The 72089-nt window shown below is 41.6% G+C and overlaps 2 protein-coding genes and 1 long non-coding RNA gene across 4 annotated transcripts; all 3 read right to left on the reverse strand.

Annotated features, from left to right (window-relative positions):
• Nucleotides 1-16051: 16051 nt before the first annotated feature.
• On the reverse strand, nt 16052-16599 carry LOC131224817 (uncharacterized). Its single transcript, XR_009161188.1, has 2 exons — nt 16350-16599; nt 16052-16317 (listed from the first exon to the last, which is right to left on the reverse strand). It is a non-coding gene; the product is annotated as an uncharacterized LOC131224817 (long non-coding RNA).
• Nucleotides 16600-16884: 285 nt separating this feature from the next.
• LOC131224816 (cation/H(+) antiporter 19-like) lies at nt 16885-25796 on the reverse strand. Of its 2 annotated transcripts, none has more exons than XM_058220219.1 (4): nt 25565-25796; nt 25241-25439; nt 24015-25016; nt 16885-18170 (listed from the first exon to the last, which is right to left on the reverse strand). In XM_058220219.1, the coding sequence occupies exons 2-4, from the start codon at nt 25433-25435 to the stop codon at nt 16950-16952; spliced, it is 2418 nt and encodes an 805-aa protein (XP_058076202.1). In that variant the 5' UTR covers nt 25436-25439; nt 25565-25796; the 3' UTR covers nt 16885-16949. The 2 variants fall into 2 exon arrangements, with proteins under 2 accessions (XP_058076202.1, XP_058076201.1); XM_058220218.1 differs by having other exon boundaries at nt 25241-25442.
• A 33642-nt stretch (nt 25797-59438) lies between these two features.
• LOC131225721 (cation/H(+) antiporter 19-like) lies at nt 59439-63994 on the reverse strand. Its single transcript, XM_058221299.1, has 3 exons — nt 63755-63994; nt 61690-62691; nt 59439-60718 (listed from the first exon to the last, which is right to left on the reverse strand). The coding sequence occupies exons 1-3, from the start codon at nt 63947-63949 to the stop codon at nt 59564-59566; spliced, it is 2352 nt and encodes a 783-aa protein (XP_058077282.1). The 5' UTR covers nt 63950-63994; the 3' UTR covers nt 59439-59563.
• Between the last annotated feature and the right edge of the window lie 8095 nt (nt 63995-72089).

Raw genomic sequence — 72089 nt, forward strand, 5'->3', positions numbered from 1 at the left:
GTTTGAGTGACTAACCAACGATTTTTAATCGTTGATTTACATGGACAATGTTTGGACGGTGCTGATTTACATGGACAATGTTTAGATGGTGCCGATCATCATTAGTGGGCCATGTGCCCAATAGAATGATAGTATAGTGACACACATGCTACACCTGCATCTATTGAAATGATTTTAGGTGTAATGCAAGTTCTTTTCGGGGATTTCAAACCCCCTCAAAGAGGGGATTTGAAAACCCTGGATTTGAAACCCCCAATTACTTTATGCTAGCAAACAACTAGGGAATTTGAAACCCCCTTAAATCCCCCCAAATCCACGGTACCAAAGGACCCTTTAAGATTCGTCACTTTAGGACTACCAAATGCTTGATGTCCATTTGGGTTGTAGGTGTAGCCAAACCCACAGAAAGAAACAACAGAAAAAGAGCTCCAGTCTATCACCACAAACTTGGCATACACGTAACATTAATCTATATACTGTATGGATCAAGAGTCACGTGGCACAAAGGTAAATCAATCTGAATTGAATGAACGTGAGCCTTACAGATGATGGAATACATGCTCTGACATATGCTCCCACCGTAAACCTGGGCCTTGCATGCACACCTATTTAAATAAATTAAAACAGTACCTTCCCATTATAATTGAGGACCTTACGTGTGCATCAATCTAAAACGTATGTTTTAATGTGCAAGCCATGTGCATTTTACTAGTTTTCTTTTCTTTTCTTTTCTTTTTTTATTTAAAAGAGAGAGGGGTTAGCAATCACCTTCCAACAAGGTTCTGCATAGGGGTTGGCAATGGGCTGGGCTTCTCATTCAACCGTATATGCATATGTAAATTAAGTGGGCTCAAGGTTAGGCAATATACATCTTGAATGCATGGGTTGCCTGACTGAGGATTGGAAATGGAATGATATATTTGTATAACATAACCATGCACATATATATACACTTGGGTCGGGCTAAAATGACTTGACCCTAAGACCATTCCGAATATTTGATCAGACCATCCATGCCAAGCCCAAGTCAGGCCTAAAAGATCCAAGCTTTATCCAAATTGGGTCAGGCTCATTGATCCAGATGGTGTGGCCCATTCTCCCCCTTAGTTCTGTCAACGCTTCTGTTTGATAGATGTGCATATCTACAACTGTATATATACCCTACCTATCCTTATAGCTTTAAACTTAATTATAGTGAAACAGGGATATTAATACACTTAAGAATACTATAGATATCCCCCAGGACAACTGCTTATTATGCAATTGGTACAACCACCCACGGCCTGACCTACATCCGAATATATGGACCGTTGATCAATATTTTTAGATGATTCAATTCTCTTACACGTGTCACCTACCTAATGCACAACCTATATATTTTGGGAATAAATGGTATAAAATCACGAAGTTCTCTCCGAGAACATGGAAAACTTGCACAGGTGAATATCAGAGATGTGCATGGATGGGATCCATCGTGAAGATGACCAGATAGAAAATTAGTCTGGTACACGTAAGGTTGCCAATGGCTACAGAGTCACCAGGGACAGCACTGTTGCAATTCACAGAAATGCTAATCTTCGATGTGAACATGCAGAACACATGTGGAAATAGCACACGTGCATGCAATCTGAAGCAAGCAACTAATCAAGCAGGCAGACTCGACCATCGATGTGATTTTGCTATTAAGCTGGGCTCCATCCAGAGACTTAACTCACCAGCTCGAACCTCACTATATATCAGCACCTTTCAGAATCTGGGTTTTTGAGCCAGATTTGAAACGTTTGGCTTGACCAATTAAAAGATACCGGTCCAAGCCCAGGCCCAGTCTACCGACAACCCCCTGTCTCTGTGTGCCTTACCTGGGCCAGAGAGAGAAGCCCAAGCTTCAAAAAGGCTCTGACGGATTTTGATTTGCAAGCCCAAGACCAACCCGGTAGAATTTATTGGAGCCCCATGGGGGTTTAGGGTTAGTCAGATTTCCATTCCACTCTCTATTCACAAAATCACTCAATGTTTAAATTTTATATTTTTTTAAAAAAGGGACAATCTTGAAATAAGACATTGAAAGAACAATCAAGGAATATATCATTGTATCCAAGAGATGAAAGCACAATCATTTATTGGTGCATGCCTGCAAATGAACATTCATTTATTGCAAAAGAGAAATCTCTAGTTTCTGGTGTGAAAAATAAAGATAGTCACTTTGAAGTAGGGTCACATATGTTATCATACCTAAAATAGAAAGGGAAATCATACCAATGTTCGAATTCCATTTTTAAGCCATTATGATTTTATTTTTCAATTTATCAAGATGCCGACGGTTATGATATACAGTACTGCAAGTTGGACACGGATTGCATACTGACATGGCGAATGGAGACATTGCTACTGGATGGTGCTCATAGGGTCCTACCATGATTTATGTATTTTATCCATGCTGTTCCATCCATTTTGGATAATTATTTTAGGGAATGAGGCAAAAAATAGACAGATACATCATACATATCTCAGATGGACCACCACAGGAAAACAGTTGTGATTAAACATCAATCATTAAAATTTTCCTAAGGCCTGCATTAATGTTTATTTGCCATCCAATCTGTTGATAATGTTACACAAACTTGGATGAAGGGAAAACACAAATAGGTTTGGTGGGCCAAGTTTTTAATGGTGGGTGCTCAATCACTTCTTCCTATGCCCTGGATCTACCTCATTTTAAGCTCATGCTCTAAAATAGGCTAGCAAAATGGATGGACAGCGTAGATAAAATATATAAATCATGGTGGTGGGCCTCCACATACCACTGTCGAGTAGAGAGTGGCTAATGGCTGCCATCAGCGCCCATGCACACATTCCTCAACAACCTTGGAATCTACTAGAAAGAGGTGATTAGCTAATGAGATGAGCACATGCATTGAAGTGATTTTGAACAAGAACATCCACAAGAAAGTTAATGTCAAAGGTCATGCTGTGGATATACACAATGAGCGGTCGAAATTTTGATGGGCCCAGTGACCACATTGGACGACATCCAATACTGCAATGAAAAGTCACGGGGTCGGGTCTCTTTTCACTTGATATAAAGTAAAGAGAGTCAAAAAAATCCCTCTTTTCCTCCCTTTCCAGATTCTTTTTTTTTATTGTATACATGAGGCCTTCCTTATTGATTGGACGAAGGAGAATATCGGATGTCATGGTCTTTTAAAGCAAGTGGGCCTCCTTAAAGGGGCTTCATTATTAGAGATAATCATAAAGCAGGTGATGGTGTCTCCTGGACCACCAAGGTCGGTGGATTCCTGACTGTGGGGCTTACTATGATGTATTTGTCTTATATTCATGTCACATCTATTTTGCCAACTCATTTTAGGGCACAAGTCTAAAAAGACGATAGATCCAAATCTCAAGTAGACCACACCACAGGATCTCAAGTAGACCACACCACAGGAAACCGTAGTGATTGAATGCCTACTACTAAAAACTTCTTGAGAGCCACCGCAAATGTTTATTTTCCATCCAATTTGTTGATAAGGTTACAAGGACCATGATGAAGGGACTACATAAATATTAACTTGATCAAGACTTCTTGTAAGGTGGCCCACAAGAAGTTCCTTGACGCAGGAATGAACATGATGAGGTCGATCATCGTCTTTCTCAAGGATAACTACTTCAAATCTACGGAGATTTTTTGGCATGGCTAAGACTTCTCGAATCCATGAGGAAAAGAAATAGAAATAATTTTAAAATACACAAAAGAAACTTGTTGATTGATTGATGAAATAAATCCTAAAATTTATAACTTATTATAAATAATAATTTTTTTATTTATAGTAAGTGTCCTATGTGATTTAACCACGTTATTCTCCTAATTTTTCTAAATACTTTTTCATGTTGGGCGACTCCTAAAGCTGAATCAATGAAGAGTTATAATCAAATTAAAACTTACTATTTATAGTAAAAATGGAATTAAACATGAATTTGGCCATTGATATGGGGGAATATCACAAATTCAGCTTGGGCAACTGCATAGTCAGGTTGGTTGGCTAAAGTAGCTCATCCTACCCCAAAATCATTCATATATATATATATATATATATATATATATATATATATATGATACGTTGAGTAACTCATTTCACGAGATATGCCTTATTTAAGGTTTTGACGGTCTTGATGACTTCTATATCTCATCAGGACTTCTCAATCCATCTTAGACATGAAAGTGTTTACGACCCACTTTACATCATTCCTAGTGGTCAGTCACCACAGTTTCCTGTGATGTGGTCCTCCTACATCACCGTGAACCCCACAGTCAGGGATATACTGACCTTTGGGAGCCGCCATAGCTGCGTCCGAATCTCCCTCTGGCCAATTATGGTCAAAGAGGCAAAAGATGGGAATATACTCTAGAATACATTCCCATCTTTTTCTTTTTTTGACACACAATCATACCCGTAGATGGATATTAAGGTAACTACTTTATTTGTGCGCATCTTAAAGAGTATGACAGTCACATGCAACCACTCCGTAATGTAAACTTCTATGCATACCTGACTAAAAGTAAACCCTCCAAGTGGTGGGACCCACTTTAGATATGGCTTGATTGAATGATCATAACGCATAACGGGCTCGACTGATTGGACCTTTGACATTTAAAAAAAAATAAAAAAAAACTGTACTGTCCATTTGATTTACACAATTCAGACAGTTTGGGCATTTGTTCAATGAATTTTTAGCTTTATCATCTAAAGTTGGAAGCCAGGTTAATGTTTGGAATCCAAGATTAGGAGGATTTGCGGAAGGTGGGTTGGCTAAATGCTTCCACTAAAAGGCTCGGTCTTCTTTTATTTTTCTCTTATTTACCAAATCTCTAGCCTTCGCGGTTATGTCCACCAAGGAGAATTGATGCAGGGATGAATGTGATGAGGTCGAAAACCGTCTTCCTCAAGGATAATTATTTTGAATCCATGGAGCTGGAGTCTTCACAAAGACTTCTCGAATTCACGAGAAAAGAAAGCAAGAAAATAGAAATAAATTATAATAAATTCGTAATTTGATAGAAAAGAAAGCAAGAAAATAAAAATAAATTCTAATAAATTCGTAATTTGATTGATGAGTGAAATAAACAAGTTCATAACCCTTTAAGTAAGGATACCAATGAGAGAAATTTCAGAATCATGCTATAACTAAAACCCTTAGAATTCACAACTTACTATAAATAGTAAACTTACCATTTATAAACGGTCGTGATGTCTACTTATTCTAAGCTCTTTTCACATTGGGCGCAACTCCTAAAGCCCAACTGATGAAGAGTTGTAATCAAACTAAAACTTACTATTTATAGTAAAAACAGAATTAAAATAGGAAAATGACCGTCGATCTAGGGGTAGTTCGCAAATCCGGCTTGTATAACCCCGTATATCGGGGTTGGGTGGCTAAAATAGCTCGTTCTACCCCAAAATCATATATTTTATGTCCAATAACTCATTCCGGATTGCGAGATACGTCGATTTAAGGTCCGACGGTCCGGATCACTTCTGTTGTTGACCGGGCCTTTTCTAATCCATCTTAGCCATGAAACTGTCAAGAATTCCGTCAGTCTGATTATTCATACACAAGAACATAGAAATTGTACACGTGACATGAGGATTGATTATCTTAATTCGCTGTCCGTACACACATGACAAGTCAGTGCATGAGTGGGACATCATCGAGTGGACCTTAAGGACTATATTGCACCGAAGAATAAGTCCGGTCCATGAAGGTGCGTGCGTGGAATATGTACGCATCTCCCTTTCTTCTAATCTACCATTTGTTTCATGCAAAAACTTTGATGCTCTGGCAAAGCATGATGGATCATACACAGGCGATAAGATATTACTTGCATAATACATGCGTGGTATACAGGCAATCTCCACTTGCAGTTGACTTACATGGATCAGGTCAAGGGTAGAACTGCAACTTGGGTTGAGTTCAATTTTTACCTGATTAACCCAACCCAACTTTAAGTCCCGCGGGTCCTCAAGTTAGGTTAGGTTTGGAAAAACTTGGGCCTGATTTGTAATTGACTGAGTTAATTGGGTTGAGATTAGACTCAATAAATTCAAGGTGGGTTAGCTTAGGTTAGAAATAATTGCATGTATTTGACTCATGTTACAGCATGTCCAATTAGGATTGACTATAAGGAATTCAGGTTTGGTTCATGTGAGAGCCCTTCAGGTGTGGTCCTCATTGTGGGGCCACCTTCATGTATGTATATTTTATATCCATGTTGTCCATCTGGTTTGCATGTCATTTTAGATCATGGGTCTTTTTTTATTTTTTTCTTTTTTCTTTTTTAATTTTATTTTTAACACCCACATACACCCCCACACACTCATGCCGTAGTGGGATTTCACCACCTATGGGTAATCGAACCCTTGACCAAGTGTTGAAACTCTAAGAGTCTACCACCGGAGCAAGTCTAAAACTGAATCAAAATCTCAGGTGGACCACACCATTGGGATGAGCCATGCTAGGCCTAAGCCTTGCCCAACACTTAAGGTTGAAGACGTACCTTCTCCCAACCATACATGCCTAAATGAAGTCAACAGTCTACATTTAAGATACATTGGTTGCCTAGTTAAGTATTAGAATGGTATATTTGTAGAATTAAGTAAAGTACTTTAGGAGTGAAATTGAGCGGGATAAAATGTTTTACATGAGCTGAATCCCGGTCCCATTTCCAAAAATTGATCAGGCCATGCATGCCACTCCGAAGCCCCCAGTTCTACAGACAAAACTATTAATTAGGTCCAAGCTCAGTCCATAGGCCTCTTTGGGTCGGGTAACCAGTGACCCTCAGAAAGTAGGGTTGAAGTATCTTGTGATACCAACATGTAATGCCGGATACGCAACCGTTTTGGTAACCAACATCATGGAAAAGTCCCACCAATAACGCCACGATTCACAAGTTAAGATAGCTTATTAGAGGGAGATGAGCATTTACAAATGTTTTTAGACTATTTTTAAGCAAAAACCAGGCATATTGTCCATACAACAGATACCTGATATGCTTGAATGGCTCAAGCTCACAGTCTCTCAGTGTACAACTTCTACACAAACAGTCCAACATTAATTTTTAAAGAGAGACGCAATGAATATTTTAGAAAGAGTATTAATAAAAATAGCATTCTCCAGTAGGCCGGTCGAACATTGGTAGAAAATGCTTATTCTACAGCTTAGCTAATGGGCCCCACTGTGGTTTGTGCACGGAATCCAACCTGCCCTGTTCCAGGAAGATAGTGGGGTACACGCCAAAAATAAGGACGATAAAACATCACATGGGGACTGCCATGTGAATTTGGAAGTTTTTAGGCAGATGTCAGTTATCGTGTGGTCCCGCCCAACTATTGACTGTATAAACCTGACTTTTAGGGCATTGCATTATCATGGTGCGGCTAATTTTCTGTGCCTGTTGGATATAAAAAACACAATAATGGACCAAGACTGACAAACGAGTAAGGTGAATGAGAGCTGCAGAGGAAAAAAATATATCTTATGGTAGTTTCTTGTGGATCCTCAGGTTTCTTTTTTTAATGTGGGGAAATGATTTAATGGTCATGAAATCCACTCTGTCCATTAGGACACTATGCTGTCTTCGTCGTCTACCAAAAAAATCAGGCTGATTGAACACTTGGGTAGGCACTCAAAAAACTTATTACAAAACCTCTAAATTCTCATGCTGCGTTGGCATGCCTGAGCTTTGGAATATTGTGTTTCCAATGACGTGGCTCACTTGAGATTTTGATTATTATGTTTTTGGGTTCATTTGGTGAGCACAAGGCAGGCTCATGATCTCTCTCTCTCACTCTCTCTCTCTCTCTACCAGTGAATCCTAGGAAAAAACATACTCCCAAAAACTTGGTTAAAATCGTTTATACTTGATAGAATGAAGGATCATAGCCCATACAAGTGATTCAAATTAGGAGTTGTTTCTCAACATATATTCATTAATTTTAATGGACTGCTTTCTTGGGGAACCATGCGGAAGCACACAGAGATGAATCAAGTAAAGTACTATCAATCACACAAATAAGTCCAAACAAAAACAACCTAAATTTTACGTATGAAAAACCCTTTAAAGAAAAAACCACAGCTTAAAACGACGATAATACATTATGAAAATAGAAATTACAAGGGATAGAGATTACCAATCTAAACAAGCCTCAAATCTACTCCTTAAGCCCAATTGATGCCTTTAAAATCCTTAGGAATGAATTTAGAAAACCTATAACACATCTCTTACTACTCAAATTGATGTAGAGCGGGTCGCGGACAGTTTCATGGCCAAGATGGATCAGAAAAGGCCCGGTCGACGACAGAAGTGATCCGGACCATCGGACCTTAGATCGGGCGTATCTCGCAATCCGGAAGGAGTTAGCTGACGTAAAATATATGATTTTGGGGTAGAACGAGCTACTTTAGCCAACCAACCCGCTACGCCGGGTTGCGCCGCCCGGAATTGCGAAAAACCCCTTGATTGACGGTCGTTTCCCTGTTTTAATTTCGTTTTTACTATAAATAGTAAGTTTTAGTTTGATTGTAACTCTTCATCCGTTGGGCTTTAGGAGTTGCGCCCAACGTGAAAAGAGCTTAGAATAATTAGGGGAACGGTTTGGTGAAGCCAAATAGGACACTTACTATTTTTGGCCGAAAACCTTGCGCACTAGTAGACATCACGACCGTCTATAAATAGTAAGTTTACTATTTATAGTAAGTCGCGGATTCTAGGAGTTTGAGTTGTAGTTTGATTATGATTTCTTTCCCATTGCTTGATACCCTTATTTAAAGGGTTGTAAACTCGATTTTAATGATTCATCAATCAATTTCAAATTTATTAGAATTTATTTCTATTTTCTGCTTTCTTTCCTCGTGGATTCGAGAAGTCTCTGTGAGGAGTCCAGAGAAGTTCCGTGGATTCGGAATAGTTATCCTCTTGAGGAAGACGGTGCTCGACCTCACGTCCTCCCCTGCGTCAGTTTGGTATCAAAGCGAGGTTTCTCCTCGGATTGATGGCTTCTAACGACGGGTCGGGCAACAATCCCATGGGCGGTGCTCCAGGGAATTTACCTTTAACGGCGGCAGCTTTCGAAGTAGCGCAACGAGAGAATCGGCAAGCCATGCAAGGGCTGCAGGCTTCCATCGACCGCATAGCGGATCTCTTGGCGGAAAACCTAAGGCAACTCCGTGTTCCTGGTGTCAATCCTCCACCCCAAATTAATCGCCCTGATCGCAGGATAGTACCGACAGTGCATCCAAGGGTCATTCCTGAGGAAGGGGGCTCCAGTGAGGAGGAAATCGACGATATACTCTTCCAACACCCCAGACATGGCGGCGATCGAGTAGATCGAACGGATCGAGAATTCAAGATGAGGGTTGATATTCCTAGCTTCAATGGCCAATTACACATTGAGGATTTCCTCGATTGGCTTTCTGAAGTTGAGCGATTTTTTGACTACATGGACATCCCTGAAGTAAAGAAGGTCAAGCTTGTGGCCTACAAGTTGAAAGGAGGAGCTTCGGCTTGGTGGGAACAACTGCAACTCGCGCGAACCAGGCAGACGAAAGCACCAATCCGCACCTGGCAGCGGATGAAGCAGCTACTACGTGCCCGATTCCTCCCTAGCGATTACGATCAGGTATTATTCCAACAATACCAAAATTGTCGACAGGGTAGTCGGTCGGTGAGAGAATACGCAGAAGAATTTTACCGCCTGGCGGCGCGTAACGATTTGGTCGAGACTGAATCGCAGCAAGTCGCCCGATTCAACGGTGGATTGCGTATGGCTATCCAGGATCGGGTCCAGATGCAGTCTGTCTGGACGATGAATGATGCGATCAAGTTGGCTACTCGTGCAGAAGTGCAACTTGAACGTCCTAACACACGGACCTATCCTACTGCAAGGATTCCTGTGGCAGGTCTGCCCCAGGGAACTGCACAACCTAAGGGGAAGGAGCCCGTAGGAGCACGCACTCAACCTCCTACGTTTGAGAACCGAGATCAGGGAAGTGGGCAAGCTAGACCCCAAAGGGGCGTATCGACTGCTGCTGGTCCAAGTAGAATCCCGAACCCCTATGCTCGGCCAAGGCCCGATAATTGTTATCGTTGTGGCCAACCGGGCCACCTATCAAATACTTGTCCCCAGCGAAAAGTGGCAAACCTTGCCATCAATGATGGTAGTGCTGATAACGCTTATGAAGATCCAGATATTGAAGAACAGGAGCATTCCACCGTGGACGAGGCAGATGATTCAGGTTGAATTCAGGAAGATCACGGCGAGTCGCTTGTCGTGAGGCGACTATTATATGCGCCAAGAAAAGAAGTGCATCCACGGCATAACATCTTCCGCACTAGGTGTACGGTGAATCGAAAGGTTTGCGACGTGATCATTGATAGTGGGAGTAGCGAGAACATCGTCTCCAAGGTCATGGTGGAAAAATTACAATTGAAAACGGAGCGTCATCCCTCTCCATATACAATCGGTTGGATCAAGAAGGTCGGCGAAATAAAGGTAACCGAACGGTGCACCATATCCTTTTCAATTGGCAAACATTATAAGGATGAAGTAGTATGCGATGTGGTCGACATGGAAGCATGTCACATACTACTCGGCCGGCCCGCAATCTGACCGTGATGCCACTCATAAAGGGCGAGATAATATATATATCTTCGTCAAGGACGGCCGAAAGACCATATTGGCCCCTATGGATCCAGAGGGACCACCTGAAACTTCTAAAGTGGAGGGCCGTTTTCTCTTAACCATACGGGACTTCGTGGAAGAATCAAAGGAAACAGGACAGACTTATGCATTAATTGTAAAAGGGGAAGAACTCGAGCCTACCAACATTCCTGAAATACTAAGGCCCCTGCTACATGAATTCAAAGAAATCGCCCGATGACCTTCCTGATGGGTTACCCCCATGCGGGATATCCAACACCATATCGACTTTGTCCCTGGGTCCAGTTTACCGAATCGTCCCCATTATCGAATGAGTCCGAATGAGTGCGAGATTCTGCAGGGACAAGTAGAGGAGTTGATCCGTAAGGGTCTTATTCGGGAGAGCATGAGTCCATGTGCTGTACCAGCTCTATTAACTCCAAAGAAAGATGGGAGTTGGCGCATGTGTGTCGATAGCCGAGCCATCAACAAAATCACCATAAAATACAGGTTTCCTATACCACGGTTGGATGATATGCTGGAATACTAGAGGGCGCAAAAATATTCTCTAAATTGGACCTAAGGAGCGGCTATCATCAGATTCGAATACGGTCGAGTGATGAGTGGAAAACGGCCTTTAAGACTAAGGAAGGATTATACGAATGGATGGTCATGCCCTTCGGGCTTTCGAATGTGCCTAGCACATTTATGAGATTGATGAACCAAGTTCTGAAACCTTTCATTGAGCGGTTCGTTGTAGTTTATTTCGATGATATTTTGATATACAGTCAAGACAAAACCACCCATATGGAACACCTCAAGAAGGTCCTTCAAGTGCTCAGTAAAAATAAACTGTATCTCAATTTTAAAAGTGCAGTTTCATGACTGATGGCTTATTGTTCCTGGGTTTTGTTGTAACATCCACGGGCATTCGAGTGGATGAGGAAAAGGTGAAGGCAATCAGAGAATGGCCGATTCTCACAAATATTCACGAAGTGCGAAGTTTTCATGGACTGGCGACATTTTATCGTCGGTTCGTGAAAAATTTCAATACCATTGTGTCACAAATCACAGATTGCAAGAAGAAATGGCAGTTTCAGTGGACTGACGAAGCCGACAGGAGCTTTTCCGAAATCAAGCGCAGATTATCCACAACCCTGATTCTTGTACTTCCCAACTTCGACAAACTGATTGAAGTTGAATGTGATACCTTATATGTCGGAATTGGAGGAGTTTTGTCTCAAGAAGGCAAGTCGGTAGCCTTCTACAGTGAAAAACTTAGCGATGCATGCAAGAAGTGGTCTATATATGAGATCGAGTTATACGCGATGGTCTAGGCACTGCGACACTGGCGACATTATTTGATTCAAAGGAAATTCATACTTTACATAGACCATCAAACTCTCAAATTCATTAATAGTCATGCTAACATTAACCGTGTGCATGCTAGATGGATCTTGTTTTTACAGGAATTCACATTCATACTAAAACATAAGTCAGGGCAACAGAACAAAGTAACCGATGCACTGAGTCACCGTGCAACTTTGTTAGTCACTATGAGCAATGAGGTTGTCGGGTTCGAGCGCCTCAAAGACATATATGCCGATGACGACGACTTCAAGGACGCATGGGTTAGATGCCAAGAAGGTCACCCCGATGACTTACATATGCAAGACGGGTTCCTTTTCAAGGGAAATCGATTGTGCATCCCAAACAGTTCGCTAAGGGAACAGATAATCCAAGAGCTACATGGAGGTGGCCTCAGTGGACACCTTGGCGAGACAAGACGCGAGCTCTTGTGGAAGAACGGTACTACCGCAATTGGTACGTGATGTGGGAAAGGCGGTCAATGTTGTTATATTTGTCGGACCTCTAAGGGGCAATCTCATAATACTGGGCCTTTACACTCAGTTACCCGTGCCTGGCGGCCCTTGGGAGGATTTATCTATGGACTTCGTGCTTGGTCTCCCACGAACACAACGTGGCATGGATTCGGTGTTCGTGGTAGTAGATCGTTTCTCCAAGATGGCGCACTTTATTCCATGCAAGAAGACTCTCGATGCAACACACGTGGCGAATCTATTCTTCAGAGAAATTGTGCGGCTACATGGGGTTCCTAAGACTATTACTTCGACCGTGACACGAAGTTCATAAGCCACTTTTGGCGGACTTTGTGGACTCGATTCGATACACGACTTCAATTCAGCAGCGCCTACCACCCACAGACTGACGGTCAAACCGAGGTGTGAATCGCACGTTGGGAAACCTCCTTCGATGTATTTCAGGAGAAAAACCGAAGCAGTGGGATTTGGCTTTGTCTCAAGCGGAGTTTGCATTCAACAACATGGTGAACCGCTCGACAGGAAAATCCCCGTTCCAAGTTATTTATGGACGAGTCCCTCGCCACACATTAGACTTGGTCCCTCTGCCCAAGCTCCCAGGCATGAGCATTGCAGCGGAACATATGGCTGACAAGATCATGGGCATTCATGCGGAAGTACAAACCAAGTTACATGCCTCGAACGAAAAATACAAGGAGCAAGCCGACAAACATCGGCGACAAAAAGTGTTCGAAGTGGGTGACCAAGTAATGGTCCATCTGCGCAAAGAACGATTTCCGACCGGAACGTACAACAAGTTGAAGAATAAAAAGATTGGACCGGTACCAATCATCCGAAAGATCAATGACAACGCTTATGTTGTTGATCTTCCAGATGACATGGCGATCTCACGGACTTTTAACGTCGCGGACTTGTTCGAGTATCATGAACCAGCGCATGATGAGAACTCGAGGACGAGTTCTTTTGAAGTGGAGGGGACTGATGTAGAGCGGGTCGCGGACAGTTTCATGGCCAAGATGGATCAGAAAGGCCTGGTCGACGACCGAAGTGATCCGGACCATCGGACCTTAGATCGGGCGTATATCGCAATCCGTTTGGAGTTAGATGACGTAAAATATTTGATTTTGGGGTAGAACGAGCTACTTTAGCCAACCATCCCTGCTACGCCGGTTTGCGCAGCCCGGAATTGCAAAATACCTCTGGATCGACGGTCGTTTCCTGTTTTAATTTCGTTTTTACTATAAATAGTAAGTTTTAGTTTGATTGTAACTCTTCATCCGTTGGGCTTTAGGAGTTGCGCCCAACGTGAAAAGAGCTTAGAATAATTAGGGGAACGGTTTGGTGAAGCCAAATAGGACACTTACTATTTTTGGCCGAAAACCTTGCGCACTAGTAGACATCACGACCGTCTATAAATAGTAAGTTTACTATTTATAGTAAGTCGCGGATTCTAGGAGTTTGAGTTGTAGTTTGATTATGATTTCTTTCCCATTGCTTGATACCCTTATTTAAAGGGTTGTAAACTCGATTTTAATGATTCATCAATCAATTTCAAATTTATTAGAATTTATTTCTATTTTCTGCTTTCTTTCCTCGTGGATTCGAGAAGTCTCTGTGAGGAGTCCAGAGAAGTTCCGTGGATTCGGAATAGTTATCCTCTTGAGGAAGACGGTGCTCGACCTCACGTCCTCCCCTGCGTCACAAATCGTGATTATATCCAATATATATAGCATCATATAATATCACAATTGGAATAGAAAATAAATCCCGTACTTACGTAATTTTATGTGCGTGTTCAATGGCACCTTCGAAGAGACTTCAATGACATTGATGATCTATCGATGTCATTGAATACTTTCAATAGCAATGAGTAAAATACCAAAATGTTACAACGACAAAATATGAATTTTTTGAATTTTTCTGATGGCATCAAGTATCTGTCGATGGTATCAACATTTGCTCGATGGCATCGAGCGGTCTGTTGATGGCATCAACAATATGCTTGTGGTGATTTTAGCATGAAATTATCGCGATTCAACTTTAAGAATTAGTGGGTCCTATTGTGATGTTTAAGTGAAATCTAACCCGAGCATCAAATACATCACCAGATTTAAGACATCAACAATATGCTTGTGGTGATTTAAGCATGAAATTATCGCAATTCAACTTTCAGAATTAGTGGGTCCTACTGTGATGTTTAAGTGAAATCTAACCCGAGCATCAAATAAATCACCCCATTTTAGCAATAAGGCCCAAAATCAGCCCAATCCATTATTCAAGTGGACCATACAAAGTGAAATAGTTGGAAGAGGGATGCCCACCCTTGATTTTTTACTTTTTTTTTTCATGGCTCACCATGGTCGTCGGATGGCAAGCTAAAATTTAGGTGTCCAGAAAAAATTAGGCCCATCCACGATTCGGGTGGGTCACATGAAGGGAAACAGTTTGGAGGATGAGTGTTGCAAGCTGTTTTTAGGCTTTACAGTCAAAATAGAGTGATAGTGGTGATCGCGGTGGATTTCATGTAAACATCACTGAGAATTTTTTAAGTGTGTATGTCTTTCAGGTAAGTTGATTTCTGGATGAAAAATCCCCTCACATCCACTTTAAGAATTAGTGGGCTTTATTATGATGTTTAAGTGAATCCAACTTGATTATCAGCTACATCATCTTGTTTTAGATGTAGAGCCCAAAAATCAACTTGATTCGTGAGCACACCAATGGAAAAAGTTTAGAGAGGAATCCCCATCCTTGATGATTTCAAAGCCTACAGTGAAAGTTATATGAAATTCACTTCGATTGTTGGATGCCAGGCTAAAATTTAAGCCTTAGGATAAAAAGTCAAGCTCATCCGTGATTCAAGTGAGCCACATGAAGGGAATCAGTTTGGAGGACAAGTGGTGCTCCATATATTGTTTCTAACTGTATGGTTTACTTTAATCATGAACTAGACTAACTTTTGGGCTTTACAGCCAAAATAGAGTGACACAGCGAATGGTTGGGATGGATTTCACATAGTTTTGCTCCATATGCCAAACTTAAATTTTTTACTCTGTTACTATCTATGTCAAATAAAATGAGGATCATCCGTCACATGAATTCCATAATAATTATGATTTAAATTCTAATTCATAGCAAATACAAGCTATAAAACGATCCCTTAAATCATTTGAATTATTTGTTGATGTTACGATGCACCATGACATGCTTATTTTAGTCAGCTGACTATAAGATATTTAGACATTTATGGATTAATGGTTGATAAGAAAAACATCAAATGGTACTTATTGCAACAAACAAGTGTCATATTTGATTATATATAAGTTAAAAAGACGGCGAATATACAAGACTCAGGTGCGCCACGGCACAAGAAAACACCCACCATTGAAACCTTCTTGAGGCTGACAATGATATCAATATGCCATCCAACCCATTCTTAAGGTCTTTTAAACGAAGATGAAAGGAAAAAACAAATATCAGCTTAGTATCAGACTTCTGTTGGCCCCAACGAAGTATCAACGGTGGGCGTTCAATCAAACTGTTAGTAACATGAGTTCACACCAAGGATGGATGGAGTGGATATTATACAGAGGTTGGGGTCAACTCCGAATATGAGAGGTAGTAGTGACTGGTGGGGTCCACTCAACTCCATACCATTAAAACATGACGCTACCTACCCCAGCTGAACCGTTCATGTTGTCATTATGTACATTATACTCACACGTAAATGTCCAACAACAACAGCACCACCACACCAATAATGAGACCCCATCTACCAACTTCAAAAACAATAATGAGACCCGACTTCAACAGCAGCAGCCTTTCGGATGCAAGGTGGGGTCCACCGTGATGTTTATGAGAAATCCAACCCGTCCATCTGTTTTTCGAGCTCAATTGAATATATGAAACCAAAAAAGAGGAGGATCCAAAGCTGAAGTGGGCCAAACAAGATGAAACAGCGGAGAAAGGAATTCCTACCGTTGAAACCTTCCTAGGCTCCACCTTATGTTCATATTCCATCCAAACCGTTTATAAGGTCATTTTCACTGTGATGAAGTGAAAACACCGAAAACTTAGACCGAAATAAAACTTTTGTGGCTGTATAAATGCTTCAACGGTGGTCATTAAATCCCCATTGTGGTCATTAAATCCCCATTGTTTCCTCTCGTGTGGCCCATTTCAGTTTTGGATACACTAAAGTTTTTTGTAACGGGTCCCAAAATAAGCTCAAAAACGGATGGACGGAGTGGCTTTCTCACAAACATCGCAGTGGGCCCCACTCAGTATCCTTGCGCAGGAACTTCTTTCGCAGGAGCTTCAACTCGGCACTTGGCGCCTTAGCACGGTGATTGCACCGGTCGCCGGATATCTGACCCACCGTCAACAATCAGATTTAAGTAATGCACACTCACTATTCAAACCCCTTGTCACTCGGGGTTGCAGGCGTATCCGGCACGTCGTGCATTTCCGCCACCTCTTCCACCGGCGGCAAAAGGTTTGCTGTGGGGTCGTATTGCTGAAGCACCAACACCGATGCCCTTGTAGAGAACTCCGACGACGCAAGGAAGCACCCGACAGGACCTAGCTCTGGGCAGTCGGTCCCGTCTATTAGGGGATCGACCGGCGGCATCCGTCCCGCCAGGCAGAGATTGCACCGGTTCATCGTCTTCACAACAGTTACAATGTCTTCAGTACTTCCAACTTCTTTCTCCTCAAAAGATATCGATTCGTTGTCTACGGCTGTCTTACTCAGAAACTCGGCAATGCACTCATCATCTGCCGTCCTCTCGTCCGCTTCCATGCTAATCCCGATGTTCTCGCCGTTGCTGCCCATCAGAGACTTCCCAGCCACAGCCACGAACCTAAGGACGGTGAGCTGGATCCCTGGGTGCTCGGCGATTCGGGCCCCATAGGCAAGGGCCTCACGGTCATCACGGCCGCCGAAGAAGAGGGCGACTGCGGTGAACGAGACATCACTGGCGGAAATCTGGGTTGTGCCGCCGAGGCCACGGTCAATGAGGATCCCGACGGAACATGGGGCATTGCGAAGAACAAGCTGGTTGACCTGGTGAAAGCTGTGGCCGAGGGACTCCATGGCACCATCAAGGCGCTGGTGCTTGTGGAACGGGAGGAGGATGATGGCAGCTCGCTTCTGTTCAGCACTGGTACAGATGTCCTCATGGATAGAGGAGAGGTGGGAAATGGCAATCATGGGGCGAATGGTGACGTGGCTGAGCTGCTGGTAAGCCTTGAAGGCGACGACCATGTCATCTGTATCGGGGCGCTTCTTGTTCCAGAAAGGAAGGCCGTTGCGGCGGGCTTTGTTGACCATGTTGATGGCGGAGGGGCGCTCGGAGAGTTTCATGAGGTGCATTGCGTAGATGATGAGGCCGCGGCTTCTGGTCCCACGAGATGACTCGAGGAGGTTGATCATGGTGGGAATGTTGCGAGTGCTGTGGAAGCAGGCTAGGATTCGGAGTTCTGTGATGGGGTTGCTTCGCTGGATGGTGCGGTGCTTGTGAGCGGAGTGGCGCCTTGCCGGCTTGTATATGACCGTTACGATCGGTGTAGTGATGAATGTGGTGAAGAGCGCCATCAGGACTAAGATAGCAAATGCCTGGTCGTTCAAAACCTGTAACAGAGATCGAGCGAGTGAGTCGGGTCATTACAGTGAGTTTGGTCATTGGTGTGTAATTGCCGAGTTCAACAGGTGAGTCAGATCATTGAATCAGGTGACAGAAATTTCCTATAAGGGGCTGTTTGATTTTTAATTTTCCTGGTAAATACACAGATTTACCTAATTATTACTTACCACACCTGGTTGAAAGGCGCCAGGATTTAAGTTTCGAAAATGGGTCCATACAACGTTGGTATTACTGGTTTAAATACGTGGGCCCCACCATGATATTTATAAGTTCTCCCTACCCTACGCCCTTTTAAAAAATATATTTTTAAGACATGAACTCAGAAACGAGGAAAATCAAAAGCTCGAACCACACTTTAGGAAACCATGGTCATTAAAACGTCAGGGAAGTACGCGGGACATTTCTTTCGTAAATCCTACGGATGGACCCGCCGTTAAATAAAAAAATAAATAAAAAAGAAGTGAGACAAACCACTTAGTGCAAGGGTCCATATGAATGGTTGGTGCATCTGCTTACCAGTAGAAGACAAGTGTACCAATGAACCGTAAACAACTGCTCTGCTCTCATTTATATGAATTCAATGCCTAATAGATGTTATCCTCGGTCAGAGGCTCCTAATACTCGGGCCTGATAACAAGATGTTATCCTCGGCCCGAGGCACCTAACACCCGGTTTGGCACCCTGAATTGGATTTGGTGGTAAATGGTTTTATTTTAAATCCAAATAGCTACTTTGGCAAGGAAAATGGATTCAAAAGTAGTTTAAAAATACCCTTTTCGTGTATTTAGAAATCTAAAAGTTGTTATTATTCCACGTAGTCTAAAAGAAATACCTTTTTTGCCACCTTCGATATGAGAGTGACAAATATAACAAAATTGTATTTAGGCTACTAATTCCCTGGATACATGCCACATTAGTGATATTCCAAGATAATCTAAGAATCCAACTACACCAAAATTATATCAATAAAATGATTTGAACCATCCAAAAATTGGATATCTAAACGTCTGGTTAGAAAACATTTGCATCTGTGGCCTAATCAAGGCTTGAAATTTACTCTTTTTTAGGCAAAGTACATATTTTAATAAGATTATTAAAATTATTTCATTAAATCTCTCTCTCTCTCTCTCTCTCTCTCTCACACACACATATATTTGAGATATAAAGGCCCATTTAGTTAATCAAATCTAAATCCTATAAAATATATCATTGAATTTAAATATCCTCTGAATAGAAGCTTCTAAGTAAAAGATTTGAATTCCAATGCATTATAAGGTTTCATAATCACCTTAATTTCAATGATTACGTATAGTTGTAAGTTTTATTCCACTATATTACAAATTCAAGCTCCCGAAGGGCCTGGGATGACTTTTTCAACGTTTCAATATTCACAATGGCTTCGAATGTTTGACTCCAGATTCCTTCGTTACTTCTGCATCATTTTAAAAATGGTGGTGACTCATCACGTACAGCTATCCCAGCCATCTAAATGATGGATCTTACTCTAGATTGAGGTAAAATCAAAGGAATAAAGGTTTCTTATCTATTCAATTAATGTAAGTCAGATGTCTAATTAAAAGTAAAATACTGACTAGTCCGAGTTCAACGGGAGAAATCAGATGGTTGATATTATCTACTAACTGCAATTATTCAGTTTTGCTCCTCTCTATTTGGGCCAGCCATTTTGACGGTTTGAATTTCCGGACATCTGGCCATGTGATCGCTTGAAGAGTCACCACCATTTTGGAGCGGTGCAAAACTAACACAGAAGTCCACAACTTGATTCGAGGAATCCAAAAATAGAAACTAAGATCACTCAGGAGAATGGTGTATTGTACGTGGGCACTAAAATTCTACACATGTCGGGAAATTAAATAAAAATCAACCGGTAAAAATATCGATCCCACTTTAGATGTATCATAGGCCAAAATTTATAGCTCCTTGATTGTATAACCGTCGGATTGCTCGATAATAACCAGATGGTTAGAATGAAAAGTATCCAACGGTCCAATTTCAGGGGAAAAAAGTGTCTACGGATCAGAGGGTTGTATTGTTTCAACAATCTGATTTTGGGATTATGATGACCTCTGCAGACGTGTAAAATTTACGAGTGCATGTATATCAAGATCACAGGCTGCTAGAGTATGAAATAAATGGGTAAAATGGGGAAAAAAATATCTTTGTCGATGTGAACTTCCACTGCACAATAATAGAGTCTTGTCCCCTGCTTTCACGTGACTATCGCTTTTCCAAAATGTGATGCGATGTGACCCTCACCGGTAAAATGGAAATTGTGTCTTGAAAAATGAACTAAATTAATAAGCCTACTTATATAGATAAGTTGAACGATCCTAACATCTGATACGTGGACACTTTCTGGTTGAAATTGGGCCATTGGATATCTTTCATTTTTAACCGTTCAATAAATGTCCACAAGTCCTATAGCAAAAGTTAATAAATTATTTTAAAATTCTTAGGATTCATAATTTGGGCTTGTCACACGAAAAAGGCTGCCATAAGTCTAATTTTAATTGGAGAAGTGATGGGAAGAAGGTGTATTGAGACACCTATATACATGACCCACTGCATGAACGGTGCAGATCCACGGCCCAATCTGTGACGTGTCTGATTAAAGTGGGCGTCCTTCATAAATTATACCTTAAACACCGAAAGAGGCTGGCAGATGAAAGCTGTTTTAAGCTGCGGAGATGCTTTCATCAACCTTTCTTTTTTATTAGCCAAAAATAATAAATAAATAAATAAAGTCCTCCCCTTTTTAAACGTCAAACTTCTGTGGAAACCAAACAAAACCTTCTATCATTTTCAAGTAACCGCGTTATCTATGTAGTTTTTTCCACAGCCTTTAGTTTCAATTTTTTTTTAGATCGGACGTAAAAAGAAGTCGCAATCGACCGGTAGTGGGGAGCTGTCCATCAGCCAGTGGACCCACCCACCATCAGTGGTCGGAGAACCAGCACACGGATTGCCGACTGAGTACTCTCTGCAGCCCACCATGATACATGTATCTTATCCATGACATCCACCTGTTTTTTCAGCTCATTCTAGCCCATAAGCCCAAAATTGAAGCATATACAAAGCTTAAGTGGACCACATCACACGAAACAGTGGGAATTGAAGACTTACGGTTGAAAATTTCTTGGGACCTTGACTTTTAAATCAAGTTACTATTTGTGTTTTACTCTCATTATTGTCTGTGTAACCTTATGAACATGTTAGATGACAAATAAACGTTACAGTGGGCCTTAAAAAGGTTTTAAAGGTGAACATGGTTATCCCAATTCTGTCCTATGATGAAAAACAGGTGGACGGGGTGGTTAAGACACATACATCACAGTTTGTCTATTTAGTCAGCATGCAAGGCATAACCACTTCCGTAACCCACGCAACGCGAATTGCATGGATTAGGTACTAAGTAACTTGTTACGTTGCATGAAACTATATAAGCTCTATGGGGCCACTATAATGTATGCATTTTATTCACCTGTTAATTCATTTTATCAGCTATTTTTAACAAATGAACTTAAAATTGAAGCATATCCAAAGCTAAAGTAGAATACCATGGAATGACATATATTTAACGACATTTGCTAAAACCTTCTTAGGGACCAAAGAGATGTTTTTTTCTCATCAAATCTCTTACTCTTAAGAGTTTCAACACCTGGTCAAGGGTTTAAGTACCCATAGGTGGTGAAATCCCATTGTGGCTTGAGTGTACGGCGGTGCGTGTGTATGTAAATAAATAAATAAAGGCAAAACACAAACACCAGCTTGATGCAAAACTCATGTGGCCATTCTCATTATTTCCTATGATAAAATGAGCTGTAAAAGTGGATGGAGGTGTGGACAAAACACGGACATCACGGTGGACCCATACAGTTTACTTTAGCACGAATCCACGTCCGTATCCGATGGGCTAACCATGGACGACGATTGGACACCTCGGCTGGTGAAACATGACTTCTAAAATAAAAGGCTCCCCGCAAAGACCAAAGGTTCAAACAACGGCTAGATTCTCGCATGGATAGTGGGTGACATTGACACATTGTCCTACATCTACTAGAAGAAAAAAACTTCTCACCCACTGCCCAGCTGTCGTCAAAGACAAAAGATGAGAAAACCTCTGGCAGAATGATACGCAGCCACTTAGAATTACATGCGTGGCATACAGATAGTAAAGTTAAACCGTCCAAATCATGGAACTAGTGTAGGTTTATTGTAAATGAAAATAGTAAGGTTTTCTGATTCTCTGATCATCGGTTCAGTGGACATTTTTACTGTACAGTTAGGAATGAAAAATATCCCAACGTCCAATTTCCACGAAATAGTGTACATAAATCGGATTGTTCATGTGTCACTGCGTATCAAGCGTCACGCGCCGCCCGCGTGAGTATAACTCAAGAAATGAGACTAACACGTGTTTCTCCATTTCGACCGGGGATCATATGATACACGTCGTCTGCATGTTGTCAATACATGCACGCGTTTTCAATTCTTATATGTGGGTCCCATTTTTCCCTGATCCAATCTATTCGTTTGTTTACTGCACAGAGGATAAACTTTTAGTCAAAATTCTCCAAGGAGTGGACCATTTTCAGTAGCGTGGACAGTTGTTTTTTTTTTTTTTTTCTCTTCATAAACATTTATTTGTAGGCCATACATAGACGGTTAATATTATCGTATTAATCCATCTACGATGGATCATAACAGATCAGTGATCTGTTTTAGGGAAACGTGTGTCCTACTCGCGACAATATAATATACCTAAATGTTGTGCAAAAGTGCCCGGCATGGATATTATCATTACTCGGGACTTTGACCGTGCTAGCATCGTTCAAAGTTCGAACATTTTAATAGAAATTTCGAAGGTAGCCTTCTTTCTTACGGGTCATGATGAGTTTTTTGCAGACAAAATTGCCTTTGCTCTCGGTTTGGTAGGAAGTTGATGGTTTTACTTTTTGCAGTAAATAAGAAATTAATTTGTATTTAATGATGAGAAAGTGACACGGATGCAAGCTTAATTTTAGTATGGGCGAGGCCCAACTGCCTAAATTGATATATATAATTCATGTCATTAATTCTTTTCGTCATGTCATTTTAGGGATAATGTTCAAACATTAATACGACCGAGAACTTATGTGAGTCACAGGATAAAAATTAATGGTGATAATGGCACCCATTGTTGAACCTGTTCTAACCATATTTGTTAGAAGTGGACATTGTTTAAATTTAGACTTTTTGAACCTCACGACAAACAGTCCGATAAGATAGATCACCCTATTATGGGCTTCAACTCCTATTATTTAAAAATAATTAAGGACAGAGGTGTTTTGATGGAAAAAATTTTCGAGGCTTGCCCGAGGGATACCTTGGAATATTTGGAAGTTGGAGTCTATTATAAGAATTTGACCATACACAACAATGCCGGTACCGACAAAATCCCTAATTACTCCCGTTTTCTTTACTTTCCCAATCAAAATGGAAAGGTTGCCATTGACGGCTAATCGAACTCGAGCGAACACAATTGCAAGTTTTCGAGATCCAAGCCGTTCATCATAGGGAGTCCCTCTTTGCAGGTGCCTTGTCTCGAAGATCACACCCCTTATCCTCCTTAGATAGGCGGTTAAGAAGAACCGACCGACTGTATGGCCCATATTCTAGCCGAATCAGTCTTTCAGTTTCAAGATTAAGGGATTCTACACGATGGGATCCCACCAATGAGAGGATTGAATCTTCCACACGCATGCAAAGTTTAAACACGTGCGAGGGGAGTGAAATCCCTCCGAAAATGAAATCAGTTGTTGGAAACTTACTTTTCTGTCCTTGCCGATATTGAGGACGATAAGCTCCACCAGTCCCTTCGTATTCATGAGGAAGGCCAGCGCCAACGCCTCCCGTTTCGGTATCTTGCATGCCAACGAAATCAGCAGTGTCCCAACGATCTTCCCAAAACAAGCAGTCGAGATGACGAGTGCCAGCAAACCCCACGACTGGGCCCCACTTATGGTAGCTACGTTGGTCTTCAGCCCACTAGAGACGAAGTAGAGCGGCAGGAAGAGGCCCGAAACAAGATCTTCGATCTTCTCTATCAGACTGCCAGCAAACGGACCGTCCTTGGGCACCACGAGGCCGACGATGAACGCACCGAAGAGCGCATGGATGCCGATCGTGTCGGTGACGAAACCGGCTGCGAGCACGACCGACAGCGTTATGCAAATGTATAACTCATTGACGGGCTCCCCGTGTGGCGATTGCCGTGCTAAGAATCCAAGCGCCGGGCGGATGACGAAGATGGCGAAAGCGACGAACGCGAGGCCGGAGAGGAGCACCCATACGGGGACTAGAGGAGAGCTGTGGGTGCCCGAGAGGGAGACGGCGACGGCGAGGAGGATCCAGGCGGCGACGTCATTTACAGCGGCGGCGGACATGGCCATCCGGCCGACGTCGGTGGTGAGGAGCTTGAGCTCGGCGAGGATGCGGGCAAGGACGGGGAATGCGGTGATGGAGAGGGCAACGCCCATGAAGACTAGGAAAGGGCCGGCGTTGACGCCTTTGGAGATGGTACGACGGAGGACGACGGAGGTGCCGATGCCCATTACGAAGGGGAGGGTGATGCCGGCGACAGCGATACCGAGGGCCTTCTTGCCAGTTCGGCGGATTGCGTGGATGTCGAGCTCGATGCCGACGAGGAAGAGGAAGAAGAGGAGGCCGATGTTGGCGAGGGTGTCCAGCACAGTCAGACTGCGGCTCGGGAAGACCGTGTGTAGGAACCGCTCGCTGCGGCCTAGCGCTGATGGGCCCAGCAGTATCCCGCCCTGCGTGCATTAGCTCACGTAATTCAGATTGAAATTCTCTCAGAGATGTAAACAGAAGGATGAAAAGATTCCGATGAAGTCAGGGAATATTCGTCCTCCCCTTTAACATAAAACTCTTGGAATTGAAGGACTTAAATAATAATAATAATAAATAAATAAATAAAATCGAGGAGAAGTAGTGTTTAGAGAGAGAGAGAGAGTGAGAGAGAGAGAGAGAGAGTTACAATAATCTCAGCAATGACTCTGGGCTGCCTAAGCGGCTTTAGGAAGAAAGCCAACGTCCTGGTGAAAACGACGACCAAACATATCTGTAGGATCGCCAACGGCAGCGAATAATCGAGTGGATTGTCACCTTGCCACGAACCATTCGACGTCGCCTTCATCGGCGGCGGGCACACATTCGTGGCGTTACTCGCCATTCTTCTACTGTATCAATCAAAATCCACAAGATCAAACCTCAAAATTCAGTCCATATAATCAGACATCAATAGAGAGAGTGTGTGTGAGAGAGAGAGGGATATTTTGTAAGTGAATCTTGCGATTATTACCTCTCTGCAATATGTATTGAACAGCTCAAAAGGAAGCCAAGTCCTTCTCCAACCAAATCCCCAATCTCTAATAAGGAAGCCCAACTCCTTCTCCAACCCGAATCCCCAATCTCTAATTTTAGAGGCTTCTCCAACCCAATCTACCCAATCTCTAAATTTAAAATTTAGAGGCGATTTATTGGTAGCAACGGACGGAAATATTCCAATTTCCCGTCTCTTTTTCTTCTCCTTTGCTGCTGCGAGGGATAAGATGGTGTCTGGTGAGTCTTTCGCAACGCATTGATATTTATAGCGAGTAAGGATCCTCTGTTTGGACGAGGATTAGATACTAACAGGATAAGTGGCTAGACTTGCTACTGAAGTGACGTCACCAAGTTATGTGAGGCCCACCATGATGTATGTATTGTATTTATACTGTCCATCTATTTGGAGACATCATTTTAAGTCATGAAACAAAGAATGAGTCAGATCCAAATCTGTAGTGGACCCACCGTAGAAAACAGTGGGGAGAGAGACATCCACCGTTGAAACCTTCCAAACGCCTACTATGATGTTTATCTGAGATTCAACCTGTTTATAAGTTAATACAGACATGAAATAAGAGAAAAAACAAATTTTAACTTGGCTGAAAACTTTTGTAGCCCTTAGAAATTTGTAACGGTGGGCGTTGCTCTCTCCACTATTTTTTATGGTGGGGTTCACTCAAGTTTTGTATTTAAATCATTCAACACATACATTATGATGGGTCCTATAAAACTTGGTGACATCACTTTAGGGGCGAGTGTGGCTACTCAACCTGTCGGTAACTAATCCATCCCCTTTTTTGCGCGTCAAGCATGACTTTCCTCCTTCCCTCGCTACTCAACCTGTCAGTATCTAACCCGCGTACCCTCTGTTTGCGTCAAGCGGGACTTTCCTCCTTCCCTACATCGTCATTCCTCGTGGCAAATGCAATGTGTTAAAATACCGTCTGATTATATTGTAACAACTACGACTTTTCTGCTTCGACAGAAACAGAGCATCCGGACTCATTTTTATAGCGGATGCGGATTTCCCGCCGAAAGCCTTTCGCATGAAGTTCCTTCACGGGTGGGGCCCACCCACGTAATTGTTGGAAATCAACCCGGTCATCTGTTTTTCGAGCTCAGGCTATCATACCAAAAACGAAGTGGATCAAAAACTCAAGTAAGTCATACGAGAGGAAACAGTGGGAATTTAATGACAACCGTTGAAACATTCTCGTGACCATAAAAGCCCTGTGTCAGGCTAAATTTTTTGTATTTTCACTTAATCCCAGTCGTAATGACATTATAGACGGTTTCGATGGCATATAAACATCAAGGTGGAGCCCAGAAAGATTTCAATGTAGGTATTTCTTTCTCAATGTTCCCTCTCGTGTGGCCCACTTGATTTTTTCATCCCTTCGAAATTTTTTTATCTCATGTTCTAAAATGAGCTCGCCAAACAGATGAACGTAATAGATTTCCCACAAACATGGTAGTGGACCCCACCCAGCATACTTGGGCACGAACTCCGTGTGAAAGGCCTTCTCGTTACATCCGCGTCCATTTATATCCCGCCCCATCATTGCTGCTGCCGTGGAGTAATCAGAACTCGCTGAGTTTTACAATAAATTATTGATAAAGCCACTGCCGTACTATAAGCTAAGAATGATTAGAAACGAGGAAAAAATGACGCGGTTTGATACACCCACCGGCCAGACCATCCATTTTTCAATCTCATGCATGAGTTAAAAAAAATGAGGCGATCTAAATCGCAAGTAAACTAGACACTCTAGGAAAACAGCAGTGATTAAAGGTCTGCCATTAAAAACTCCCTAAAACCCATTACACACTGTAATGTTTATTTGCCATTTGCCATCCAACCCGTTGACAAGGTCATATGTATCTGAATGAGGGAAAATACTAAAATCAGCTTTATCTATAAATTTTGTGGTGCTAAAAAAATGTTCAACGATGAACCTTTAATACCCATTGTTTCTTATAGTGTGGTTAACATATTTATTTTCCTAATTTTTTAGAAAATTTTTTAAAATGAGCTGGAAAACTGGATGGACAGAGAGAATAAGGCACATACATCATGATACATCATGATGGGCATACGTAACTTTGACACCAGCTAGCCCACCTGGCCAAACAGCTTGAAAAAAAAACCAAAGGCAAGGACGCGGATTGCACGTGCCGACACTGAACTACCGTGGACCGGACGCGGATCGGGTAGTAGGTGGAAGCGGACTGATTGGTGTACACACAGCGATATAGCTTGTGTGTTGTCGTCACCAAGTTCTGTGGTAACATCACGAGGTATGTGTTATATCCAAACCGTCCATCCATTTGGTAAGCTCGTCATAAGTCTTGAACCTAAAAATGAGACAGATCTAAAGATCAAGTAGACCACACTACAAAAAGCAGTGGGGAATTAAACGTCTACCATTGAAATTCTTTTGGGGGCACTGAAATTTGGATCAATGTGATATTTTTTTTCCTCTTCACCCAGGTCTTTGTGACCTTATGAATAGATTTGGATGGAAAATAAACGTTAGTTTGGGCCTTACTAAGGGTGAAAATCATTATCCCTGCTGTTATTTGTAAGCATTTCTGAACTCATGCTCTAGAAGTACCTCGAGAAATGAATGAACGGTGGATGTAATAAATACATCATTTTGGGTGTATGTAACTTTAATCTTCTTTGGACCGTTCGTACTCGGAGCTCGAGGACCGTCAGGCTTCCCACGCACGTACGCACAACAGCTGTATCGCTGATGTGTGGCACCTCAGCCAATCCCCTACCCGGGTACGGAACACCGATTTCTTTCGCAGGAAGTTCCGACGAGGGATGATAGGTGCGGCCAGCTTGATGTTTTTGTGAAATCCTCTGCTTCCATATGTTTTCCGGGATCATTTTAAGACAAGATACAAAAAATTCAGGTGGATCCAAAACTCCATGGGTACATACGAGATGAAACAGTAGGGATTTAATAACCACCATTGAAAATTTTGCATGGCCACAAAAGTTTCATATCATATTAAGTTTTTTGTTTTTTCACTTAATCCCAGTGTGAAAGATCTTATAAACGATTCGAATGGTATATAAACATCAAGGTGGATCTTAGGAAACTTTCAACCGTATGAAAATCTTTACTAAACTTTTTCTTTTATACAGCCGCTTTATTTTTGGATCTACCTGGTTTTTGGTCTCCGTCTTAAAATGTTCCTGAGGAATACCTAGGATACCAGCTTAGGAACTTCAAGCAGGAAGCCGCATCCGTCTCTACCGGACATGGATTTCATCTGAAGGAAGTTCATGTCATAGAATGCTAAGTGGGGCCTATAGTAATGTTGGTTAGAAACTCTTTCCATCTATTTTTCGTATCATTTTAAGATAATAAATTAAAAATCAGGTGATCCAAAACTCAAGGCATACACATGAAAAGAAACAGTGGTGATTTAATTTAATTATAACCACCAATGAAAATTTTGTACGGTCACAAAAGTTTTATAATAGGCTTAAGTTTTATATGATTTCACTTCATCCAAGTGAGAATGACCTTATAAACAGGTCCTTGCTCTTACTCCAGCAGTAGACTCTCAGGAGTTTCAACACTTGGTTGAGGGTTCGAGTACCCATAAGTTGTGGAATCCCACTAAGGTGTGAGTGTCTGGTGGTGTGTGTGCGTGTGTAAATAAAAAAATAAAAAAAAATAACTAAAAAAAAGAGAGTGAAAGAGTGGAAATGACCTTATAAACTGTTGGGGTGGCATATCAACATCAAGGAGGAGCCCGAGAAGGTTTCAACTGTAAGAAACTCTTTTCCTAGTTTTTACTTTTATATGCTCGCCTTGAGTTTTGAGTCTACCTGGTTTGGTATCTCATCTTAAAATGATATGAAAAAACATACGGATGAAGTAGATTTCTCACAAACATTATTATCGGCCTCACCTAGCATCCCAAGCTAGGAACTCCCGTGAAAGCCTTTAGTGGGAAATCCACATAGGTCACCAAGTTGGACACAAGCAGGGTTTTGAAGGGCGCATCATGATGTATGGATTTCCACGTTGTCCATCTATTTTTCTATACCATTTTAATTTAGAAGGCAAAATATATGCAGATCCAATGCTCAAGTAGACCACACCACAGGTGGTAATGTCACCCATATTGTAGGGTCCACTGTGATATTTATTTGCCTTCCAACTCGTTCATTAGGTCGCAAATTATTATTTATTATAATAATTTTATTTATTTATTTTGAGGAGAGGGGGATGAAGAGGTGCAAGTAGACCCACTTGTAGCTTTGTTTATTTGGTGGAAAACAGTATAAGCATTTGAGTGGGCATTACAAAAAGACATGGGCCTCACTTATCATATAACCCTTCTTTACGAACACCCTGATCCATAGCTCAAGTGGCAGACTGAGTGAAGATACCTCGTTTCAACATTGAGATCATGGTATGGAATCCCTTGTGAGGGGCCGTGGCTAATAGTGAAGTGTGAACTGACAGTGGGGGTGTACTAACAAGCTAACTGGAAAAAAAAATAAAAAAAATAAAAATAATAAACTACTATAATAAAAGTGGGCCACCGCAAAAATTTATACCTTACACTCAATGTGACCCAACAACCATTTCCACAGCTAATCAAAGCTCAACTTGAATTCTCCCATATGCGTGCATTGGAATATGCAAGTACGATACTCTAGGGATCAATTAAGCAAATAATAAAGTACTCCATACCTCTCATGTAAACACCGATTTTTCTTCTCTCCTTTATGGGAATATTCCCAATAACGCTAAAACCTTGAGTTTTTCAAATAAAACTTATATATATATATATATATATATATATATATATATATATATATATATATATATATATATATATATATATATATTATTAAAATAATTTTTACAACATGTTTAAAAGACCCCAGCTGTCCATCAGACTGGGCACATTGCTTACACGGTTCACTTCTCAGGTGGCCTATAGCGTCCCAAACAAATATAAAGTTTTTTTTTTTTAAAATAAAAAAAAAGGAAAAAAGAAAAGGAAAAGAAAAGAAAAAGCCATCCGCGTGTTTTGCATGAGACCACTACACAGGAAAGATCCAAACAGTGGCCTACTGAATGTTGGAATATGGAGTTTGAAAAACTATTTAAATATAATAAATTTAAATTGAGAAAAAGAGAAAACTTATTGGTATGGTTTGTCCCCATGGATATTTTGAAACACTAAATTATTTTAAAATAATTTAAAATACAACACTGGAAACTGCGACCTCTTCACACGCATGTGCCATATTGGCATGCGTTCTTGCGTGTGAATAGAAAGGGATTCGCACGCCTGCGACCTCTTCACACTTTTCACTGCTCGTACGTACCACACACTAACCAGCTTGAAACATGTGTGGGCTGCATCTAAAGCAGGCGTAATTTAATTCTCCGTCTGTTGCCTCAACGTATCTTTCTTCATCCATGACAAGCTTTCATTTTCCGGTACGAAGCTCCCGATAAGTCAAAGCCTCGTGTCGGCGCTTGGTTCCAACGCATGCAACAGAAATTAACATAAGTTTGCTAAACCCACAGGCATTCACGCTTTCCATTTGGTCGGTCCGACCTTTAAGATGTTGTCTTCCAAAATGCAGACTCGTCCAGTCATCGGGTGAAACACATTATTAGAAATAGCCGGATAGCTTATAAAACACCCGGCATGTTTCATTCTACCCGACATTTATTTTACCTGATCTTTGAACCTCTCAGTTACATCTGTCCATCCACTGCAGGGCGCATCAGATAGATGGTCCAGATCATCCATCCATGCATCCAAGTAGGCCCATCCACGAATGGGCCAGCATTTGACCCATCAGGGCTAAAGAACATCAGAGTCAGTGGGTATATGCTTCACATATCAAATCATGAAAATCCCATATTACATTTTTAAAATCTTTCTTAAGCTAGCATTGAAACTTTTTCTCATACAAGTAATAATAGATTAGACTTTGTTTGCAAAGCTTTTTTAAAATAGAAAATAAAAAATAACGTAGGATGAGGTATTCCAATTCTTTGATTTCCACTTTCCTTTTCTTTCCATAAAATTGAAGTTCATCTACACACCCAGATCCATAGCTCAACTGGCAGACTGAGTGCAGGTACCTCGTTTCAACAGTTGAGGTCTTGGTATGGATCCCCAGCCGGGGTGGCTAACATGGAGTGTGTGTACTGACATGGGTGTGTACTAACACGCGAACCAAAAATAATAATAATAATGGAAGTTCATCTTATGTTTGGATGTTACATAAATCGTTTGACCTTGTCATAACCTTCTTATTATTAAGTGTATGATTGGTTTTATTGAAAATAGAAAAATAAAATAAAAGGGAGAGCAAAACCCATGTTGGACTGAAAGTATAAGAAGATGAGATAAGGATCGAACGTGGTCTGGTGGACCTTCATTTCTAAATCACCATATGTTACATACATGGTCCGACATTGTCATAAGCTTCTTATTGTTACTTATAGTCAAGTGTATGATCAATTATATTGAAATTAAAAAAAAGAGTAAAACTCATGTGTTGGGGGCCTTGCACAAAACCTTAGGATCTAGCCTCCTGAAACAAACTAGAATTATGGAATAATAAAGCATAGAGCAAAACCGATGTGTTGGGGGCTTTGCACAAAACCTTAGGATCTAGCCTCCCGAAACAAACCAAAATTATGGAATAATAAAGTAATGAACTAAATCAAAACATAAACCACACCACACCAAGGATTTTTTCGTGGAAAACCCTCAAAGAGGTAAAAACCACGAGACCTTGTCCAAATTAACAATCCACTGTAAAACAGAACGTTACAACCAATCACAAGCACATACCGTTTGGATCAAACCTTTTTCACTTACGAAGAGTAGATAAACAATAAGAGAAATAAAGAAGACGGAGAGATCTCACCGATTACGAGGACGTGAAAGCGCTGAGATATGGTAGATCACCTCTACGAGCATAGCCTCCCTTCCACAAGCCTCATCTCTCTCTCTCTCTCTCTCTCTCTCTCTCTCTTTCTCTCTTACATCTTTGATAACTCTAAGCCCTTTAGCAAACCCTTGCAAAGCTTTAGGAAACTCTATAATACCCTGGAATCCACCTCAATCCCGCATACATCCCTTTATATAAGAATAGAAAGAGGTAGAATCAAAATAAGAAATAAAATCTGTATAATCTGCGTTTCCGCAATCGCATCGGCGAAACTCTTCGATGATATCGACAGTCTTTCGATGATAGCCTTTGATATCATCGACAGTCCTTCGATGATATCGAAACAGGACCAAAACTGTCCAGCAACCAAGGATGAAAATTTTTAACAATTATCGATGTCATCGAAGGTCTCTCGATGACAGCCTTCGATATCATCGAAAGTCTATTTATGATATCGGAACAGGACAAAAACTGTCCAACAACCAGCGGTGAAAAATCCGACAATTATCGATGATATCGAAACTGGTTCGATTTCATCGAATCTAACAATGAGGAGAAAATCCCCATCACCATGTTAGATTGAAGTTGATATAGAGCGGCTTGCGGACAGTTTCATGGCCAAGATGGATCAAAAGAGGCCTGATTGCAAGTGAAAGTGATTTGTACCGTCGAAACCTTAAATCGGGTGTATCTCGTAATCCGAAATGAGTTATTCGGCGTACCATATATGATTTTGGGGGTAGGACGAGCTACTTTAGCCACCTAACCTTGCTGTGTCAGGTTGCGCATGCCGAATTTGCAAAATACCATCAAATTGACAGTGGAATTCGTATTTTATTTTTATTTTTACTATTTATAATAAGTTTTAGTTTGAGTACAACTCTTCATCCGTTGGGCTTTAGGAGTTGCGCCCAACATGAAAAGTGTTTAAAATAATTAGGAGAACATCTTGGTTCGGCCAAATAGAACACTTACTATTTTTAGCTGAAAACTATGTGCACTAGTAGACATCACGATGGTCTATAAATAATAAATAAATTACAAATTCTAGGAGTTTAATTTATAGTCTGATTCTGAAACTTCTCCCATGACTTAATATCACTGTTTAAAGGGTTGTGAAATCATTTATTTTCATTCATCAATCAAATTATGAATTTTATAGATTTATTTTCAATTTTCCTTGCTTTTTTCTCGTGGATTCGAGAAGTCTCCATGAGGAGTCCAAAGAAGCTCCATGAATTCGGAGTAATTATCCTTGAGGAAGACGGTGATCAACCTCATCACATTTATCCTTAAGTCAGAAGTATAAGCAGATGGGATAAGGATCGAACAAGGTCTAGCTAGGAAAAGAGAGGGATTGACTTGTTTGATATCCCAATCAAGCATATACTTGGGAGCACGTAATCAGTGCAGAGTTTTCAGCTAATATTGAATCATTGAGGATATTTTAAATGATTCAATTGTTTGAATATGGAAAAAGATATAGAAAAAATTATAAAATTGGACTTTTTTCAAATCTATAATATCTTTTACCGATCCAACAGATACAACCTACCTGGTATTTTAGGACCAACCAGCTGGCATCTCAAGGCCTGTTGCTGGTGTAGGCGTCGTATCATATTAGATTCCCATGGACACACCATCCATCCAAATGACTCTCTCTCTCTCTCTCTCTCTCTCTCTCTCTCTCTCTCTCTCCATTTTACTGCACTTGGATTTTGTGCCTGAAGACTGTGTGAAGAGATTCCGTTGCCCATATTAGTTGAGTAATGTAAGCTATCCAGATCTATCAAATTCATTAACTTTAATGTTATTGGATATCATTTTATTAAATAGGATCCATTTGATTCCTTTGAATATCTGTTATTTTGTCACTGCTAGCTTATGGCATGTGGAAGACCGATCTCTTGGATTGCCCCACCGCCCACGCCTGGTTAGTAATAGCTACCCACGTTTGACCCACCTAGACGGTCTGGTTTTTAATATGACAAATGAACACATGCAACAACTGTTTGTGAAATTTTACAATACATCCTTTCCTATCCCCTGAATATAAGATGGATTTATAGCCATGCAAAATAATTGCTGTACCATATGAAGATCACATTGTTTGAAAATCAAATCCATACACTCATCCGTTGGGACTACTTATTTTCCAGGTGAGACCAACTTAAATGGTGGGTTAGGCTGATTTTCATGCCAGGTGATCTGCATTTTGAGGCCCACCTTTTGCAAGGATTGGATTTCCTACTAACGTAATACATTGCTGGTAAAGAAGAAGCTGTATGTGAAATTTCATGTACAGATGATGCATGTGATCATTTCCGCACGTCAAGGCTCCAAGTTCCATATATCTTTTTATAGTCTAACGCATATAATATAATAATAATAAATAAATAAAAGAGTCACGATGTACAAACGACCGCCGACTTTGTATAATATTTCCATTCCTGACATATTCTCCACTTTGACTGGGACATCTCTCTTTGACTGGTACATATTTTTTCTTACATTTACTAACCAAGTTTCATAATTTGCTCAGGGCCTGTTTGGCCGGGCAAATCCTATGGTATGAGGAGGGATGGGATCAATTTTAAGGTAATGATGGTGGTGTCAGTGGATTGCTGGGAATCCCACCTATGGAGCAATCCCGGACCCTAACCGACGGTCTGATTGGGACGTCCAGGGGATGTAGGTAGTGTTGCAACAAGTTCTAAGGGGGCAGCACATAGTCCAGATTGGGATGACTCACGCGAATGATGGTCTGCTCATTAAACACGCATGTGGATTCCCATCTACACGAATATGCACGTGCAATTATAGAAGATGTCTTTCTATCTGATTGGGAACTCGTCATGTGGTTTAGATTATATTACAACAAAATTGACGGTTCTAACTTTTCTTAAAATTAACCAATTGTTTTATATGCTGTGGCCCACCTGACCTATGAAATGGCCTTATTTTCAAGCCAGAAGATCCAAGTATTATAGACTATCAAATGGAAAACTCAGATCTCTCACACGTTCCCATATCTCTCACGTATGCTGTGTTGATGGTCGGTTCCCCACGCGCACGTGGATTAGAAACCCTGACACGTAAGCGTGCTAGAACGTATTGGCGTGGATTAGAATCCCTCACCTGAAGACTCTCCCTCAGTTGATCCCATGGGACTGTACCGTACCGGGGGATATACCCCAACCCAAACAAGGACGCGGGATGGACGGGTGGGATATTGCAATCCCATCTCTCGTAATACCATGGAATTTGCCCGGCCAAACAGGCCCTTAATCCCTAAGGGCCTGTTTGGGCAGTGGGATTAGAAGGGATTATTTGGGATGGGATTAGAAAAAACATAATTATTACCCATGGCAGGGATTGTCCCCTGTTGCCATGGGATAATATTAATGCCATGCTTTGTTGATAATACAGTGGTACATTGAATGGATATACCCATCATCATTTGAAATTATTGAGAATAACATACATGTGTTATCTAAACCGTTCATTTGTTTTGTAACCTCATTTTATGGCATGGGCCTAAAAATGAGGTAGATCCAAAACTTATGTGGCCCCAAAGAAGTTTTTAACGGTAAGCATTCAATCCCCATTGCTTTCTATGGTGGAGTCCACTTGAGCCTTAGATTTACCTGATTTTTTGGCCCATGCTCTAAAATAATCTCGATAAATGGGTGGACGGTGTAGATATAGCTCACACATTATGGTAGGACCTACACAACTTGCTAGCATTGAGTGATATTAGCACAGGATCCAATGCAATTCCATTTAATGTAATTCCAAGCTTTTCTATTTCTTCCCAAACGTGGAGTGGAATTGGCATGAAACCAGATGAATCCCATCCCATCTAATCCCGTCTAATCCCACCGCCCAAACAGGCCCTAAAGGGTGGTAATGGACTAGGGTTGGCCCTGACCTGGGTATTGGCCTTGGCATGGTTCCCACCAAAGTGTCACAGTCTCGTTAAAAAACCGGATGAGTTTTGGCTAGTAATCCCAACACCAGCTTGGTAGCTGGTGTCAAACCATTGTGGTCCCCACTATGATATATGTGTTTTATCCATGTTGTCCATCCATTTTGCCAGGTTATTTTGGAACATGAGCCCAAAAAATGAGGCAGATACAAATCTTTGGTGGACCACACCACAAGAAACTGTAGGGATTGAATGCTTACCGTTGAAAACTTTTTTAAGGCCTAAGAAATTTTGGATCAAGCTGATATTTGTATTTTCCCTTCATCCAGGTCTGTGCGACCTTATCAACAATTCGGATGCCAAATAAACATTACAGTGGGCCCTAGGAAGTTTTTAACAGTGGGCGTTCAGTCGACACTGTTTTCCAGTGGTGTGGTCAACTTGAGATTTTGATTTGGCTCATTTTTTGGCTCATGCCCTAAAGTGAGCTGGAAAAATGGATGGACCGCGTGAATAAAACACATACAATATGGTGGGGCCCACAGCGGTTTAAGATCAGCTAGTTGGCTGGGGTTGGGATCACTAGCCAACGTTGTTGAAACCATAGTTGGCCAAACAGTCCCACCGGCGAGCCATCAAGGACCTCTTAATCCTATTCCAAGGGATGCTACAACAAATTAAGCACTGCAGAGATTAGGGCTATTGATATGGTAAAGTAATATTTGGGATCATACCCTAAAATGATATTGCAAAATGAATAGACGGTATATATATAAAACATTACACAATTAAAGACTAGAATTGGAAGTGTGTATATATATATATATATATATATATATATATATATATATATATATATATATATATAGGAGAGCCAGTAATTGACTAACCTTGACTATTTCCTATTTGGACTTTATCATTATATGAGGAAGTTGATATCTACACCCTCCTTTGTTGATTTGCTTACACCCATTCTCTGGTTCAGTGACGCAGGGATGAACATGATGAGGATAACTACTCCGAATCCACGGAGCTTCTCTGGACTCCTCACAGAGACTTCTCGAATCCACGAGGAAAGAAACCAGAAAATAGAAATAAATTCTAAGAAATTCGAAATTGATTAATTGATGAATAAAAACGAGTTCACAACCCTTTAAATAGGGGTACCAAGCAATGGAAAAGAAATCAGAATCAAACTACAACTCAAACTCCTAGAATCTGCGACTTACTATAAATAGTAAACTTACTATTTATAGATGGTTGTGATGTCTACTAGTGCGCAAGGTTTTCGGCCAAAAATAGTAAGTGTCCTAATTAGCTTCACCAAACCGTTCTCCTAATTATTCTAAGCTCCTTTCACGTTGGGCGCAACTCCTAAAGCCCGACATAAGAAGAGTTATAATTAAAGTAAAACTTACTATTTATAGTAAAAACGAAATTAAAACAAGGAAACGACCTTCTGTTAAGGGTCAAATATTACATATCAGACCCCAGTTTTTGCCTGGATTTACAAATATAGTACTGTTTAACGGCTCAATTTAATTGTGTTTTTGTTGCAGGGCGTATTTACGAGCCTGGACTGGGAAAAGGTACTAAAAGCATGGATTTAACGGTCTGAAATCACCAAGGCAAGCGACGGACCCCAGGAGACCAAGATCGACGGATGTGCACGCCAGGGATTCAAGAAAATCGAGAAACTGAAGCTCAAGTGGCCCGAAAGACATCCAGAATGCAAGATCACAGAGCTCTCACCATCCGTTCAGCTAGAAAATTCATACATCACCTGAGGACCACAAATTAACCATACATGTCGAATTTCAACCCTCAGATCCCTCCGGAAGTGGCCCGACGGGCAGATCAGCCCCTAAAATCTTGATTTGGGGCCCGCCTGATATTTGGATATGCTTGAATTTCATTATCAATGCCTTAAAGTGGATGAGGAAAAGAATGGACGGAACGGATTTCTCACAAAAATATCAGTGGACCCCACTCAAGAGATTGCACGTGCACAATGTGAACACACTCACCGTGCACCGAATCAAGACGATCGGTCAGTGCCGCTGACCCGATCCTTCCCGCACGCGGAAGAACAGCGGACGGACGCTGTCCGTCCGTTTTTGTGTAGTGGGCCTCACCAACCATCCAAATCAATGATCTGGACCGTCCATCATATTCCCACGGTCCGTATTATTTGAGCCTAGGTGGTGGAAGTAAAGAAGTCAACGTCGATCGTTGTTTCAACCGTCCCAACAGACGACCGACGGTGCAATGATATAAACCATGGGCCACCACGGTTTTGATCCAAAACTGATCAAACATGAACGTTTTCTTGAGGGCCATTCAATGGACGGAGTGGATTTTCCATTGAAATTCTAGTGTGGGCCCACAGTCACCACCGACTCAAACGGCGTCAGCGTCCCTGTTTCTGTCTGCGAAACAGAGGCTGTGGATGATCTCAGTGGGCCATCATCATGGACCAAATAATCAATCCGAGCCATCCATAATGCAGAGGGGTGCGATCTGGTCAAACCCATGTTGATTTTTGTGAACTCATGCATGCACACGTGCTGGTTTCAACAGTCATAAACGGATAGCCCTGCGACGATTGCAGCGTGATTATTACTTTTGGCCGCGTCAAAAGCATTCCAAAACCAGTCACCTCCGGTCGAAATTTCGAGGAGCAGCTAGTGAACGGAGTGGATCTCCTGTACGAACTTAAGAACGGGCCCCACCGGAAAATTTGCGTAAGAAGTCTCTAGCTGCTGCGTAAGGAAAGGTGCGGAAGTTTCAACCGACCCAGCCTCCGTCCGCACCATCCAACCGAGACTTCTGCATGAAGTCTCCAGATTCCCAGCCGACTAGGGGGACCATATAAGCAAGAGGAGAGGAGGTTTTTGGGGGGGACGGCTGGAACGTGAGAGAGAGACGAGGCTGGAAGCTGGACGTGAACATGGGACTGGAGGCAGCGGTGGAGCAGGGAGAGAGATAGAGAGAAAAGGGGAGATCGTGCTCAGCTTAGACGATTGCAGGGGAGAGTTTGACTTGGCCTGACGGATGGAGAGATGCATATGAGCAACGTTGGCAGGCTTGGTTTTCTCTTTTTCTTTTCTTCTTCTTCTCTTGTTTATGTTGGATTCAGCCTAAACATGTCCATTCTAGGCTGAACCTCTTAGCTAGGGCTAAGAGGTGAAGCTTGTGGCGGGATGGGAGATACTATTTCCTGCTTTTCATTTAAATTCATGAACTGAAGTTGATTTGTATTGATTATTAATGGAATATTTTTTAGTCTTTAATGGTCTGTTGTGAATGAAATTACAATGGGTCTGCAATGGCTTTGAATATCTCTTTTTCTTTGTTTTTGGATGTTTATGACGTCAGGAAGCCCTGTTGTTCACCATCGTCTCTTGGGCATGGTTGGATGATCGTACCCTTCCTAACTTTCATGCACTATTGATTGGTTGGTAATTAGTTTAATCCTGTTATTTGCTTTGTCTCCTGGGCATGGTTAGATGATGGAATCTATTCTAATTCATATACCTTTCATCTCTTGAAAACCAAATCAAGTAAGTTCAGTTTAAATTCAATAATTCTTGATGCAGGCATAAGATCTCCCTGATCTCTACAAGTGGATCCTCTGAATCCCTAGTTTCCTTCCTTTGAATTCCTTAAGTTTTCGATAATTATTCCACAATTATTCATTAAATTCTATTTTTTTTTAAATTACATCTTTTGCTAGTTCTAGATCTAGTTAGTTCCAGATCACGTACAAGTTTCAATCCCTGTGGATTCGACCTCGGTCTTATCGAGTTTATTACTACATCACAACCCTATACTTGGGGAGTGAACACCTTCGATCCAGGGGTTTTCGTAATTCTGGGCTGTGTAACCCTACATAGCAGGGTTGGTTGGCTAAAGTAGCTCGTTCTACTCCAAAATCATATATTTTACATCAAGTAACTCATTCCGGATTGTGAGATACGCCTGATCTAAGGTCTAACGGTCCGGATCACTTCTGTCGTCGACCGGGCCTTTTCTGATCCATCTTGGCCATGAAACTGTCCGCGAGCCACTCTACAATAGTCCCCTCCACTTCAAAAGAACTCGTCCTCGAGTTCTCATCCTGCTCTGGTTCATGATACTCGGTCAGGTCCGCGACGTTGAAAGTCCGTGAGATCGTCATGTCATTTGGAATATCAACAACATAAGCGTTGTCATTGATCTTTCGAATGATTGGGACGGGTCCAATCTTCTTATTTTTCAACTTGTTGTACGTCCCGATCAGAAATCTCTCTTTGCGCAAATGGACCATAACACGGTCACCCACCTCGAACACTTTTTATCGCCGATGCTTGTCCGCTTGTTCCTTATACTTCTCATTCGAGGCATGTAGCATGGTCTGCACTTCTGCATGGATGCCCATGCTCTTACCTGCCATATGTTCTTCTGCAATGCTCGTGCCTGGGTGCTTGGGCAGAGGAACCAAGTCAAGTGTGTGGCGAGGCACTCGTCCGTAGATAATCTGGAACGGTGATCTCCCTGTCGAGCGGTTCACCGTGTTGTTGAATGCAAACTCTGCTTGAGACAAGGCCAAATCCCACTGCTTTGGTTTTTCTCCTGAAATACAACGAAGGAGGTTTCCCAACGTGCGATTCACAACTTCAGTCTGCCCATCAGTCTGTGGGTGGTAAGCACTGCTGAATTGAAGTCTTGTATCGAATCGATTCCATAAAGTCCGCCAAATGTGGCTAATGAACTTCATGTTACGATCGAAAGTAATAGTCTTGGGGACCCCGTGTAGCCGTACGATCTCCTTGAAAAATAGATTCGCCACATGTGTTGCATCGAGGGTCTTCTTGCATGGGATAAAGTGCACCATCTTGGAGAAACGATCTACCACCATGAACACCGAATTCATGTCGCGTTGTGTTCGTGGGAGACCAAGCACGAAGTCCATTGATAAATCCTCTCAAGGACCGTTAGGCACAGGTAACGGGGTGTAGAGGCCCGTATTCTGAGATTGCCCCTTAAAAGTCTGACAAACATGGCAACGTTGTACAGCTTTTCCCACATCGCGTATTAATTGCAGTCAGTAATACTGCTCTTCCACAAGAGCTCGCGTCTTGTCTCGCCCCAGGTGTCCACCGAGGCCACTTCCATGTAACTCTTGAATAATCTGCTCCTTCAGAGAACTTTGGGGAATGCACAATCGATTCCCTTTGAAGAGAAAATCATCCTATATATGAAGGTCACTGGGGTGACCTTTTTGGCACTTTATGCAAGAATCTTTGAAGTCCTCATCCTCGGCATATAGCTCCTTAAGACAGTCGAAGCCGACCACCTCATTGCTCATCTTAACAAGTAGTGATGCACGACGGCTAAGTGCATCAGCCACCTTATTCTACTGCCCTGACTTGTGCTTCAGAACGAACGTAAATTCCTGTAAAAATGCAACCCATCTAGCATGCACACAATTCACGTTAGTCTGACTATTAATAAACTTTAATGCTTGATTGTCAGTGTATAAAGCAAACTCTCTTTGAATCAGATAATGCTGACAATGACGCAGCGCCTGAACAACTGCGTACAACTTAAGCTCATAAGTCGACTACTTCTTTCGGGCTTCACTGAGCTTCTCACTGTTGAAGGCTACTAGCTTGCCTTCCTGTGATAATACTTCTTTAAATCTGACGTATGAAGCGTCACACTCAACCTCAAACAATTTATCGAAATTAGGAAGCACCAAGACCGGTGTTGTAGACAAACGATGCTTGATCTCATGAAAGCTCTTGTCAGCTTTATCGGTCCACTGGAATAGTCTTTTTTCATGCAATCTGTTATAGGTGCGACTATAGTGCTAAAATCTCACACCAATCGACGATAGAAAGTCGCCAACCCTTGAAAACTCCTCACCTCATGAATATTTGTCGGGATCGGCCATTCCCTAATAGCTCGCACCTTTTCATCGTCCACACGAATGCCTGTGGATGTTACAACAAATCATAGAAACAATAGGCTGTCAGTTAAAAAATTACACTTCTTCAAGTTAAGGTACAACTTGTTAATATGTAAGACCTGCAGCACCTGCCTGAGATGTTTCCTGTGCTTCGCCTCATCCTGGCTATATATCAATATGTCATCAAAATATACTACCACAAATTGGCCAGTGAACGGTTTTAGAACTTGATTCATCAAACGTATAAAAGTACTTGGTGCGTTCAATAGGTCGAAGGGCATGACTAGCCACTCATACAACCCTTCCTTGGTCTTGAATGTCGTTTTCCACTCATCACTGGGTAGAATACTAATCTGATGATACCCGCTCCTTAGATATAGTTTAGAGAACACCTTGGTCCCTTCTAATATATCGATCATGTCGTCCAACCGTGGTATTGAGAACTGATATTTGATGGTAATTTTGTTGATTAACTGGCTGTCGACACACATGCGCCAGCTTCCATCTTTTTTTGGCATTAATAATGCTGGTACGGCACATGGGCTCATGCTCTCTCTCAAGAGACCCTTACGGATCAATTCCTCCACTTGCCCCTGAAGTATCTCACACTCCTTCGGACTCATCCGATAATGAGGGCGGTTGGGCAGGCTAGCCTCAGGGACGATGTCACGCCCCAAATTGGGAAACCGGACTCACAAAATTTTCGATCACCGAATCTGGTGCTGACAGCCTCCGTAGTACCCCATTTTCGGCTCCCAGCGTATATATGCTAGATTCCGATCCTGGGATCCTACAAGGAGGATTTTCTAATGTACATTTATCTTGTAATGAGCATAACCACAAGATTACCCAAATCACAAAGGCAACATCATCATCATATATCCACTAATACAATTGTTTGAGTACAATACTGAAAGGGAAATTATATATAAAATAAATCAAAGCTCCAGAAGACCGCTGTACGCTCCAGGCTCAATGCTGCTGCAACCTAACATCACCTGCACGCATCTCTCGTGCATAAGCTTATAGAAAGCTTAGTGGGTGGTGAAAGTGTGTGCATAATATATATATATATATATATATATATATATATATATATATATATATATATATATATATATATATATATAGGAGAGCCAGTAATTGACTAACCTTGACTATTTCCTATTTGGACTTTATCATTATATGAGGAAGTTGATATCTACACCCTCCTTTGTTGATTTGCTTTCATCTATTCTCTGGTTCAGTGACGTAGGGATGAACGTGATGAGGATAACTACTCTGAATCCACGGAGCTTCTCTGGACTCGTCACAGAGATTTCTCAAATCCACGAGGAAAGAAAGCAGAGAATAGAAATAAATTCTAAGAAATTCGAAATTGATTAATTGATGAATAAAAACGAGTTCACAACCCTTTAAATAGGGGTACTAAGCAATGGGAAAGAAATCAGAATCAAACTACAACTCAAACTCCTAGAATCTGTGACTTACTATAAATAGTAAACTTACTATTTATAGACGGTCGTGATGTCTACTAGTGCGCAAGGTTTTCGGCCAAAAATAGTAAGTGTCCTAATTGGCTTCACCAAACCGTTCTCCTAATTATTCTAAGCTCTTTTCACGTTGGGCGCAACTCCTAAAGCCCGACGGAAGAAGAGTTATAATCAAACTAAAACTTACTATTTATAGTAAAAACGAAATTAAAACAGGGAAACGACATTCGATCAAGGGGTTTTTCATAATTTCGGGCTGCGCAACCCTGCATAGCAGGGTTAGTTGGCTAAAGTAGCTCGTTCTACCCCAAAATCATATATTTTACGTCAGGTAACTTGTAAGACCTGTGTCCTAGTCCGCACTGTTCCGTTGGCTTCCGCGGTCCTTCCGGTCAAATTCCAGCAACTTTCGCATCGTATCCGGTGTTTGCGCACGATCCTAAGCCAGGTCCCGCGCACCGACGTCGGCTTGATCCGAAAGTTGTATCATAGCGACCGCGTCGTCGCCGCGGTTCCAACGCCGTGACTTGCGTACCGAACCGATACCCAGGTAAGAAGATGCCGATCTGCGTTTATTCCGAGAAACACCGTGCGTTGCGGATTTCGAGGGAATCTCTACACAATTAGTCTCATCAATTAACCATAAATGCAACCATACCTCAAGTACTTCACCCATTCCCTCTTTTTTCAAAAGTCCACCATCTTTCCACCTCACTATTCCTCTTTTTCTCATTTTCAACCACAACCATCTCTCTTCTCCACCAATTTCAAACTAAACCATACCTCTCATCACTCCTTTCTTACAACTATCACTCCACCCATCCCTCCATCCATTATTTCTATCTCTCCCTCTCATTCTCTAGCAATTTTTTTCCAAATCCCATGAGAATTTCACACATCCAACACACTCTCTCAACTTCAAGTGTGGCCCACCCTCTCATCTCCAATCTCAACCATTCATCTTTCATCAACCTCCATTAAAAGTGAAGGTAAGGAGCTAAGGAGTCCAAGGGAGCAAGGAGAAGGAAGATAAGGTGGGTGATTTTCCATTATTTTAAATTTTAGGGCCCACTTGTTGGTGGGACCCATTTGGATGTATGTGATTTAATCAAGAGGGCCCATAGTGGCGGGGTTCCTCTATCTCACCGTATATCTCTCTCTATCTCTCTCTCTTCCTTTGTAATGTTGTGGATCCCACCAATATGTGCTACATCTGCCCCGTCCATCTACATCAGACGGTGTGGCCCACTCTATTATAGGTGATGATCCACACCATCCACTGTTTGGATGGGCCCAATGCGTCCTTTTGTTTATATATATGTTATATTTTATATAATATATATATATATATAATATAATATGTATTATGTATATATATATATATATATATATATATATATATATAATAAATATTATGTATATATTATATGTATATATGTTGGTGGGCCACATCTACGTGCGACCCACCACAATGACATGTTTATGTATGCCGTCTAGCGTCCTTGGACGCTGGACGTTGGCAAACAGGGAAGTGTAAACTGCATGGGACGGTACTAACAAGCTAGCTAAGGGAGAAGGAAATGGTGGGCCACTCGTGCAGGCCCCACCTTAATGTATACATATAATCTAAGCCGTCTATCCCGTTGCCCAGATCATTTTAACCGTTAAGCTAAAATTTGGGACCAATCTGAAAATCAAGCGAGCCATAACATAGGAAACAGTGTTCCTACCTTCGATTTACTCCCTAATGCTCCTGTATATCAAAAATAGCCCAATATTGGACTCTATGGGCTTGTATCAAGCCACAGGGACCCATGGCTGGAGTGGATGTTGCTGATGTGGGCCCTATTATAGAAAATCCGTAGAAAAACGGTTTTCTTAAAAAAAAAAAAACAAAGGCAAGGGATGCAGCAGCAGCGTCAGCGCCGCCCGCTGACGGACGGACTGGCTGGGGCTCACGGCCCCAGCTGTGGGCCCCACCTTGATGCATTTCTCCCATCCAAACCGAGCATTTGATGGGTCCCCACAGTTCACCCGTCCACCCCAAAATTCAGCTGTATATGGAACTCCGGTGGGCCACATAATTTAAAATCATGTGAAGACATGCCAAAACATATAAAATCATTTGGCGGGGCCTACCTGAGTTTTGGATGTTGCTGAAACTTGAGCTGGACCGTTAGCTAGATGGGACCCACATAATGGATGGGCTGGATTCGTGAACCACACTTCGGTGGGCCCCACATCCACCGTCCACATGACCTTTTAAAAAGGTTAGACGTAAATAAACATCACTGTGGACTCCCTGACCGTGTGCTGTGGAAAAAATAATAATAATAAATAAATGGTGGGCCCCACCCACGGTCCGTGGGACCTTATGAATAGTTTGGGTGGAAAATAAACATTCCAGTGGGCCCAGTCTAGTAGGCCCTACCTTGGTTCAGGTAGCTTTATGAACAGTTGGGTGGAAAATAAACATTATGTTGGGCCTTAAGTTGGGTGGAAAATAAACATTATGTTGGGCCTTAAGTTGGGTGGAAAATAAACATTATGTTGGGCCTTAAGTTGGGTGGAAAATAAACATTATATTGGGCCTTAAGCTGGGTGGAAAATGAGCATTTTGGTGGGCCCCACTTATGTAAGTATTGTAAACCACACCCTCTATTAGTGTGGGCTCCATCATAATGTATGTGTTTCATCCAAGTGTCCAACTGTTTTGGAGATAATTTAAGGCCCATTATGGAGGCCCATCTTCATGCATTAGTGGTCCTTGTTGAGGCCCACCTTGATTTGTATTAGGCCCATATTATGAGGCCCATTGAGGCCCACCTTGATATAGATATGGGGCTCATGTTATGTAGCCCATTTGATGTATTTGGGTCCTTGGGTCAAGGCCCAATTAGATGTACAAAAGGCCCATTATAATGTGTGATTCATGGAAGGCCATTCCTTGGGAGCAATGTTGGTTTGATGTCCACATTGAATGGATAATGTTGGTTAAATGTTCGCATTATAACTCTCCCTAAGGCCCACTGATAGGCCCAAAATTATGGTAAGAAGGCCGCCTAGGGCCATCTCCATTATATCTAGAGCCCATCTCTTTATACATGTTTAGTATAGATCCATGATTCATGATCATTCGCACCATATGTATGCCTGATGTGAGGGTGACCGATCATAGCATATACCTTTATATAGACTGTTTATGGGCTCCCTGATAGGCGGAGTTGCCTCATATAAGTGCATGGTATATACAGGACTGTTGCATGACTGATAGTGTGACTCATGCACTTGCATTTGTGTGATTGTAGTTACTGTATGCCCTAGCGACATCAGGGCCATAGCCTCCATAGACACATCGTGGATGGCTGGGTTGAATACCGGAAATATTTGGTTCTAGCATACGGGCGCCATAGACGTCCCTGGGTGAAAATCCTTAAACCCGATGGTACCAGAGGATGACTCCAACGTCGAGACCGAGTGGATATATGAGCGCACGAGGGCCGAATACCAGGAGGCCGCGTCTCCCACTGTGTCGTGGTCGGTTGGAAAGGAGTGTGGCCTTACTCACCTGAGGGTAGGGGGCAATACTAGGCTGAGTTTGACCAGCTCGCGAATGGGTCCGCTATCGACGTGCAGGATAAGTATTAGCAGACTATTGGTCAGGCGGATAGTGAGCTTTCTTACGCTCACTTGGACTGTGCGGCTAGGAGAGCGACAGTGCCATTTGGAGTGTATTGAACCCCGGTGATTATCCAGAATGAGAACCGTACTGATACATGATGAGGATTGGCATGCTTGAGTTGCATCTCGCATCGCATGGCTGTGTTATGGCCGATAGCATTCATATCTTGCACCGCATAGCCTTGGTACGGCTGATTGCATTTATGTGCTCATCACCATGATTCCGCATCACTCTGACCTTGCATTTTGAGCACGTTTATATTGCGCACACACTTACACCACCCTCTAAGCTTTCCATAAGCTTATGCAAGATTGATGCGTACAGGTGACGCCAGGACGCAGTCGCAGCCATAGTCTCGCTGTAGTTGGAGCGTGCAGCCGAGCTTCTGGAGTTTTGTTTCTTTTATTACATTGTATTTTCTCCTTTCAGTCGCATTGTACTAAAAAGTTTTTGATCATAGTGAATTTTGTGGTGGTGTTCTTGTGGTTATTGTTTGTGGGTTATGCTTTTTGTTATGCTCATTATGATTCAGACTGATGATTTGAAACCCTCCTTGTAGTCTCCCAGGATCGGAACCTGGTGAATGGGTGCCGGGGTTCGAGAATGGGGTTCTACGGAGGCTGTCGGCGCCAGATTCGGCGATCGAAAATTTTGTGAGCCCGGTTTCCGAGTTCGGGGCGTGACATAACTCATTCTGGATTGCAAGATACGCCTGATCTAAGGTACGACGGTCCGGATCACTTTTGTCGTTGACTGGGCCTTTTCTGATCCATCTTAGCCATGAAACTGTCCGCGACCCGCTCTACATCAGTCCCCTCCACTTCAAAAGAACTCGTCCTTGAGTTCTCATCCTACTCTGGTTCATGATATTCGGTCAGGTCCGCGACGTTGAAAGTCCGTGAGATCGTCATGTCATTTGGAAGATCAACAACATAAGCGTTGTCATTGATCTTTCGAATGATTGGGACGGGTCCAATCTTCTTATTTTTCAACTTGTTGTATGTCCCGATCAGAAATCTCTCTTTGTGCAGATGGACCATAATGCGGTCGCCCACCTTGAACACTTTTTTGTCGCCGATGCTTGTCCGCTTGCTCCTTATACTTCTCGTTCGAGGCATGTAGCATGATCTGCACTTCTGCATGGATGCCCATGATCTTGTCTGCCATATGTTCTTCTGCAATGCTCGTGCCTGGGTGCTTGGGCAGAGGTACCAAGTCAAGTGTGTGGCGAGGCACTCATCCATAAATAATCTGAAACGGTGATCTCCCTGTCGAGCGGTTCACCATGTTGTTGAATACAAATTCTGCTTGAGACAAGGTCAAATCCCACTGCTTTGATTTTTCTCCTGAAATACAACGAAGGAGGTTTCCCAACGTGCGATTCACAACTTCAGTCTGCCCATCAGTCTGTGGGTGGTAAGCATTGCTGAATTGAAGTCGTGTATCGAATCGATTCTATAAAGTCAGCCAAAAATGGCTAATGAACTTCGTGTTACGATCGGAAGTAATGGTCTTGGGAACCCCGTGTAGCCGTAAGACCTCCCTGAAAAATAGATTCGCCACGTATGTTGTATCGAGGGTCTTCTTGCATGGGATAAAGTGCGCCATCTTGGAGAAACGATCTACCACCATGAACACCGAATCCATGCCGCGTTGTGTTCGTGGGAGACCAAGCACGAAGTCCATTGATAAATCCTCCCAAGGATCGTTAGGCATAGGTAACGGGGTGTAGAGGCCCGTATTCTGAGATTGCTCCTTGGAAGTCTGACAAACATGGCAACGTTGTACAACTTTTCCCACATCGCGTATTAATTGCGGCCAGTAATACCGCTCTTCCACAAGAGCTCGTGTCTTGTCTCACCCCAGGTGTCCACCGAGGCCACTTTCATGTAGCTCCTGAATAATCTGCTCCCTCAGAGAACTTTGGGGAATGCACAATCGATTCCCTTTGAAGAGAAAATCGTCCTGTATATGAAGGTCACTGGGGTGACCTTCTTGACACTTCATTCAAGAATCTTTGAAGTCCTCATCCTCAGCATACAGCTCTTTGAGACAGTCGAAGCCGACCACCTCATTGCTCATCTTAACAAGTAGTGATGCACGACGGCTAAGTGCATCAGCCACCTTGTTCTGCTGCCCTGACTTGTGCTTTAGAACGAACGTGAATTTCTATAAAAATGCAACCCATCTAGCATGCACACGATTCACGTTAGTCTGACTATTAATAAACTTTAATGCTTAATGGTCAGTGTATAAAACAAACTCTCTTTGAATCAGATAATGCTGACAATATCGCAGCGCCTGAACAACTGCGTACAACTTAAGCTCATAAGTCGACCACTTCTTTCGAGCTTCGCTAAGCTTCTCGTTGTAGAAGGCTACTGGCCTGCCTTTCTATGATAATACTCCTTCAATTTCGACGTATGAAGCATCACACTCAACCTTCAATTTATCGAAATTAGGAATCACCAAGACCGGTGTTGTAGACAAACGATGCTTGATCTCATGAAAGCTCTTATCACCTTTATCGGTCCACTGGAACGGTCCTTTTTTCTTGCAATCTGTTATAGGCGCGACTATGGTGCTAAAATCTCACACAAATCAACGATAGAAAGTCGTCAACCCGTGAAAACTTCTCACCTCATGAATATTTGTCAAGATCGGCCATTCCCTAATAGCTCTCACCTTTTCATCGTCCACACGAATGCCTGTGGATGTTACAATAAATCATAGAAGCAACAAGCTGTCAGTTAAAAAATTACACTTCTTCAAGTTGAGGTACAACTTGTTAATTTGTAGGACCTGCAGCACCTGCCTGAGATGTTTCCTGTGCTCCGCCTCATCCTGGCTATATATCAATATGTCATCAAAATATACTACCACAAATCGGCCAGTGAACGGTTTTATAACTTGATTCATCAAACGCATAAAAGTACTTGGTGCGTTCAATAGGTCGAAGGGCATAACCAGCCACTCATATAATCCTTCCTTGGTCTTGAATGCCATTTTCCACTCATCACCGGGTCGAATACGAATCTGATGGTACCCGCTCCTTAGATCTAGTTCAGAGAACACCTTAGCCCCTTCTAACATATCGAGCATGTCGTCTAACCGTGGTAATGGAACTGATATTTGATGGTAATTTTGTTGATTGTCCGGCTGTCGACACACATGCACCAGCTTTCATCTTTTTTTGGCATGAATAATGCTGGTACGACACATGGGCTCATGCTCTCTCTCAAGAGACTCTTACGGATCAATTCCTCAACTTGCCCCTGAAGTATCTCACACTCCTTCAGACTTATCCGATAATGAGGGCGTTTGGGCAGGCTAGCCCCAGGGATGAGGTATATGTGATGTTGGATGTCCCTCATAGGAGACAATCCATCAGGTAAATCATCAGGCCAGATTTCTTTGAATTCGTTTAACAACAGTCTTAAACTTAGAGGGATGTTTGAGGGTTCCTCTTCCTCTCCCTTCACCACTACAGCGTATACCTCGTCGGTTTCCTTGCATTCCTCTATAAAATTTCGAATGGTCAAGAGGGAACTCCCCTCCACTTTAGAGGCTTCAGGGTGGTTCTTTGGTGTCATAGGGGCAATGATTATTTTTCGACTATCTTTGACGAATACGTAAATATTATCTCGTCCCCGATGGGTCGCATCACGGTCCGACTGCCAGAGTCGACCGAGTAACATATGACAAGCTTCCATATCGACCACGTCACAAAGTATTTGATCCTTATAATTTTTGCCAATTGAAAACAAGATAGTGCATTGTTCAGTTATCTTGGTCTCATTCACATTTTTTATCCAGCCAATTGAGTACGGGGAAGGATGTTTCATCGTTAGTAGCCACAACTTGTCTACTATCACTCTCGAGATGATGTTCTCGCTACTACCACTATCTATAATCACATCACAGACCTTTCCGTTGACGGTGCACCGAGTATGAAATATATTGTATCGTTGTGGATGTAATTCCTTTCGTGGGGCATACAACAATCGCCTCACAACTAGAAATTTGCCACGATCCTCACCTGTCATTTCATCGCCACCTGTTATTTCTTCAGTGATTTGTTCATGTTCATCAAAACGATGGTCTTCTTCTGCGGCCTCATCTTCATTGCCCCCTTCGTTTATAGTCAAGTGTGCTGCGGAACGTTGAGGACAAGTGTTTGATAAGTGGCCTGGTTGGCCACAGCGGTAACAATTGTTCGATCTTGACCGAGCATAAGGATTTGGAATCCTACTCGAACCCGCTGTTGCGGGTGCTGCACGTTGAGGTCTGGATGAGCCGCTTCCCGTATCACGGTTTGCGCTTATAGGAAGTTGAGGTACTGGGTCTTTTCCTCATGGCAGCACTGGATCCTGCGTAGGACCCATTATAGGGGGTCGAGTTGAAGGATATGGACGAGCAGGAGCTCTTGCAAGTTATGTTTCTGCCCTACTCGCTAATTGAACAACTTCATCCACAGTCCTGACTGGGTACATTTGAATTTGGTCCTGAATTATCGGTCACAACCCACCTATAAATCGTGCCACCTTCTGTGACTCAGATTTTGACAGATCGTTTCGTGTAGCCAGTCGTTGGAATTCTTCAGTATAATCTGTGGTTGTTCGATTTTCTTATCTGCAATTTTGATATTGCTGGAATAATATCTGTTCATAATCACTGGGGAGAAATCGTGATCGAAGAAGACGTCTCATCCGTGGCCATGATGAGATGGGCGCCTTGTTCTGGCGGGCTCGTGAGAGTTGTAATTGTTCCCACCATGCAAAAGCATCAGATTTTAATTTAAACGCTACCAATTTTACCCTTTTATGATCTGGCACGTTCATGTAATCAAAATATCTCTCTACTTCGGCTAGCCAATCGAGAAAATCTTCTATACGTAATAAACCGTTAAAACTAGGAAGTTCAGCCTTACCTCGATAGTCTCTTTCAGCACGATCTAGATGATCACCTCCATGGATTAGTCGTCGGGCAAAACCCTCATTAAGGTCCTCATCGCTAGAACTTGAACCATCTAGTGTAGCCCTACGGTTTGTCACTGGTAGTGCTCTACGAAAATCGGAGTTGCTTCGTACAACAACCATGGGTGGTGGAGCCACCATGGGTGGCGGAGCAACCAAAGGTGGTGAAGCACCACCTAGGGCTCGGGACGGAAGTAATGCATCCGCAAAACGGTCGAGAGTTGTCTGCAGCCCTTGCATGATCAACTGACTCTCCCGGTAGAAAGCTTCCATTCTTTTCAAAAGATAACGAATCCCTGAATCACCGTCCACAGGATTTTGATTCATACCTTCATTGTTTGCTATCAGCCCGAGGGGAATCCTCACTCTGATACCAATTGACACAGGGATGAACGTGATGAGGATAACTACTCCGAATCCACGGAGCTTCTCTAGATTCCTCACAGAGACTTCTCGAATCCACGAGGAAAGAAAGCAGAAAATAAAAATAAATTCTAAGAAATTCAAAATTGATTAATTAATGAATAAAAATGAGTACACAACCCTTTAAATAGGAGTACCAAGCAATGGGAAATAAATCAGAATCACACTATAACTCAAACTCCTAGAATCCGCGACTTACTATAAATAGTAAACTTACTATTTATAGACGGTCGTGATGTCTAATAGTGCGCAAGGTTTTCGGCCAAAAATAGTAAGTGTCCTATTTGGCTTCGCCAAACCGTTCTCCTAATTATTCTAAGCTCTTTTCACGTTGGGCGCAACTCCTAAAGCCCGACGGAAGAAGAGTTATAATCAAACTAAAACTTATTATTTATAGTAAAAATGAAATTAAAACAGGGAAACGACCGTCAATTCAGGGGTTTTTCACAATTTTGGGCTGTGCAACCTGGCGTAGCAGGGTTGGTTGGCTAAAGTAGCTCATTTTACCCCAAAATCATATATTTTACGTCAGATAACTCATTCTGGATTGCGAGATATGCCTGATCTAAGGTCCAACGGTCCGGATCACTTCTGTCGTCAACCGAGCCTTTTCTGATCCATCTTGGCCATGAAACCGTCCGTGGCCCCCTCTACATCATTCAGGAATTGAAATAATATTCTACGTTCTTGTACTATTTCAATTCCCAAAAGTAAGAAGGTCATCACCCAGGGAGAGTATATGTGGTCTGCGGGTGGCAATGGGTCCAGGCCGCCCGTTGGTGTACTGACTTGACCCAATACATTTGGAGGTGGGTTTGGGTAGCAAGTCAGGCATGGGCTAGAAACTTTGGTCCATTTAGATAAATGGGCTGGACTTGAGTTGAAACTTATAACCTGACCCTACCGTACGGGTAAGTACTCATATCAATATGCTGGGCCAGGTGCCCCCAGAACTAGAAACTAAATGGGTAAAGTCAGGTTGGTCTTGGGCTTAGCCACAAGGTAACGGATTGCCCAGAACTGTGGTTCATTTAGTAAATGGGTTGGGTTTGGGCTGACTACAACCCGACTTGAACCCATCCCATTACCAACCTTAAATTATTGTGGCTTCCAAATACTACTGTAACTTATTTTTGGGACGAGAAAGATCGAGTGCTAAACCCAACTTCGGAATTGGGGCCATTCATCTGATGGGGTTTAATGGGAAGGGTGCCCTAAACATATATATCACAAGACTTTCATAGGACCGCAAAATTCGAACTAAAAAAGTTGTAAAAATGTCCAATCACTGATCGACATTCAATGGCGAAAGTACACCGAAAGCCCATGATTGTCTAACAGTAACAGTTTTTCTAGTACCATCATCCACCACACCACCAATCAATAGTTCAGGATCATCCTATCAGTTTGATTTTTTGCATGGTGATACACCAATAGAGGGTTGAACGGATAGACCATGAAGATTAATCAATTAGTTATACTGTAAACCTTTGAAATTAATCAAGCAGTCTATTTAGTTATTTTGCATTCATAAGAAAGTGATTTTCAATAAATTTGCCATAAACCATCTAAATGCTCACACACAACTTGTTGTCGTGTGGGGCCATTATGATGTTTGTATGACATCTCGCCCGTCAGAGGGTTGTCCTACCATGAAATGTGGGCTACAACTATCAGGTGGGCCACAACGGGTAAAGAAAAATAGAGATCAACCGCTCAAAAAATTGCCAGAAAAGGTACAACATAGGAAAAATAACACCAACCAAAAGAACTACACGTTCACGTGGGGCGCATCCAATCGTTGAAAAGTTCGAGAACTACTTTGGATGGTTTGATACGTAACAGTTTATTTATTTAATTTTTAATAACAAGCTTTGCAAATAATTTCAAAAGCCTGCCTACCTGAGAGTGACCGCGTGTAGGTATCTTTTGAGGGACGCGTTGGGATGCTAGGTGGGGCCACATCATTTACAGAATTTTGAATTACCTTAGAAATCTCCAAATTCAAGCGTTGTGATGCACCTGATGATTGAATTAGCATGAGTTTTCAAGCATCCCATGATCATGGCTGTCAACCTGTTAGACTGATTGGATGTGATGCACACACCAGATCGACCCCACCACTAGAATATGATGGGTTTTGGGTAGTTGTGCATTGTTTTCAATGGTGTGGCCCACCTGTCCTGTGAATTATACTGATTTTTGGGCTGGGCAAGAATCTTGTAATGTTACACCTGTTAGACAAGTCGGATGTCATGCACAAGAAAGCAGCCCCACAATAGCTAGTGGTGGAACTGGTACGGTTATCATGGAAGTGCACGCAGTCATACATTGCGTGGGATGACTTCTGTGAGAAACACCTGTGGAGAAGAAAATCAAATTCGACACTTCCGACATCCATCGTCTTCAAAATGGAAACCCTTGTGTACTTTCCCTCCTCACCTACTCTCGTTGCTTTGTCTAAATGTATAAGGAAAGAATGCAGATCCTCCGTTTGCATCAAGAGAGGAAAATTGTGATTGTTACAATCTAATTGGACGGTATCATTACACACCATCATGGCTGACTGTCATGTACCAATGACGATATCGGAGAGCATAAAAGTCACGCTTTTGGCAAACAAATGATTTAGACTTGGAAAGAATACAGATCAACAGTCAACATTAGATCTGTACATGAGTCGAGCCGAGCCGAGTATTGCCCAGCTCATGCTCGGCTTGCACTACCCGAGTCCTACTCGTACTCGGCTCTGCTCGGGCATCGAGCATGGATTCCCTGCTCGTGCTCTACTTGTTCGAGTACGAGCCGATTACAAGCAGAAATCAAGCCGAGTCGAGTTCGAGTTTTCGAGTCGAGTTCGAGTCTGAGTCCGAATTTGAGCCCAATTCGAGCCTAATTTGAACAGGGTTTTCGAGCAACAAATTTAACATATATTATCTGTATTAACATATCTTAACATATATTAACATATTAATAATTTTTGACATATATTAACATATTAACAATTTCTATATTAATACATATTAGCTATATTAACATATATTAACAATTTCTAATATATATTAGCAATATATGATAACAATTTCTGAAATATATTAACAATTTATACAAAAAACTAATAATAATAAATCAACACCACATAGTATGAGTCGAGTACCGAGTTGAGTACGAGTCGAGTATTGCCAAGCTTGTACTTTACTCGTAATCAAAACAAATATCAAACTCATGCTCGTGCTCGGCTCAAACTCATGCTGAGTCGAGTCAAGTCGAGTAATTCCAAGTCGAGTCGAGCAAGTAACCGAGCTTACTCTACTCGTGTACAACTCTAGTCAACATGCATGCATCCACCCTATCCATCAGGTGGACTCTTATAGGAAAAATGGACCGAACAATAATAAAAGGTCAAGTTGAAACTTCATGCACTTCGTCAGGTCGGACAACGACAGATACAACTAAAAATCTAACCTTTGATTCAAGATCGAGCGGGAAATGAAGTCGAGCTTGGTCTCTTGTTAGCAAGTCGGAAGATCTACTAATCTGCCCGACGCCAAAAGAAGCTCGATTATTCGCTGAAGGAGTCAGGTCGGCATAACCCCAGGTCAGTAACCTGTCCCCAGGTCAGGTCAGCATAACCCCACATCGGTCTCCTACTGTGCACCTTCGTTGATTCCGAAAAATCAGATCTTATTTAAAAGATATCCTCCCGAAATATTCTTTAAAGATCTTGAAGAACATCCACGATACACTTCGAGATCTTCGCCAAGGATTTCGAGAGATCCCCTACTCATTTGGGGCCTGAATCCTACTACAATACGTCCCTGCTAAACAAGGATATCTCATCTACGCCACCGCCTCTCAACACATATAAATAAAAGCACATCTAATAGTGAAAGGTACGCATAATCTCTAGCCTAAAATCCTGTTTACAACTAGACTTAAATTCCCTATCTAACTTAGGCATCAGAGGGTCACCTGTACTAGCCAAGGTCTCCTTTGTCAGCTCACTGTGCAGGTATTCAAAGGTTCAAGAAGAGCTAACCAAATTTTGGCATCAACATAAACCACTACTCCTTTGGCATTGATGCTAAAAATTAGGTTGATTCATCAATACTCAGATGAGCCACCTTGGGCCCTATAAATATGAGTAAGTTGGGACTTGGAAGGATTTAAGAGACAAAGGCTCTAGTAAAAATAAATTATTTAATTCAATTGTTTTCTTAAAGTGATACATAAAGATGAAATGCTTTTATACAATCATGGTGATAATAGAAGAATTTCATTTTTTTTTCTTTTTGTAAATAAGGAATAAATTAGGACTTTTGAGAGTCCACTATCACATCTTAAATGCTATTATGAAACAATTACATCTATACATATTGATCTAGAGCGGGTCGCATACAATTTCATGGTCAAGATGGACCAGAAAAGGCCCGATCGAAGGCGGAAGTGATATTCTAGACCGTCATGACCTTAAAATGGGCATATCTTGCAAATCGGAATGAGTTATCCGACGTGCCATCTAAGATTTTGGGGTAGGACGAGCTAGTTTAACCACCCAACCCCGTTACGCCAAGTTGCCCACGCTGAATTTACGAGATTCCATCAGATCAACGGTCAAATTTCCGTTTTATTTTCGCTTTTATTATTTATAGTAAGTTTTAGTTTGATTATAACTCTTCAACCGTTGGGATTTAGGAGTTGCGTCCAATATGAAAAATGCTTAGAATAATTAGTAGAATAGCAAGGCTGAGTCAAATAATAAACTTACTATTTTTGGCCGAAAACCTTGATGACTAGTAGGAATCATGAACGGTGAGTCATGATTTATAGGACTTTTAGTTGTAATTTAATTCCGAAACTTTTTCCTAGGTTTCATGTCATCATTTAAGAAGGTTGTAAGCTAAGTGGGCCACAACAACAATGACCCAATCCATATTAGCTAACAACAAGCATAATATTCGAGATTGCAACCCACAACAAATTAACAACTTTGGGCCAATCAACAAATGGGCCAGACTAGGTAAGCCCATACTGGAGAAACAATAGTAGGCCCACAGAGAACTGGGCATCAACTGACGAGTCAACAATGCAGTCAGGCCAATATCGTGTGCCCAACAATAGCAACATGCAAGCAACAAGTGGGCCCACTGTCAATCAAACAGTCAACCTAAAAAATAGCAAGGTTCAGCCCAGCATAAACAGTCCACCAGTAGGTAGCACTATGCAAGAACGTAATGGCCCACATAACATATGGCAACAATTGAGAAGGTTAAAGATCCACAATGCAGAGATCTTGCCTTGTGGATCTTGCCTTCATAGCAGAAAGCCATGCCCAAACAACGATGGCTCTCAAATCAGTGTACTGAGCCCACATGCAACTAAACAGCGAATCTGGGCGAGTCCTGAGAAATTCAGACCCATAAGAGAAACAAGCCCAACAGTGTCACAATAGGCCCAAATAACAATACACTCAATCAGCAATCCATTTGCCCATCACACCAGGCCCACAACTATGTCTGCTGAAGATTTTGACTAGCTTATGTGGACATGGACAACAGCAGCATCACCACCATTAAAAGAAAACAAAAGCATCAAAAAAAAAAAAAAAAGGTGGCGTCTAAAACAAGATGGGCCACCAACAGCTTTCCACGGTTAGATCAAACCATAACTAGATGACAGACAGCATTCCTTGATGCAAAAACACTCATGAGGTGGGCAACAACATGAATCTGTGGTTTATGGAATCTGTCCCAGCAAGTAATGGTCATCAATACACAAATGCAAACGACCTATAATAGATCCACAACACATCAACGGAATGAAAGCCACCGTATATACATTAAGCGGGTTCAGAACGGGCCCACCAGCGATCAAAGGGCCTAGAACATAACAACAAATTCAGTTATCTGAGGTGCTTGCGATAAAGTGGGACCCACATTTCAGCTTATTCAATCCGCGTATTGTCCTTGAGCGTTCTTGTCATTTGATGTAGAGCGCGGATAATTTCATGGCCAAGATGGACCAAAAAAGGCCCGATCAGATACAGAAATGATCTGAACCGTCAGAACTTAAAACGGACATATCTCGCAAACCAGAAGGAGCCAAATAGTACACTTATTTATAGTAAGTTGCAAATTATATTGCAAATTATAGGAGTTTTAGTTGTACTTTAATTCTAAAATTTCTTCCATTGCTTAGTATCCCTACTTAAAGGGTTGTGTACTCCTTTATTTCATTCATCAATCGATTTCGAATTTTATAAAAGTTCCATCCTTCCCATCATCTGAGCAAAAATCATACTTCAAACCGACAACTAGTTAATATACAATAATTTAATTGATGAGGTAGCTTAATGGAAACTTAATTTTAAAAGTTCTTGGAATGTAAATTAAATAAGTACTATTTTGTAAAATTCTCTCATATTTATGATGGTTGCCCATTGGGCTTAAAATGGGCTACGCCCAGTAATTAACCTACTTACATTTTTATTCAATTTACTACATCACTTATTAAATAATACACGAATCTCATCTACTCTACATTTCTTAAATCTGATTTTTTCAGACATCAACCTGTGGCGAAAGTTTTGTAGTCGGGACATATTGCTGAAGCACCAACACGGACGCCATTGTAGAGAACTCCGACGACGCAAGGAAACACCCAACCGGACCTAGTTCAGGACAGTCAGTCCTGTCTGTTAGGGGAGCGACATGTGGAATCCTTCCCACCAGGAAGAGATTGTACCGGTTCATTGTCTCAAGAATCGCTACAATGTCTTCCTTACTTCCTACTTCCTTCTCCTCATAAGATATCGATTCATTCCCTGCAGTGGTCAGGAACTTTAAAATACACTCCTCGTCTGCCATTCTCTCGTCTGCTTCTATGTTAATGCTGATGTTATCATCGTTGCTGCCCATCAGTGACTTCCCAGCCTCAGCCACAAATCTGAGGACGGTGAGCTGGATCCCCGGGTGTTCGGCGATGCGGGCTCCATAGGCGAGGACCTCATGATCGTCACGACCACCGAAGAAGAGGGCGACTACATTGAAGGAGACATCACTGGCAGAAATCTGGGTGGTGCCGCCTAGGCCACGGTCAATGAGAATCCCGACAGAGCATGGGGCGTGGTGTAGAACATTCTGGTTAACATGGTGAAAGTCATGTCTGAGGGATTCCATGGTTCCGTCGAGGCGTTGGTGCTTATGGAATGGGAGGAGGATGATGGCGGCTCGCTTCTGTTCAGCACTGGTGCAGATGTCCTCATGGATAGAGGAGAGGTGGGAGATGGCAGTCATGGGGCGGATGGTAACGTGACTGAGCTGCTGGTAGGTATCGAAGCCGATGACCATGTGGTTGGTGTTGGGACGCTCCTTGTTCCAGAAAGGGAGGCCGTTGCGGCGGGTTTTGTGGACTATGGAGATGGCGGAGGAGCGCTCGGAGAGCTCCATGAGGTGCATTGCGTAGATGATGATGCTGTGGTGTCGGGTTCCGCGAGATGACTCGAGGAGATTGATGATGGTGGGGATGTTGCGAGTGCTGTGGAAGCAGGCCAGGATCCGAAGTTCCGTGTCGGGGTTGTTTTGCTGGATGGTGCGGTGGTGGTAGGGAGAGGTGCGCCTCGCTGGCTTGTATAAGGCCGTTACAATGGGTGTGGTGATGAATGTGGTGAAGAGCGCCATCAGGACTAAGATAGCAAATGCCTGGTCATTCAACACCTGAAATAGAGACAGAGCGAGTGAGCCGGGTCATTACAGTGAGTTTGATCATTGGTGTGTAATTGCCGAGTTGAACAGGTGAGTCAGATTATGGAATAAGAGTCTAAAAGGTTGATAAAGAAATTTCCAAAAAGAAAATAAGGTAAATGCGCCATTTCATTCCTAAATCCTATGGACGGGATCGCAGCTAATCAGTGTTTCCTATTTTATCCCATTTGTAACAGACTCCTATGTTAGTTCTGCATCAGTTAAAAAATGGTGGTGACTCATCATGTACCGCTATAGACCATCCAAATTATGGATCTTATTGTAGATGGAGCACATCTCTAAAATTAATTAAACAGATCAAGGATTCTCAACCAGTCATATGTAGGGGTGTGCACGGAACCAGTGGAACCAGTAAACCAGACCAGAACCGACCAGACCGCACGAATTGGTCTGGTTCTGAAGTCTTTCAAGAACCATGCAATTGGACTTTATTCTAAAAAAGTCATTCAATTAGGCTGAATTATAAAAATAAATCATGCAATTGGACTGGATTATAAAAAGCCCATAACTGTGGAACCGAATCGGACCTAATTGGTTTTTTTTACTGTCGGGTTCCATTCAGTTCCAGGGTGCAAACGGTCCAGTTCTAGTTCTAGTTCTAGTTTTCCTGAAACTGTTAGGAACGGTTCGGTTCAGATTTCACACCAGAAACGGAACCGTGTGCACCCCTAGTCAAATGTTATTAACTGGTCCAGGTGGTTAATATTATCTATTAACTGCAATTACATGTATGCATTCGAAGAGTCGACACCATTCTCGGATGGGGCAAAAGTAATAGAGAAGTCCTTATCGGAGAAGGATAGTGATGAATGGTACATAGCCACTAAAATTCTACACGTCATGAAAGTAAATCAAGATGAACAGGTTAAAATATCAATGACTCAAGCATGGCCGAAAACTGAAATTGGTTGCTACAAACTTACTTTTCGGTCCTTGCCGATATTGAGAACGATAAGCTCCACAAGCCCTTTGGAATTCATGAGAAAACCTAGCGCAAGCGCCTCCCTGTACGGCACCTTGAATGCCAATGACACCAGCACTGTCCCAACGATCTTCCCAAAACAAGCCGTCGATATGACAAGCACCAGCAACCCCCACGACTGGACCCCACTTATGGTTGTTATATTAGTCTTCAGACCGCTTGAGACGAAGTAGAGCGGCAGGAAGAGGCCCGAAACAAGATCTTCGATCTTCTCTATCAGAATTCCCGCAAACGGCCCGTCCTTGGGCACCATGATCCCGACAATGAATGCACCGAAGAGAGCATGGATGCCAATCGTGTCAGTGACGAAGCTAGCGGCGAGCACGACCGACAGCGTTGCGCATATGTAGACCTCCTTGATGGGTTCCCCATCCGGCGATCGTCTTGCCATGAATTCTAGTGCTGGGCGAATGATAAAGATGGCGAATGCAACGAACGCAAGGCCAGTGAGGAGTACCCATAAGGAGACTAGAGGAGAGCTGTGGGTGCCCGAGAGGGCGATGGCGAGGGCGAGGAGGATCCATGCCGCAACGTCATTGATAGCAGCTGCGGACATGGCCATCCGGCCGACGTCGGTGGTGAGGAGCTTGAGCTCGGCGAGGATGCGGGCAAGGACTGGGAATGCAGTGATGGAGAGCGCGACGCCCATGAAGACTAGGAAAGGGCCGGCGTTGACGCCTTTGGAGATGGTACGACGGAGGACAACGGAGGTGCCGATGCCCATTACGAAGGGGAGGGTGATGCCGGCGACAGCGATGCCGAGGGCCTTCTTACCAGTCCGGCGGATGGCGTGGATGTCGAGCTCGAGGCCGACGAGGAAGAGGAAGAAGAGAAGGCCGATGTTGGCGAGGGTGTCCAGCACAGTCAGGCTGCGGGTCGGGAAGACCGTGTGTAGGAACCGCTCGCTGCGGCCTAGTGCTGATGGGCCCAGCAGTATCCCGCCCTGCGTATATTAGCCCACGTACTTCAGATAAAATTTTCTTTTTTTAACACCCAAAACATTCCTAGCATGCTTGGTCCAAAAGAAGGCGGACCCTAAATTCATGTAACTTTTGATCTGGGTCTCCTAACGAGGCATAACCTAACCTATCAATTTAACCGACTCACTTCGCATCTACCCGTATCATCAGAAAATTTTAATGCGCACTTTTATCTTAAAAACAAAATTTTAAGAAAAAGTTATTATTTTTAGTAATTTTTTTAATTTTTATATTAACTTTCTAGTAAAAATAAAATAAATTTTCATTTTTAGAAATTAAATTTTAAAAGAATTTTACTAGAATTAGGATTTTTATTAGAAATAAAATCACACACGGGTGAAATGTGAAGGTGTAGAATCAAACTACAACTAAAACTCTTGTAAATCATAACTTCCTATAAATAGTTATAGAATGATTTCAATCAAACTACAACTAAAACTCTCGTGAATTGGACTTCTTACAAATAGTTATAGACGGTCATGATTTCAATCAAACTACAACTAAAACTCTGGTGAATTGGACTTCTTACAGATAGTTATAAACGGTCATGATTTCAATCAAACTACATCTATAACTCTCGTGAATTGGACTTCTTATATATAAATAGTTATAGCGTTAAGTGTCCTATTTGGCTCAACTGGCGTAACTCATTTCGATTTGAGAGATATGCCCATTTTAAGAAGGTTTTGGCAATCCGGATCACTACTACCGCCAACCAGGTCTTTTCTAGCCGATCTTAGCCATGAAATTGTCCTCGACCTGCACTACATCAAAGGGCTAGCTTTACGTTTTCTATTAGTGGTGGAGGGATTTTTGGCCATGTTGTTAGCTTCTTAACAATTTTCTTAATTAGTTTCTTTTATTCAATCTAATTAAGCCAAGGGATTAAAATAGAATTTCAAAGATGTTAACAGAGATATGAAAAGATTCTACTGAAATCAGGAAATACTCTTGAAATTGAAGGAATTTTAAAAAAAAAAAAAAAAAAAAAAAAAAAATGTATAAAAGAGAGAGAGAGAGAGTTACAATGATCTCAGCAATGACTCTGGGCTGCCTAAAAGGCTTTAAGAAGAAAGCCAACGTCCTTGTTAAAACGACCACCAAACAGATCTGTATGATCACTAACGGCAGTGAATAATCCAGTGGATTATCGCCTTGCCATGAACCATTTGACGTTGGCTTCATCGGCGGCGGGCACACATTCGTTGTGTTCGTCTCCATTTTTAGAGAGAGAGAGAGAGTCTTCAAGGGATATTTTGTGAGTGAGTCCTGTGCTAATAACCAGATGCAATATATATGCTATTGAAGAGGTCAGAAAAACTTCCGATCTCTAAATTTAGAGGCTTATTCTCTGTAGCCCACTCAGTTGCCGTGAGTAACTAGAATACGCCGAGTTTTACGACTGATAATGCCACTGCCGTATTATGAGAGAAAAAAATATACCGTGGGGTCCAATGTGATGTTTGTGAGAAATCCACTCCGTCTATCTGTTTTTTCAGATGATATTAGGATATGGTTTTAAAAATGAGGTAGATCCAAAACTCAAGCGAACCGCACCATGAAAACGTTGGTAGGATAATGCCTACCGTTGAAACCTCCTTGAGGTACACCGTGATGTTTATATGCCATCCATGCCGTTCATAAGGTCATTCCTACTTGGAAAAACTGAAAAAAAATATATATTAGCCTGATGCAAAACTTATGTGGCCTTACGAATGTGTCAACAGTGGACGTTCAATCATCACTGTTTTGTGTCAAGCGGTACACTTGAGTTTTGAATCTGCCTTATTTTTGGGCCCAAGACCTAAAATCATCTGGAAAAACGGATGGACGGTGTGGATTTCTCATAAATATCATGGTATCCCCACCTAGCTTCCGTCACAGGAAGTTCTGCGTACCGTGGGACTCTTTCCCTATTGGACGGGGACGGTTATCTTTTGAAAAAAAATCGTGAGCGGATTAGCTGGTACCCGGGTAACAGCTCAGTGGTTGTTACAGTCGGTATTGGGCCCACGTTGATGAATTTGTTTCATATCCACGCCGTCCACCTGTTTTTTGTTCTAATTTAATTCAGTTATCCAAAAAATTAAGAAGATTCAAATCTCGGTTAGACAACACCATTGAAAAAGGTGTTAAAGACCATTAAAATTTTTTTAGGCCACAAAAGTTTTGGATCGAGATAATATTTGTATTTTCCCTTCATCCATTTCTAATTTAACTTATCTATGGGTTGGATGAAAAATAAACATTATGGAACTTCTTAAAGTGGGGCCTTGGAAAGTTTTTAATGGTAAACGTTCAATAATCATGTTTCTAGTGGTGTGGTGCATTTGAGATTTGGATATACTAACTTTTTTGGGACTGCCTTCTAAAATGGGCTGAAAAACGAATGGACGGAGTGGATAAAAAACATATTATCAAGGTGGGCCCTACGGTAGGGGTAACAACCACTTAGCATATACCCAGGTAAAGAAACACCTAATCTGCGCCCAAAAAATTCATTTCACGCCCCCACTCGTTCCGCCGATTTTCAGGTTGTCACGATATTTTCCGGAATGATGCCCGATCAGGGCGTGGACCATCGAATAGATGGTGTCAGTTGATCTTACGTGTACGCATTCTTTCATGAGCATCACATCGTATGAAAAACGGCTTATTGGGTGTTATCATCACCTTACGGCCCACCTAGATGATTTGTCACATATCGACTCCGTCCATTTGTTTTTCCACCTCATTTTAGGATGCCATCCCAAAAATTAAGCATATTCAAATCTCAAGTAGACCACGTGACAAGAAACAATGATAATTGAATAACCACATTTAAAACCTTCCCGAGGCTCTTGTTTTCTATCCAATCTCTTAATAAGGTCAACCAAAGCTCGATGAATGAAAACTACAAAAATTTACTTCATACAAAGCTTGTGTCCCAAAAAAAAATTTTGATGGTTATTCACTACTTTTTTGCAATGGGCAAGGTTGGATATGAAACAAATTCATCAAAGTAACAATGATTATACGCCATAAAATGCCTTGGTTTTTTAAGGTCAAGTCCCATGTTTGGAATCAAATTCTTCCCTTAGAAAGTACTCTATATTAAATGAAGTCTTCTTTGGTAGACCATAGAATTATAATTAAAGAGCCACATTTTATAATCGATGTACATCACCTATATACATATACAGCTGAAATGTCATATGTAAATGACACATATGAATAGATGGTGTGGATAAAACATGTGCATCAACATAGGGCTTAATTTAACATTCTTTTATCGTGCATACCCTTTCGCAACCAATTTTACCTTGTATTTATTCAGTTTCTTCTTATAAATCCACTTACTGTCAATTACTTTACAGCCACTGGAAGCTTCACCAGCTTCCATGTCTCATTCTTATACAAGTAATTTATATTGTCGTATATGTTCGCTATCCACTTCTCAATATCAGAATCATCTAACGCTTTTTGAAAGGTGAACAGATTTCCTTCATCCGTAATAAGGATAAATGAAACATTCGAATTATTCTTATATATAACTAGCAATCTGTGATCTCTTGGCGGATTTCTTATAAGATGTGGCTATTCCACCTAGGGTTGTATACTAACCAGGCTAGCCCAGTTAACTCGCTTGACTCGACCCGACCCGGAACTGAGTTCGGTCCGGGACGAGTCATTTTCTTCAACTTGAAACTGAGTTCGGGCCAAATTCGAACAGGTCCCAGTTCGGCCCGACTCGGTCTGAAACCCGACCCAACTTGGCCCGACCCGACCTGACTCGGCCGTTTACATATACATTTTAACCATTCATTTGATAGCTGCTGATTGGATAGCCTGGATAGTTTGACATGTTTATGCACTGTCCACAATGAGACGTATAACTTGAACGGCCTAGATTCACCCAAATACAAAAAGGAATTCTAATGTCCTGACTAGTTAGATTTTTTGTAGAGTTTATAATTCAACTATCTAAACCGTTGATCGAGAGGGCCTTGTAATGGGACACGGATTACCTGCCAAAGCCCTTCCCATGAACTTGTTGTAAGGTCCGAAACTGGCACGAATTCAGCCCGAACTCGCCCAATTGCTGACCGGGCCGAGTTCAGGCTGGACATGTTGGCCCGGTGACCAGGCCGGGCCGGGTTGAGCCCAGTTCAACTCGGTTCGGCCCAATGTACACCCCTAATTCCACTTATTCCTGTATCTTTGTATGCGGCTTAAGCTCTACCATATATCTTCTTTTTCAATCTCGACATTAATGAACGCTGATTTCTCCAGTTCCTTGCGTTCGTCATTGTGAAACAATAAATCTTCATCAAACATGACATCTTGGTTAATTATGATCTTTCGTGTGACTCGGTCATACAGCATGTACCATTTCACACCATCACCATAGCCCGTGAAAATACACTTCTTCCCTTTGGTCTAGCGTATCCCTCTTAACCAATGGTGCATTAAAGTAGGCGTCACAACCAAATACCCACAACTGTGAGTAGTATACTTCATGACCACCCCACACTTATTCAGGAATCTTGCAGTCTATCAATGTGTAAATGGAGACCAATTAACATGTATCAAGCCATATTAATTATCTCCATTCATAACTCATTGCCCAATCCAGCAATACTCAACATGCTTCTGGATCTATTTAAAAGAGTGTGATTCATCCGTTCTACCACTTCATTATGCTCGAGAGTATGTCTCATTGTATTGCGCATTACAATACCCTCATTTTTACAAAACTGATGAATTCATTTGAAGTGAATTGACCTCCGTTATTAGTCATTAACACCTTCAGTTTCTATCATATCTGCATTTCAATCATCATCTTCCACACTTTAAACATAGTGAGAACATTAGATTTAATTTTTAGAAAATAAATTGACGCCTGGAAGGACGTGAGGTCGAGCACCGTCTTCCTCAAGAGGATAACTATTCCGAATCCACGGAACTTCTCTGGACTCCTCACAAAGACTTCTCGAATCCACGAGGAAAAAAAAAAGCAGAAAATAGAAATAAATTCTAATAAATTGAAAATTGATTAATGAATTATTGATAATTGTCTAATGTGTCTCCTTACACCATTAATAATAAAAAAAAAAAACTAAAATTCGTAATTACCAAAAATAGCAAAATTCTAACTCTAATAAAAATTTTAATTCTAATAAAACTCTTCTAAAGCCTAATTTCTAAAAATAAAAATTCTAAATAAACTTTCTCGAGTCCTAGTATAATTAAAAGTTATTTCTAGAAAGGAAAAAAAAAAAAATCTAAAACTCTAAAAATAGAAAAGTATTAAAAATTCGGAATTACTAAAAATAATATTTTTTTCTCCCTAAATATTCGTTTTTGAGCTGAAAGCATGCATTTTCTGACGAAACGGATAGATACGACCCACATAGTGGGTCAATTCACCTCGGATGGCCCATTTCAGTAAAGATTGATAGGTTGTGTGCCCCGTAACGATACCTGGATCAAAAGTTACAGTCAATTTATGGTCCACCTTCTTTTGGCCCAACCTTACTAGGAAAGTATCTGTGATATGTTCTACATCATAAATCCACACTTTCATGAAGTAGTCATCAATGAATGAAACAAAATATGATAATCCCTCAACAGAAACAACAGGCAACAAGCCCCTTATATTTTAATGCACATACTCTGGCACACTTTTACAAGCATGCTTTCTAAATTTAAAAGTTAGCCTTCACTGTTATAATATATAGAATGCTCACATATACTAAGTTTAATACTTTTAAAAATAAAAATTAAGCAACGATTAGAAAGTACCTTCATGTTGCGGTCGCTCATGTGGTCTAGGCATGCATGTCACAATCATGCCGATGTGGATTCCGCTGCAGACATTTTAGCCCCACCCATTTCAGTATTTCTGATCAATTTGTATATATTACTAGTTTGTTGTACTTTCATCACAAAAAGTGCCCCTTTCGAAACTTTAAGAACCATATCACAACCAGTGAACTTACAACCAAATGCCTCAGGAGCCCCTAGATATATCAAATTTTTCCTAAGGTCCAGAATGTGTCGAACATCTGTTAGAATATGCTTCACCCTATCAAACATTTTGATGCGCATTGAACCGATTCCAATGACTTTATATATAATGTGATTCCCTATAAAAACTTGTCCACCATTGTACTCATTATATGTGGTGAACCAATCCTTATGAAAAGTCACGTGATATGAGGTCCCTGAATACAAAATCTAATCATTATTAAGGTAATAAGATTTGAATGTGGTTAAGACATTACCACTATCCACCTTCTCACATGATTACACTATGTTGGCCTATTTTGTCGCATTCTCTAACTTTTCTCCATTTTAAGCCTTAGTATTCCTGTAGTCATTCTTAATATGGCCTGTCATCCTACAGTTCCAACACTTCATCTTATCATTCCCTTTCGCTTTAGATTACGATCGAGAATTGCCCTTCTCCCTTTCTTCGTAAGGACATCTTCTCTCCATTGCAAATTCATTTAAAATTTCTCTCTTCTTTGGATTTCCTTCTATGTTCTTTTTGGGAAGATTAGTTCAAGTATTCTTAAGTTTGTGTGGCTGTAATCGAGAGTACACCAGATTTAAGCCTTTCATCTTGAATGATAGTTGTTACATCATAGGGGCAGACTTACTGAGACCTAGTGTATCAGGGATTGTCATCATATGAAGAAAAATCTATCTTTAAAACAACGATAATAACGTGCCTCAGCTCTCCAAATTTTTTTAATTATTATTTCTAATTTAATATTTTAATTTTAATTTTTTTTACTATATATCTATATTTTAGAACCAACTAGACCAACCTTTTGGATAGCCACAATGCCTACGCCTGCTAATTAATTGTAACTACTAAGGTATAACCCACCTGCCCACCTGGATGGTCTGGTTTTTTACATGTGAAACAACTATATATATGCAGCAGCTGTTTGTGAAATTTTACAATAGATCCTTTTCTTTCCATTGCACATGATGGATTTGAAGCCATGCAAAATAATAGCAGCACCATATGAAGATCACATTGTTTGAAAATCAGGCCCATAAACTCATCTAATGAGATAGTGTTTAAATTAATCAATAGTCAATAGTATGACTTATTTTTCAGGTGAGATCAAACTAACAGATGGTTTGGGTCGATTTTCATGCCAGGTGACCTCCATTTTGAGGCCCACCTCCTGCAAGGATTGGATTTCCTAGTAATGTGATACATTGGTGGTAAAGAAGAGACTGTATGTGAAATTTCATGTACAGACGCTGCAGGTGTTCATTTCCCACGCCCAAGGCTCCAAGTTCAGGCTCCATAAACCTTTTTATATATATTTCGGTGTAGAGAAAAAAAAACAGAGTCATGGCCTACAAATGGTCTACCGGTGCCTGCTAATTTTGAACAATTTTACCATTACTAACATAATTCACTACTTGGATATGGGTCTGGAAAGTTAAATGGGTAGCAGCTCAGGCATCCTCCCACCCACGTAAGTTATCAACGTGCCGGACCAGTGCCTCCAAAACCAGAAACAAATTACCCATTAATATAATGTATGTAATCTGGGCTGGCTTGGCTTACCATTGCCCTTATTTCCATCTTAAAAATGAGCAGGGCCGTTGATGTAGAGCGGGTCGCGGACACTTTCATTTCCAAGATGGATCAGAGAAGGCCTGATCAGAGGCAGAAGTCATCAAGACCGTCAGAACCTTAAAACAGGCATATCTCGCAAACCGGAATGAATTACTTGATGTACCATATATGATTTTGGTATAGAATGAGCTACTTTAGCTAACCAACCCGGCTATGTCGGGTTGCCACGCTGAATTTACGAGATTCCATAATATTGACAGCCGAATTCCATGTTTAATTCCTTTTTTACTCTAAACAGTAAGTTTTAATTTGATTATAACTCTTCATCCATTGGGCTTTAAGAGTTGCGCTCAACATGAAAAGTGTTTAGAAAAATTAAGAGAATAACGTGGTTAAGCCACATAATCAACCTCATCACATTCATCGCTGCGTCAGCCGTACTAGGTCAGGTTTGGTTAGACAAGTGCGACCCATTTACAACTAAATGGGTCAAAGGCAGGTTGGTTTGGGCTCGATGGATTTTAATGGGAACTTGGGTCCATTTAGTAAATGGGTTTGAGTTGGGCTTACCCCGACCCAACTTGAACTCCGAATTGCAACCCTTAAATTATGGTAACTTATCATTGGGAAGAGAAAGATGAGGTACTAAGCCCAGCTTTGTAATCGGGGCCATTCATCTGCTGGGTATTAATGGGAAGGGTGCCCTGGACATAACCACAAGACTTTTGGAGGACTGCAAAATGCGAACCAACAAAATTGTTTAAAAAAAAAAAAAAAAGTCCAGCCATTGATTGAAATTCAACAGGCCAAAGTACACCAAGGGGAGCCCATGATCATTTAACAGTCACTGTTTTTCTAGGACCATCATCTACCAGTACACGACCATTCAATTCAGGATCATCCTATCAGTGTGATTTGCCTAGTGATATGACAATAGTGAATTGAAGAAATAGACAGTCTAGATTGATGATTATATGGTCGCCAGACCATCTAATCAATTAGTTGTACCATCAGCTTATGAGATCAAGCATCATTGCAGTCATAAGAGGGAGATTTTCAATCATTTTACCATAAACCATTAAGAAGAAATGCTCACACACAACTACTTGTAAATTTAACTAAGTTGGTATGTGGGGCCATTATGGTGTTTGTATGACATCTCACCTGCATAACAAGATTGTCCTACCATGAAACAAGACACTGCAAATGTCAGGTGGATTCAACTACTAAGTGGGGCACACCATGTAAAAAAACATTTAAAAAAATGAACAACCATCCAAAAAACTATCAAACAGGGCACAACATAGGAGAAATTGAACAACTGCCTAAAGAACTCTATATTCACGTGTAGGAGTGCACACCGTTCAGTTCAGTTTGGTCCTGGGGTGAAATCAGAACTGAACCATTCCCGACGGTTTTAGGAAAACTAGAACCAGAACTAAACCGTTCGTACCTTACAACCGAATTGGAACCCGACCGTAAAAAATCGATTCGGTTTCAGTTTAGTTTTACAGTTATAGGATTTTTATAATCCAACCCAATTGCAGGGTTTTTTTTTATTTTAATCCAGCCCAGTCTCCTCTATTAAAAATTTTCGTGGATAATATAATTTTGTCATGGTTTGTTTTTATGACCCTCTAGTGTTTCCAAAATGATTTTGCTGTCCATGTATATTCGTGTTGTGATCCATTTGATGAATGGTCTATTTTTTTTTATATATTTTTTTTAAAATACGTTTTAAATATTTATTGACCAAGGGGTCTGGATCCACGT

Source organism: Magnolia sinica, chromosome 14 (assembly GCF_029962835.1).
Source record: "Magnolia sinica isolate HGM2019 chromosome 14, MsV1, whole genome shotgun sequence".
Classification (NCBI taxonomy): Eukaryota; Viridiplantae; Streptophyta; class Magnoliopsida; order Magnoliales; family Magnoliaceae; genus Magnolia; species Magnolia sinica.

Bases quoted from the DNA above. Each gene is read 5' to 3' on its own strand.
- LOC131224816 (XM_058220219.1), bottom strand. From the start codon at position 25,435: ATGGCGAGTAACGCCACGAATGTGTGCCCGCCGCCGATGAAGGCGACG. The intron at 25,017-25,240 runs GTAACTCTCTCT...TAATGCACGCAG, and splicing joins GAGTCATTGCTGAGATTATT to GGCGGGATACTGCTGGGCCC. The intron at 18,171-24,014 runs GTAAGTTTCCAA...TCTCTGTTACAG, and splicing joins ATATCGGCAAGGACAGAAAA to GTTTTGAACGACCAGGCATT.
- LOC131225721 (XM_058221299.1), bottom strand. From the start codon at position 63,949: ATGGAGACGAACACAACGAATGTGTGCCCGCCGCCGATGAAGCCAACG. The intron at 62,692-63,754 runs GTAACTCTCTCT...TAATATACGCAG, and splicing joins GAGTCATTGCTGAGATCATT to GGCGGGATACTGCTGGGCCC. The intron at 60,719-61,689 runs GTAAGTTTGTAG...TCTCTATTTCAG, and splicing joins ATATCGGCAAGGACCGAAAA to GTGTTGAATGACCAGGCATT.